The 72,089-nt window shown below is 37.8% G+C and overlaps 1 protein-coding gene across 1 annotated transcript; it reads right to left on the bottom strand.

Moving 5' to 3' along the window:
• Window positions 1-27,231: 27,231 nt before the first annotated feature.
• ZNF326 (zinc finger protein 326) lies at window positions 27,232-65,113 on the bottom strand. Its single transcript, XM_046645672.1, has 12 exons — window positions 64,946-65,113; window positions 62,591-62,626; window positions 55,200-55,235; window positions 54,993-55,104; window positions 52,450-52,855; window positions 49,890-50,088; window positions 44,181-44,292; window positions 39,364-39,511; window positions 38,107-38,206; window positions 36,004-36,134; window positions 33,872-33,967; window positions 27,232-28,455 (listed from the first exon to the last, which is right to left on the bottom strand). Exons 1-12 carry the CDS (start codon window positions 64,959-64,961, stop codon window positions 28,072-28,074), a joined length of 1,776 nt encoding a protein of 591 aa, XP_046501628.1. The 5' UTR covers window positions 64,962-65,113; the 3' UTR covers window positions 27,232-28,071.
• Between the last annotated feature and the right edge of the window lie 6,976 nt (window positions 65,114-72,089).

Genomic DNA, 72,089 nt, shown 5'->3' with positions numbered 1-72,089 from the left:
AAATTTCTAGGAGAAAACATAGGTGGTAAACTCCCTGACATCAGTCTTGGAGATGATTTTTGTGGATTTGACACCAAAAGCAAAAGCAACAATAAACAAATGAAACTACATCAAACTAAAAATCTGCACAGCAAAGTAAACCATCAACAAAATGAAAAGGCCACTTACATCATGGGAGATAATATTTGCAAATCATATATCTGATAAGGGATTAATATCCAAAATATATAAAGAACATGTATAACTCAACAGGGCCGAGGATTTGAATAGACATTTTTCCAAAGAAGACATACAGATACCAACAGGTACAAGAAAAGATGCTCAACATCATTAATCATCCAGAAAATACAAATCAAAACCACAATGAGGTATCGACTCACATCCGTTAGAATGGCTATCATCAAAAAGACAAGAAATAGGGGCTGGCTCTGTAGCCGAGTGGTTAAGTTTGCGTGCTCTGCTGCGGCAGCCCAGAGTTGGGATCCTGGGCGCAGACATGGCACAGCTCATCGGGCCACGTTGAGGAGGCGTCCCGCATCCCACAACTAAAAGGACCTGCAACTAAGATATACAACTATGTATGGGGGGATTTGGGAAAATAAAACAGAAAAAAAAGAAAAAAAAAGATTGGCAATAGTTGTTAACTCAGGTGCCAAACTAAAAAAAAAAACTGTGAGAAACTTAAAAAAAAAAAAAGACAAGAAATAACAAGTGTTCGTGAGGATGTGGACAAAAGGAAACCTTTGTGCACTAATGGTTGGAATGTAAATTGGTGCAGCCACTGTGGAAAACAGTGTGGAAGCTCCTCAAAAAATTAAAATGAACTATTGTATGATCTAGCAATCCCACTTCTCAGTATTTATCCAAAGAAAATGAAAACACTATCTTGAATACATATATGCACCCCTATGCTCACTACAGCATTATTTACAATAACCAAGACATGGAAACAACGTAAGTGTCCATCAATGGATGAATGGAAAAAGAAAATATGAAATATATATACAATAGAATATTATTCAGCTATAAGAAAGAAGGGAGTCCTGCTATTTTTGACAACACGGATGGAACTTGCGGGCATTATTCTAAGTGAAATAAGTCAGACAGAGAAAGACAAATACCTTATGATCTCACTTACACGTGGAATCTAAAACAAAAGAACAAAAAAAAAACAAGTTCATAGATGCAGGGAACAGACTGGTGGTTGACAATGGCGGGAGGTTGGAGGTGGGCAGAATAGGTGAAAAGGGTCAAAAGGTACAAACTTCCAGTTATAAAAGAAGTAAGACCTGAAGGTATATGTGCGCCATGGTGACTATAGTTGATAATATTGTATTGTATATTTAAAAGTAGCTAAGAGAGTAAATCTTAAAATTTCTCATCACAAGAAAAAGAATTGTAACTATGCATGGTGATGGATGTTAACTAGACTTATTGTGGTGATCATTTCACAATATACACATTTATTGACCCACGTTGTACACCTGAAACTAATATAGTGCTATATATCAATTATATCTCAATTTTTTTAAAAAAGCGGAAGACTCAAAGAAACCTCCATCTATCCGTAGCACCTTCTGCCCAAATTTGTAGTGTCAAGGTGTGATTCTACCACTTCACCTTGCACAAGGTACTTAACCTCTCTATGCTTTAGTTTCTTCATTTCTAAAATGAGATGATAATAATAATACCCACTTCATAGGGTTTCTGTGAGAATGAAATGAGTTAATAAAGGTAAAGGGCTATTAATTATATCTAGACTATAGTAAGCACTCAATAAATCTTGAATGTTATTAATACATTTTCCAATACAATACCTAGAACAGCAGAACAGCCCCAGGTTAGGAGTCAGAAGACTTGGGTTCTAAATCTAGGTCTGGAACTAACTCACTGTACCGTAAGCAAATCACTTCACCTCTCTTTGGCTTAACTTCCTCATGTATAAAATTGGACTACAATTTCTCTAAGTTCTTTCCAATTGTGTAATTCCAGTTGTATCATGTTCTTAATTCTGCATTAAAAGGCAAGTTAAAATGGACACACATTGAGTGAGAATCAAGTCTTTTGTTCCATAGGCATGTACCAAGGCAATGTACAAAGATAAATTAAAGACATATTTCACCCTACGGGAATTCACAAGACAGTAGACAGACTAAGTATTGTGAGTAGCTCTGGACCTGGGGTTTGCCAAAAAGAATAAAAGTTGGAGCATATTCTGCAGACTGGAGAAGCTATACCATAGGTTCTGCTTCCAAATTTAATTATAATGTATACTGTACCACTCTCAGTGAAATAAGACAAGTGCCAATTAGACAATTAGCCAACATTTACTCTGGCCAGAGGCATGAATGGGCATGTAGAAACAATGCACAATTGTAACAGAAACAGCACTCTACTCCCAGGTTTGGAGAGTAGGGATGAAGGAGGACTTATGACATGTTTTTTGACAGGGTTAAACAGTCACCCAGCCCTTGGTACCCAACTTCCACAATTAGAGCTTTCCTCCTTTAGCTAGACACTAAACTCCCATTAAAGTGCAACTGGCCCCAAGAGGGGCAACAGTCATTTATGTCTTAGGATAAATGAGTTTAGTCAGTTCTTTCTCCTAAAAAAAGGAAAAGAAGAAAATATGAAGACAGAGTTCTCCCTCTAATTAGAGAGAAAAGGAAAGCAGAGGGATAACTGTAAAAATGCTCTGATCTTTCACGTTCATACTTCATTCAAATAATATTTAATGAAACTATGTAATTACAATTACAAATAGGCAGATTTAGGAACAAACACAGGGATGCATTGTCATCACACACATTACAAGAGCAGCAGGTACACATGGGAACGCTGCAGCGCAGCCAACTAACAAGACCGTCCAGCCAGCCATGGGCACCGGACAGCATATGCACTGGTCAGGGGCTTCAATTGTACTGCACAATTTTGCTTAGGGTTGGGTCTAACTGTCTACCATTACCAAACTCTACCTCTGCCAATTCAGAAATCCACCATAACACAAAACCAAAATAAGTAAATGTCATCCTACTGTTGAGCCACATGCTATGGCAAGTATGTTTACTGTGTGCTAATCGCTAGGTACTGTTAGGTGCTATATATATTTATAAACACATTTCAAAAGTTATATGTTTATCATCTTCTTCTGTGCTGACTCTGGCTTGTGCTGTGCTGAATCTAGGTGCTTTGCACATTTATCATCTTCTTCGGTCCTCAGCACACTGCTATGATATAGGCATTATTATTCCACTCTACAAATGAGGAAACTGGGGCACACATAAGTTAAGTAATTTTCCTGAAGACAGACAGCTATGAAGAGGTGGAACCAGGATTCAAACCCATGTCTACTGACTCCAATGCCTAAGCTCCTCATTACTATATTTTGCTGAATTTTGTGTGTTACTATGAAATATTCTCAACATCTACGTGTCGTTCGTTAATTAAAACTTTTGTGGAGCTCTGGCAGGCCCTGTGCTGTGCATGGGGAATACGCGCATGAATAGAGCCCTACACCTGAGGACGTTTGAATCTAGTAAAGAATAAAGCAGGGCCGGCCCACTGGTGCAGCAGTTAAGTTTGCATGCTCTGCTTCGAGGCCCCCAGGTCGTGGGTTCGGATTCCAACTGCAGACATGGCACTGCTTATCAAGCCATGCTGTGGCAGGTGTTCCACATATAAAGTAGAGGAAGATGGGCACAGATGTTAGCTCAGGGCCAGTCTTCCTCAGCAAAAAGAGGAGGATTGACAGCAGACGTTAGCTCAGGGCTAATCTTCCTCAAAAGAAAAAAGAATAAAGCATAGTCAGATCACCTGGGTTCAAATGCTAACTCCTAACTAGTGTGTAAACCTCAGGGAAGTTAATATCTTTCAACTTTAGCTTTCCTGCCTTTAAAATAGCATAAGAGTGCCTAACACATAGAGTTGTTGAGTGGACTCATGAGGCAAATATATTAATAGCATAGTGCCCAGAAAACAGTGGACACACGATCAACATTAGCTGATATGATGATTGTCACTGATGCTGTGAACACGCAGGACTCATGGGAGGTAATCACAGAGGATGACCCCACTGTTCCTGTAGAATTTATGCAGAGGGGGATGCACTTCCGCTGGCCTTGACGTACATCACACAACAGACACCACCCATTTCTGAAGATTCCTAGGTAACAAAGAGTATTCAGGTCACTTTAAGTCATAAAAACTGTCTTATTTCAGAAATCAGAATGTCCAGTCCCATGTAAGAAGTATACTTTCTAACCTGGTTTAAGGTTAAATAGTTTCTGGAGAGGGTTTTGCTGAAGGCCGACAGCATTTAGTGAGAAAGACGTCATCCTTGCCTTCTGGCCCACAGCGCCTCGCTGCCCTTAGCATTTCTTCTCTCCCGCACCTTGTCAGTTGTCACCCGGTCAAAGGCAGAGAAAGGGGGATAGAGGAGCGGTGAAGAGGAAGCAGAAAGTTCTTATTTTAACCGATTCTCTTTGGGGCCAGTTTCTTGCATTTGAGGCCTTCTTTGTTTTGGGTGTTTAAAGATGACCCTTTCTCTCTAACAATTTCACAGATTCTTCAAAGCCTCCCCCCATCCCCCACAAGAAAAAAATGTTTAGGAACATTTGACTGCTCTTCCTCCGACACAGGCAAGGTGTTTTACTCCGGCTGGCCACCTCCTTCCCTGCGGCTCTCCTGGACGGAAGTCTCCAGGCAGCAGTCTTGGAAAGGATTTAAAATCACTCCAGACTAGCTGTCTCCCACTTGGCTCACATTTGCTCCAAGGGAATCTCTCAACTTCCCCCAGCAAACTCTGGGACTGTCTCCTTCCTCCTGCCATCAGAGCAGCTGGCCAGACAGTCTTTGCCTTTTACAATTTCTAGGCAAGACTCAAAAAGCAGTCATGTGTCTCCCTAACTGCCAGAGACACATGTCTCCGTGTAGTCCCTTTGAAGCCCCTCTCGTGAAGGTAGAAGCGCCCTCCAGGCTCCTCCTGGTGGGGGTGGAAGACTCAGGCAGCTCTTTCAAAAGAAATCCTCCTCATCAGATCTCTCGTCATCTCCACTCTCTTGGTCCTTCAGTATCCACAAAGTGGGTAGGGTTTTTTTTTTTTTGAGAGTCAAGAAACTCAAGCGCCAGCCTGGTGGTATAGCAGTTAAGTTCACAGGCTCCACTTCAGTGGCCCAGGGTTTGCCAGCCCAGATCCTGAGTGCGGATGCTTGTCAAGCTATGCTGTGGCAGGCGTCCCATGTGTAGAGTGGAGGAAGATGAGCATGGCTATTGGCTCAGGGCCAATCTTCCTCAGCAAAAAGAAGAGGATTGGCAGCAGATATTAGCTCAGGGCTAATCTTCCTCAAAAAAGAAAAAAAAGAAACTAAAAAGAAAAAGAAACTCATGGAAATTTCCACCTTTGTTACCTCAATTTGAACTTTCATACTTATTGCATCTTGGTTCCCCTATCAAAACTTCCAATTTGATATTCTGTTACATTATTTTTATCGTTTTTATTGAAATAGAAAGCAACTATCATGGGGCCGGCCCAGTGGCTCAGCGGTTAAGTGTGCACGTTTCGCTTCTCGGCAGCCCAGGGTTCGCCGGTTCGGATCCCGGGTGCAGACATGGCACTGCTTGGCATGCCATGCTGTGGTAGGTGTCCCACATATAAAGTAGAGGAAGATGGGGACAGATGTTGGCTCAGGGCCAGTCTTTCTTAGCAAAAAGAGGAAGATTGGTAGCAGACGTTAGCTCAGGGCTAATCTTCCTCAAAAAAAAAAGAAGCAAAAAAAAAAAGCAACTATCATACAGTGAAGTGAGTGCTATAATGCAAGTATAAACAAAGTGCTATGGTAACACAGAGGACAGATAAACACATTCCATCCAAGATTGGGAGGAGAAGTCAGACAGGGAGCCTTCACTGAGGCGATGACATTTGAGTTGAGGCTTCAAGGGTCCATTTGTTCATGTAGTAAATATTTACTGAGTACCTATTATGTTCTAAGCAGTATTCCAGGTGCTAGGATCCTTGCTCTCAGGGAGCTTCCGTTCTAGCAGGAGGAGGGAGAACAGACAATAAACATAATCGATAAGCGACATAACCTGATAGAAAGTGATAAATGCTCTGAGGGAAAAGAAAAAGTAGGGCAGGGAAAAGAAGCTGATGAAACAGAAAAGAGCCAGGACATTGTAAGGGGAAAAACAGTATGAGCAAAGGCCTGGAGGTTTAAAAGAATGGCATAGTCAGAGAACTGGACACAGCATGGTTGACAAGAGTACAAGCAACTCCAAGACACACATGCCAGTCCCGGCCACAGGCTCATCCCACTCAGCAATCCACCCCGAGCACCCAGGGATCTGCACCCTGTCCCCACCTTCTTCCTGGAGCCCAGGAGTTTGCCTTTTGTACTTATCTCCATGGAGACTTGTCTAACGCCTAGAAAGAGAAGTACAAGTAAAAGAACTGAAAAAATTTTTAAAAACCCGTTTTTTAAAAAAAAAAATTATTTAAAATTCCTTAAGACATTGAGCTGAAAAGGCTTTGGTGCCCATTCAATAACATTCAAAAAAAAAGATCAATCACCTATTCCATAGCAGGCACAGTGCTGGTGCTCCAGATACGGTCATGTGCAAGGTGGATGTGGTCCTTGTCCATATAACAAAGCAAAGCACAACGGAGCAGCAAGCCCCGCAGCTCTGCATGCTGTCCAATGTGACTTACACACTGAAAAGCAGTTTCAGGACCTGCTGCTCAGGTCCCAGCGGTGACATCACCTGGTGGAAGACAGCACAGCCAAGCACTAGAAACAGAAATGAGAAGGCTCTGTGCCACCTGCTTCCCAGGCAGTCTGGATGGAGTCTGGATGGAGGCTGGGAGGGAAAATGCCAGAGAGCGGAAAGGACTCGAGGTCCTGCAATAGTGAGTGAGGTTACAAAACAAAGAAATATACATTATATTTGTGAGTGTGGCTTCATTTCTCACTCTTACCCCAGGTCAACACGACTTGAGGAGACCCAGCCCATAGCAGCAACAAGGGCTGTGGACTGTATTTACTGCAACTATAACTCTGACAGCAAATGTAATTAAAAGTGCTACTGCGAGGGACCTAATATTTTTTTCTTTAAATAAAAAACATAGTCTTCAGTTAGCCTTCAGGCTAAAAGTTCCCCATTGTAAGTCTAACCCCAAGCCGTCCACTGAAATAGCATCAGACCAACATCAGTAAATAAGTTCTCAACTCCTTTCTTTAAAAGAAGTTGAAATAATCAGCTTGGGGACAGGCTCCCCCAAAGTAAAGCTTCAGATCCATGAAGTACCAAAGCAGGAACTTAGGAAACAAATTATGTTCTCCAATTTTTAAAAAGGGGGTATGGTTTCATTAATAAAAAAGATGGGGGGCTGGGGAGGGTGGGAACATTTCTTCTGAAGTTATAGCCTGAATCGCCTTTGAAAAGTGGGACTCTGCTGCCCCCTGCCTTCGACTATAAAAACTGCTTAGGATAGAACTGGAAATCACTAAACCATTGAGGAACAGTCTCTCTCTCTCTCTCTCTCTCTCTCACACACACACACACACACACACACACACACACTCACACACATGCACTTAAGAGTTCCAGAAACATCCTCTATCATCTCAACCCCACTATTACCCACTCGCTAGTTACCTTGTCGCAGTGATGAGCACCGTGCGGCCCCACGTGGCAGCAGCATGCTGAAGGGGGCTGTGGATCTGGCTCCCAGAATCTACCCCTGTCTGAGCTCTTCTGGGATAATCCTCTGACTCCAACCATCACTTCTGTGCTGGGGAAGAATCTCCAACCCGCACCACCCGGGCTTTACTCATGACTGGATATCCAACATGGCCTTCAAACTCAAAATGACCAAAACCAAACATCATTTTCCCTCACAAACCAGCCAGGAGGAGGATTTCCTTCAGTGAGCTTGATTTCTTTAAGTGGCACTACTGTTCTCCAGTTATTCAAGTTAAAAAGTCTTCTGCCGTCTTTGACGTCTTTCCTCTCACTGGCCCCTGCACCAATGGAATCGCAGGAACTGCCTTCTTTTATTACCATCTTTCAAACCTATTGCCTCCTCTCCATTGTTACCCTGGGTTAGGCCTTCATTGGGCCCTTGCTATTTCTGTCTGGAATATTACACCAACCTTCTAACTACAGTCTCCACCTCGTACCAGATTTTCTTCACTCCAATACATCTTAAAATTGCTGAGATTTATCTTCCTAAAGTATAGCTCTGCTCATGTCACTCCACTGTCTCCCTCTTGCCTCAGAATAAAATTCAAACCATTTACTTTGGCATTCAAGGCCATCCATGATTTGCCACTGCCCGATTCCACTACCATATTCAGGTGCCTACACTGCAGCCACATGGAAGCACATGCTGTTCCCTGCCTATGATTTTCTTCTGTGCCTTGCTCCTGATGACACTTCTTCCTTGAATGCTTCTCCTCCACCACCTCCACTATCTCCACTTCTTTAAGTCCAAATCATTTGCATCTTTCAAGTCCTAGGTCAAATGCCACTTCTTCCACAAAGCCTTCCCTAATTGCTTCAACTGGAGCAAGACTTTCTTTCTCTGAAGTCCAATCACCTTCATCTGCTCCTTTCTTCAGTTCAAATCAGCAAATATGTATTGAGCTCCCACTGTGTACAGGAACATATGACAGGTCTGGGCACACTGAGGCAAATGAAAACAAGCATGACCTCTGGCCTTGTGTATCTCACAGTCTAATATTTATTACTTTTCAACAAGTATTCTCTCTCTGGGCATATCGTACTTTCCCTTCTAGACTGAAAATTTCATACATGTAATATCAGTGTTTCAATGTTCCATTCGCTTTTTATGCTCTCTCAACCATAGCACCTAGCAGAGTGCATAGTATATGTTTGTTATTCAATAAGCATTTGAATAAGTTAACAAAAGTATTAAATGTTACCAGATAGCTGAATTTCAGGGTCCTTACTCACTTACCAAGCTCAAGTAACTGATTAACTCCAAGTTTGAGAGTCCAACAAATTCTATGGATTCCCTGACTTAAAAGATTCCTCATCACTTAAACTGTACTCATAACAGCATTAAGTGCACGAACCTTGAAATCAGATAGAACCAGGCGGAAATTCCAGCTCTGCTATTTACCAGCTGTATGAACTGGCATATGAGAGGTTTAGGGAAAAGCCAGAAGGACCCATTAAGAAAACCTTAATTGGCCAGCCCAGTGGTGCAGCGGTTAAGTTCACACGTTCTGCTTCGGTAGCCCGGGGTTCGCCGGTTTGGATCCCAGGTGTGGACATGGCACCACTTGGCAAGCCATGCTGTGGCAGGCGTCCCACATATAAAAGTAGAGGAAAATGGGCACAGATGTTAGCTCAGGGCCAGTCTTCCTCAGCAAAAAGAGGAGGATTGGCAGCAGATTTAGCTCAGGGCTAATCTTCCTCAAAGAAAAAAAAAAAGAAAGAAAACCTTAATCATCAAAGAAGATTTCAGCATGATTAGCACTCAGATACATCTCCTGCTCTAGTGTCTACTGGTTTTATATCTGTGAGTAAAAACTGAAAAAGATATGCACAATCATTTGGATTACCATTCAACAAATATTCAATCCCCTCTACCTCCCACGTGGGGGATATATCTCCCAGCCCTTGGACTCTTTGTCTTGGCCATGTGTCCTGGTTTAGTCAATGATATGTTTGAGAAGATAACAAAAGCAGAAGATTGAAATATGCTAGCATGATTGGGCTTGCCTTTCTGCACATCTTTTTCACCAGGAACATGACTCAGGCAGCCATTGATGCAAGGAGAATGAGAGATATTTGGGACAGACCTGGATCAAATCTGCAGCTTGAAGCCAAATCTAGCTGAACCCAACCAAGATCAGCCCAATCCCAGACAAACTGCAGGCATGTGAGTAAGAAAAAACAAAGAACAGACAAATAAAATATGTACATAGTTTTATGCCACTGAGTTTGGAGTAGATTATGCAGATTATAAAAATAACTGAAACAAACTATATCTCCAAAAATTCTAAGATACAGGTGCACATTTCTCTACTTTTGGATCTCTAATATAGTGGTTTTCAACCAGGGGCGATTTTGCCCCCAGGCAGACATTTGGCAATGTCTGGAGATATTTTTGACTGCCTTAAATTGGGGAGAGATGTTACTGGCATCTGGTGTGCAGAGGCCAGGAATGCTTTTAAACATCCTACAATGCACAAGACAGTCCCCACAACAAAGAATTATCCTGTAGAAAATATCAATGGTGCCAAAGTTGAGAAACCTTGTCCTAATACAATATGATGCAAATAAGTATGAGATATTCTTTCCCATTTTGCCCCATACCTCTCCTCAATCATAAGGACTCCTGTGCATTTATGGCAGCATTGATTAATTGGTTACATCAATAACTATTTATTGAGTGCCCGCCACCGTTCTAAGTGCCAAGGATCCACTGCTGAATTAAAAGAAAAAATTCCTGTTCTCGTGGGGCTTACATTCTAGTGAAGGTGACAGGTAATAAACAAATAGAATTATTTTAGATCTAGTGAGTGGTAAAAAGATAAGGGGATAGAGAATGACCACATGGAAAGTCCTCTCTTAGAAACCTGCAGTTTGACCCAGCTGAATGATGCAAGAGAAGCCGTCATGCAATGGTTTAGGGAGAGAGCATTCTGGGCAGAGAAAGCTGTAAATGCAACAGCCGTGAGACAGAAGCAAGTGCTGTATCCCAGGCGCAGAGAGAAGGCCAGTGCACCTGTGGCATAATGAGGAAGGTGGGAGATGAGGCCAGAAAGACATCTGCAGGATCACATATGGTATTGCTGGCATGGTACCAAATGGAGATTCAAACAAAGTTTTTAGAGATGTCACACAGAGGGAGACCTCAGTGTCTGGCAGTGACTGACCACATGCCGTGTGAGCAAATATTCATGAACATGTGGGACACTCCCTGGTGTACATGGAAAGCTGGAGGTGGGCAGGGGCGTGGGGTGGGAGTGGGAACTTCACAGGGGAACTAAAGAGAGTAAGTTAGCAGCAGGTGGGGTGAGAGGGAGAATTTGTGTTATTTTCATTACTGTATCCCACAGACAACTGACTGATCCTAATGAAACCTAGGGATACATTTGTAACTAGAGGAGAAAGAAAGTTCTTCGACACTTTTTTTGTCCTCACTCAAAATCTTGTGCTTTCTTGGAATGCTGCCTCTCTGGGTTCCTGGCTGGCCCTCTGTTGGGAAGAGGCCAGTTGAAGAACAGAGCACTACCTCCTCATTACTTCCTAATGATAATCTCACTACTGGTGACTCTAAATTCTCTCCTCTGGTGTTTCGGAATGTGGGAAATGCTAGAAGAAATAATTTAGGATCTCTGAAGCAGAAGGGAAACCTCTAAAGTCTATAGGCCATGTTTGTTATGTGCTGTGTATCTTAGAGGTGGTTTCTAGGCCCTACATCATTTTGATTTGCTTGGAAACCAGTGTTGTCAGACAGACCTAAGTAAGTAGGTCATTCCTGAATTGTAATTGCCTCTTAATCACCTGTAAGATTACTAAGGACAAGGATTATGTCTGTTTTGTTCATAACTGTGTCCTCAGCTCCTAGCATTAGTGCCTGGCACATAGTAAGCTCTCAGTATATTTTAGCCAAATAAATAATGCTTTATGAAAATAGAGTTTCACAGGCTTATAAAAATTAAAGGGACAACACAAAGCAAAATCAACTAGCTGGACACAACTATTTTTTAAAAGGTCTGTACATTTATAGACATATACTTCCAAGAGAAAAATAACCCTAACATTCATTCTTCCAACCAGTTCATTTTTTGAGCATCTACCATATGCCATGCACTGTGTCAGAAGCTAGAGGTAGAAAAAGAAGAGTAAGACACAGACCTTCCTGGGAAGCAGAAACTATAGCATAGAGTGGAGAAAGAAACATCTACAGCATGGTTTATTGGTGAGTAGAGGGAGAAAAGGTCAAGAAAGCCCAGGAATGCTTCCCAGAACAGCTGAGTCTAAGGCGGCTTTTCTTTTATAATCCTAATATCTTCAAGAAGAACGTTTAGAGTTCAAATCCCACACCCAATCGCTTTTACTAGATCTGGACCAGTGCTTCTCAACCAGGGGAGATTTCGCCTCCAAAGGGACATTTGCCAATGTCTATAAACATTTTTGATTGGCATGACTGGGGGTATGCTACTGGAATCTATTAAGCAGAGGCCAGGAATGTAGCTGAACATCCTATAATGCACAGGACAGCCTCCCACAACAAAGAATTATCCAGTCCAAAATATCAGCAGTACCAAGACTGAGAATCTCTGATCTAGAATGAGAGAAGAATTAGGAAATACTATGCAAATAAAAACACAAGAACATCATTTAGTCAAGGTCTCTCTAATGCAATTAATGTGATAATAGGAGTTATTTAACTCGCTGCCTCAACTGTAAGTCAATAAAGTACAAATAATAAAACAGTTAAATTTTTGTAATGACTATGAATAAAGTACTTAAGTCTCATGATATATACAATTCAAATATTTATATTAATGAGTCATATTCCTAGCATTATATATTAAACCCAGGGCCTCAGGAAAACATTGTTCAATTAGAATTCCAGATTGAAGAATGTTATACTTAAATAGAAATTGTGGGTTCTTTTATAGCTTTCAGCTTCTAGGATGGAAAAGGCTTAGCCAATTCCTTTGAGTTTAAAATTACATAGTCATATGTTCAGCATCCTTTAGCTGGATATGTTTGTTCCCTGTAGGAAGTTTATAACTTGTGAAAGGAGTTTCATGCAGAATACAAATTGGGAGTATTACACATCTACCTCTTGAGGACACTGACTTGTGCAAACAACATCACTTTATCTGACGTAGCAGCTTTGGATTGGTCTATCTGTCTACCCTAGGGTTGTCTGGAATTATAGTTCAGGGACATCACTGTCATACCCCAGCTGCTGCAGAAAGCTACTGAAAGAAAAGGAGATTTATGAGTATTTTGGTTTTACTGAACCAAGGATATAGGAGCTACACAACAGGGAGCTTGGTGGCTCTAAATTGTAGGCATTATGCAAAAAGAAAATGCAGAGTTGGGTATCAAGGGAGTCCTCCAGGAGCAATAGGACATCTTTGTAAAGTCTCTAAAGAATAAATTTAACAGTTATTAAAGAACACCACCCTGTTGTTGCAGGCACTGAACTTTATATCACAGAAAGAGATACAAGGGATTTTCAGGAAAACATCTGTCATTTAACAGTGATAGTGACCTCAGCACTGACAAGCAATTCAAATCTCAGTTGAGGAGAGTTATTTAACTCTTTGTGGGTGACCATGTTTGGAGCTCTAACATTTGCAGGTTATTAATATCCTTGTCAGTTGAGGAAAAAGTTATTGGCAATAACTATGATTCGTTCTGTTATATGAGACAGTCATGAATTATTTCCCTTCAATTATATCAATTTATTGTGTCATGACTTTGTTAATTTTGACCAAAGGCCTGTGCAAATCTTATGGAGAAACGAGTAGATACAATGTAATCTTGAAAACTTCAAAAGCTATTAAAGATCAAAAATACGTTAAAATCAATTTGAAAAAACCTAAATTTCTATATTAATTTTACATAAAGATTTACCAAGCCAATACTTTCTTTTGTCTCTTTTCTCTCATTAAAAGTAAATAAATAAATGAGCTCCACTATTTAGAAAACAGTAGGAAATCTAAAATTTTGAGAGCCAACTATGCACCCTAGACAGTGCTGGGTGTTTGTTTACACTCAATTAATCTTTGCAATAGTAGTGTAAGGAAGGTAAAATTATCTTCATTTTATAGATGAGAAAACTGAGGCTTGTCTTAATTTAAATGGTTTCCCCAAGATGGACAGAACTAGAAAATAGTACACTGGGTTAAGGGGTGGGGAACAGCAGGGAAGGAAGATCTGTTGAATCCCAAGACTAATAAGCTGTGTTACACTGTGCTGCCACCAGAAATTACATTTTTATTTGTATCAGACATGTGAATATTAAAATTCATCACTTGAAAGAGAAAGCATTAATACTATAAGTTGATCATGAGCTCCCCTAAGCTCCACGTGCATAGATCCAGTTGCTTACTTGATATCACCATTTCAGTGTCCCTCAGGCAACACGAACTTAACATGCCCGCAAATTGATTTATCATCCTCCTGACCTAAACCTGCCCTTCTTCCTGTTTCTCCTACCTCAAGGAACGGTATCAACATCTACCTAGTTACAAAGAAAAATGGATTAGAAGGAAACACACAGGTGGCTGGCCCCGTGGCCAAGTAGTTAAGTTCGTGCGCTCTGCTTCAGCGGCCCTGGGTTTCACTGGTTTGGATCCTGGGCACGGACATGGCACAGCTCATTAGGCCATGTTGAGGCGGCGTCCCACATGCCACAACTAGAAGGACACACAACTTAAAAATATGCAACTATGTACTGGGGGGCTTTGGGGAGAAAAAGCAGGAAAAAAAAGGAAATACACAAAAACTGTTAATAGTGCTATTATCTGGGCGGTTGGATTCCAGCTGTTTTTTATCTTATTCTTTATACTGCTGTTTTCCAGATTTTTAAAAACATTTACATTATAAACATGACACATGATTATATCTTTATTGTTTAAAAAGTAAAAAACAGAAATAGGTAGAGTTACAAAAAAATCACTGCTTTCCCAATGAAACTTCCCTCCTCACGTGTAAATGTTGTGTATCCTTTCAGACTTTTTTTCTACGTATATATATATTACTTTTATTTTTATGCATTTCTATACAAATATATAGTTTGACATATATTTAAATATATGCACATATAATTTTTCTAAATAAAACTCTAATACATACATTATATTGTAACTTGCTTTTTCCTCTTAACAATACATCTTGGAGATTTTTCCATGTCAAAACATACAGATCTGTCTCGTTCTTTCTAATGGCTACGGAGTATTTAATTCTTATGATTATACCATAATTTAGTTATTCCCCCTAATGCTGAATATTTAGGTTGTTTCCAATTTCTCATTATTACAAATAATGCTGCAAAGACTATTCTTTTAGATATGCTCTGTGTCAGCAATTCTTAGACATATCCCCCCCCCCCCCCCACCCCATATTTTATCATGTCTGGTGCTGGAATACGTCTTACAATTGATGGCGTCTTACCATTGCTGTCAGCCAGATGGTATTCGTTGTATAGAAACCTTTTTGTGACACCCTCTCGTAATAGTAAAAAAGCATTAGCCTCTATACACTTTAGATTAGATGAAATAAGTTATCTTTGAATTCATGTGCATTTCAGGCATTGTGATTCCAGACAAATGAATAGCTATTTAAAGTTGGGATGACTGGATCAAACAGTATGGACATTTTAAATTTTGCTAGTTACTTCCAAATTGCCCTCCAAATAAGGTGAAACAATTTATTCAGCCGTTGACCGTCTAGGAGAGGGCCTGTTTTCCTCACCAAAGGACCTATCATAAATCTTTGAGTATTTATCAGTATAATGGTTGATAAATTGGAGCTCTCTATTGACTTAATCCTTGGCCTCTTATACATATTGCAAATATTTTCTCCCCTTCTGTTACTCTTCTTTCAACCCTGTTTAGAGTGTCTTGCACCCTGCAATAGTTTATGTATCAAACTTGTCAGTATTTTTCCTTATGTCTTCTGGGATTTCTATCTTGTTTAAAAAGACTTCTAACCCAAAATTATAAATGATTTTCCTACATCTTATTTTGGTATTTGTGTTGGGTTTTTCTTTTACCTTTAATCTCTTTAATCTACTTGAAATTTATTTTTGTGTATAATGTGACATAAGCATCTGTCTTCCCACAGTGTGACTATTCTACTGTCTGCAAATCATTCATAGGCTATTTTATCTTCTACCCATTATTCAAAATGATATCTTTACCATCTACTATATATCTAAATAGTACATGAGTCTATTTCTTTAAGCTGTTTCACTGATCTATTTATCTCTGATATGTCATTGTAGTTTTGTTATTCATTTCTAGTAAAACACATAAGCCAAATTTTCCTCATCATTCTTTTTTAAAGTTGTTTTTCTTCATTATTTACTTTGCATATGAATTTATGGTTTAAATGGCATATACTACTAGTAGTACCCTAATATTCATTGTCTACAATAGAACCCCTGCTTTTTAGCTAGAAACACGGCCACATAGAAGAAATACAATTCCCAGCCTTCTTGGCTGGTATGTTCATGGGGTTGTTTTGAGCAATGGAATTAATGTAGAAACGTAAGTGCAATTTCTGAGACCTGTGTGACTTTCTTCTCTTCTTCAACTCCACTGACTAGAATATAGACAGAATGATTTGGAGATTAGAGGTTTTGAAGATGGCAGAACAACATAGAGGGAGCCTCAGTCTCTGGCACCCAGATTACCCACCTGAACTTTTATAAGAGAAAAAGACACTTCAATCTTAAGCCACTATTATTAACTTTCTGTCACAGCCAACACTAATTCTAAATAACAATATCCAACTAGAACTGTAATTAATTTATGGAATCATTTGAAGATAACTGAGATCTGGACAATATTGAGTTTTCACAGAAACATATAATGTTTACCTGATTATTCAAGTATTGTATACCCTTCATTAAAATGTAGTTTTCCTTCTGTGGATCTTGCACTTTTCTCATAAAGTTTATTTCTAGATAGTATATAGTTCAGATTTTTATTGCAAACAGGATTATAAAATTACATGTCCAATTAGCCGATACTAGTCTATAGAAAGTTACAGATTTTTATATGTTGAGCTATTAAACAAAACTACCTTTTACTTAAAATTTCGAAGTTTTTCAATGGATTCTCCTGGATGTACTATCTCCATAATCACACTGCCTGAAATAATGACTGCCTTGTTTGTCTCTCCCTAACATTTCTATTTCTTGTGGTAAAATGATTGTTGTATAGCCAGCAGGCTTCATCCTGACCTAATGTGGATGCTTGTTGAAGGTTTCTGGTAGACATTCTTAGCCAAGTTAAAAGGTTTCTTTCTATTCCTAGACAGACAAGATTTAAATCTGAAACGAGTGTTAAATTTTAGGAAATGTTTCTCCAGCATCTGTCGAGATTATTATGTGATTTTTTTCTCTTTTAATCCATCTTTTTTAAGTTACAGTAATAGATTTCCTAATGTATTGAGTTCCATTAATAGATTATCTTGTATTCTTTGGATAAATCCTATTTTGCCATGACCCATATTCTTTTGCATTTAATTTGCTAATTTTTTTCAATGATTACATTTGTTCCTAAGTGAGATTGGTCCATAGTTATCTTTGATGGACAATATTCTGAAATAAGGGTTATGCTAGCCAAAGAGACCAAATTGAATGTTGTTTCAGATTTGTGTATAATCTGGGACAGTTTAAACAAAATAGAAATGCTCTTTCTTACAATTTTGTTGTTTCTTTTTATTTTCTTTTTTTCATTATTTTATTTTAATTTTTTTATTGCAGTAACATTGGATTATAACATTATATAACTTTCAAATGTACATCATAATGTATACTTCGAAGTCTGTGTAGATTACATCATGTTCACCACTCAAAGAATAATTACAGTTCATCACCACATACGTGTGCCTAATCACCCATTTTGCCTTCCTCCATTTCCCTTTCCCCTCTGGTAACCATTAATCCAATCTATGTTGCTATGTGTTTGTTTGTCCTTGTTTTTATCTTCTACTTATGAGTGAGATCATATGGCATTTGACTTTTTCCCTTTGACTTATTTCACTTAGCATAATACCCACGAAGCCCATCCATGTTGTCACAAATGGCGAGATTTCATCTTTTGTTATGGCTGAGTAGTATTCCACTGTGTATATATATCACATCTTCTTTATCCATTCGTCCCTTGATGAGCACCTAGGTTACTTCCAAGTCTTGGATATTGTGAATAAGGCTGTGATGAACATAAAGGGTGCGTGTATCTTTATGCATTTGTGTTTTCAAGTTCTTTGGATAAATACCCAGCAGAGGAATAGCTGGATTATAGGGTAGATCTATTAATTTTCTGAGGAAACTCCATACGGTTTTCCACAGTGGCTTGTACCAGTTTGCACTCCCACCAGCAGTGTACGAGGGTTCCCTTCTCCCCACATCCTCTCAAACATTTGTTGTTTCCTGTCTTGTTAATTATAGCTGTTCTGACCAGAGTGAGGTGATACCTCATTGTAGTTTTGATTTGCATTTCCCTGATAGCTAATGATGTTGAACATCTTTTCATGTGCCTGTTGCCCATCCATATAGCTTCTTTGGAGAAATCTCTGTTCAAATCTTTTGCCTATTTTTTAATTGGGTGGTTGTTTTTTGTTGTTGTTGAGACATATGAGTTCTTTGTATATTTTAGATAGTAACCCTTTATCTGATGTATGGTTTGCAAATATCTTCTCCCAATTTTAGGTTGTCTTTTTGTTTTGTTGATGGTTTTCTTTGCTGTGCAGAAGCTTTTTAGTTTAATGTAGTCTCATTTGCTTATTTTTTTCTGTTGTTTCCCTCGCCTGATCCAACATGGTATTTGAAAAAATGCTACTAAGACCAATGTCAAAGAGCATACTGCCTATGTTTTCTTCTAGATGTTTTATGGTTTCGGGTCTTACATTCAAGTCTTTAATCCATTTTGAGTTGATTTTTGTGCATGGTGTAAGGTAATGGTCTAGCTTCATTCTTTAACATGTGGCTGTCCAGTTTGCCCAACACCATTTATTGAAGAGACTCGCCTTTCTCCATTGTATGTTCTTGGATCCCTTGTTGAAAATTAGCTGTCCATAGATGTGTGTGTTTATTTCTGGGCTCTCAATTCTGTTCCATTGAATTGTGTGTCTGTTTTTGTGCCAGTACCATGCTGTTTTTGTTACTATAGCTTTGCAGTATATTTTGAAATTAGGAAGTGATACCTCCAGCTTTGTTCCTTTTCCTCAGGATCCCTTTGGCTATTTGGGGTCTTTTGTTGTTCCACATAAATTTTAGGATTCCTTGTTCTATTTATGTGAAAAATGTTGTTGGAACTTTGATAGGGATTGCATTGAATCTATAGATTGCTTTAGGAAGTATGGACATTTTAACTATGTGAATTCTTCCAAGCCAAGAGTACAGAATATCTTTCCATTTCTTTGTGTCTTCTTCAATTTCTTTCAACAATGTTTTATACTTTTTGGTGTACAGATCTTTCACCTCTTTGGTTAAGTTTATTCCTAGGTATTTTATTCTTTTTCTTGCAATTGTAAATTGGTTTGTATTAATTTCTCTTTCTGCTACTTCGTTGTTAGTGTATAGAAACACAACTGATTTTTGCATGTTGATTTTGTACCCTGCAACTTGACTGTATTCATTTATTATTTCTAAAAGTTTTCTGGTGGATTCTTTAGGGTTTTCTATATATAAAATCATGTAGTCTGCAAATAGTGAGTTTCACTTCTTTTCAAATTTGGATCCCTTTTATTTCTTTTTCTTGCCTGATTGCTCTGGCTAAGACTTCCAATACTATGTTAAATAAGAGCAGTGAAAGTGGGCATCCTTGTCTGGTTCCTGTTCTTAGAGGGATAGCTTTCAGTTTTTCTCCATTGAGAATGATATTAGCTGTGGGTTTGTCATATATGGCCTTTATTATGTTGGGGTATTTTCCTTCTGTACCCATTTTACTTAGAGTTTTTATCATAAATAGATGCTGTATCTTCTCAAATGCTTTCTCTGCATCTATTGAGATAATCATGTGATTTTTATTCTTTATTTTGTTAATGTGGTGTATCACATTGATTGATTTGCAGATGTTGAGCCACCCCTGCATCCCTGGAATAAAACCCATTTGATCATGACGTATGATCTTTTTACTATATTGTTATATTCAATTTGCTAGAATTTTGTTGAGGATTTTTGCATCAATGTTCATCAGTGATATTGGCCTGTAATTTTCTTTTTTTATGTTGTCCTTGTCTGGTTTTGATATCAGTACAATGTTGGCTTCGTAGAATGAGTTAGGAAGCCTCCCCTCCTCTTCAATTTTTTGGAACAGTTTGAGAAGGATAGGTATTAAGTCTCCTTTGAATATTTGGTAGAATTTACCAGGGAAGCCATCTGGTCCTGGACTTTTATTTTTTGGGAGGTTTTTGATTACTGCTCCGATCTCCTTACTGGTGACTGGTCTATTCAAATTTCTACTTCTTGATTCCGTTTTGGAAGGTTGTATGATTCTAAGAATTTATTCATTTCTTCTAGATTATCCAATTTGTTGGCATATAACTTTTTATAGTATTCTCTTACACTCTTTTGTATTTCTGAGGTGCCATTGTAATTTCTCCTCTTTCATTTCTGATTTTGTTTATTTGAGTCTTCTCTCCTTTTTTCTTGGTGAGTCTAGCTAAAGTGTTGCCAATTTTGTTTATCTTTTCAAAGAACCAGCTCTTGGTTTCATTAATTTTTTCTATTTTTTTTTTTTTTTAGTCTCTCATTTATTTCTGCTCTGATTTTTATTATTTCCTTTCTTCTGCTGTATTGGGCCTTTGTTTGTTCTTCTTTTTCCAGTTCCTTTAGGTGCACTGTTAGATTGTTTACTTGGGATTTTTCTTCTTTGTTGAGGTAGGCCTGAATTGCTATAAACGTCCCTCTTAGAACTGCTTTTTCTGTATCCCACAGAATTGGCATGTCATATTTTCATTTTCATTTGTCTCCAGGTATTTTTTTATTTCTCCATTGACCAATCGTCATTCAATAGCATTTTGTTTAATCTCCACATTTTTGTGTCTTTTCTGATTTTCTTCCTGTAGTTGATTTCTAGTTTCATGCCTTTGTGGTCAGAAAAGATACTTGGTATTCTTTCAATCTTCTTAAATTTTTTGAGACTTGCTTTGTAGCCTAATATGTGATCAATCTTGGAGGATGTTCCACGTGCATTTGAAAACAATGTGTATTCTGTGGTTCTTGGATGGAATGTTCTATGTATATCTACTAAGTCCATCTGGTCTAATGTGTTGTTTAAGGCCAGTGTTTGCTTATTGATCTTCTGTTTGGATGATCTATCCATTGGTGTAAGTGGAATGTTAAAGTCTCCTAGTATTATTGTGTTACTCTCTATTTCTCCTTTTATGTCCATTAATAATTGCTTTATATAATTAGCTGCTCCTATGTTGAGTGAATAGATATTTACAAGTGTTATATCCTTTCACTGGATTGTTCCCTTTATCATTATGTAGTGCCCATCTTTGTCTCTTGCTACAGTTTTGTTTTAAAGTCTATTTTGTCTGATATAAGTATTGCTATTTCCACTTTCTTTTCTTTGCCATTTGCATGGAGTATCTTTTTCCATCCTTTCACTTTCAGTTTGTGAGTGTCTTTAGGTCTGAAGTGTGTCTCTTGTATGCAGCATATATATGGGTCTTGTTTTTTATCCAGTCAGCTAACCTATGCCTTTTGACTGGAGCATTTAGACCATTGACATTTAAAGTAGCTATTGATAAATATGTATTTATTGTCATTTTTTTACTTTTTTTCTGGGTGTTTTAGTAGTTCTTCTCTGTTCCTTTCTTCTTCTCTTGCTCTCTTTCCTTGTGGTTTGATGGCTTTCTTTAGTAATGTTTGACGTCTTTCCTCTGACTTATTTGTTTATTGATTATAGGTTTGTAGTTTGTGATTACCATGAAGTTCCTATATAATATGCTATGTATATAGCAATCTATATTGAGTTGATAGTCTTTTTAGCTTGACCTCTTTCTAAAAGCTCTAGTCTTTTACTCCCTTCCTCCATGTTGTTTTTGAAATCATAGCTAATCTCTTATTTTGTGTGTGCCTATCCATCACCCTATCATTGAATAGGTAATTTTAGTACTTTTGTCTTTTAACCTTCATATTATCTTCATAGTGGTTGATCTGCTACCTTTACTATATTTTTTGCCTTTACCAGTGATTTTATTGTGTTTGACTTTGGAGGTTTTTTTTTTTTTTATGATAATTTTCTTATCCCTATTTGTGGTCTTCTCTTTCCCACTTAAATAAGTCCCTTCAGCATTTCTTGTACAACTGGTTTCTGGTGATAAACTCCTTTAATTTTTGCTTGTCTGGGAAGCTTTTTATCTCTCTTTCCATTCTTAATGATAACCTTGCTGGCTCGAGTATTCTTGGCTGTAGGTTTTTTTCCTTTCAGCACTTTAAATAAGTCATGCTACTCTCTTCTAGCCTGTAGGGTTTCAGCTGAGAAGTCTGCTAATAGCCTTAGGTGCTTTCCTTTGTATGTCACTTGTTGCCTTTCTCTTACCACTTTTAGGATTCTCTCTTTATCTTTTTTTTCTTTTCCCTGCTTTATCTCCTCCACCCCCCCCCCCCACCGTACACAGTTGTATATCTTAGTTGCAGGTCCTTCTAGTTGCGGGATGTGGGATGCCACCTCAACGTGACCTGACAAGCAGTGCCATGTCCGCGCCCAGGATCCAAACCCTGGGCCGCTGCAGCAGAGCGCGCGAACTTAACCACTCAGCCACGGAGCCAGCCCCTCTCTCTTTATCTTTAATTTTGGACATTTTAAGTATAATGTGTCTTGGCATGGGCCTCTTTGGGTTTGTCTTGTTTGGCGCTCTCTGTGCTTCCTGTACCCGGATGTCTGTTTTCTTCCTTAGGTGAGGAAAGTTTTCAGCTATTATTTCTTCAAATAGATCTCTGCCCCTTTGTCTCTCTCTTTTCCTTCTGGGACACCTATAATATGAATGTTAGTGAGCTTGATATTGTCCAGAGTTCCCTTAGACTACTCTCATTCTTTTTGTTTTTTCTTTTATCTGTTCAGCATGGGTGATTTGCTCTAATCTTTTGTCTAGCTTGCTGATCCATTCTTCTGTATCATCTGCTCTGCTATTGAGTCCCTCTAGTGAATTTTTTATTTCCAGTATTGTATTCCTCATTTCTGATTGGTTCTTTTTTATATTTTCCAATTCTTTGTTGATGTTCTCACTGTGTTTATCCAGTCTTCTCCCAGTATCAGTGAGCATCCTATAACTTTGAACTCTTTGTCAGGTAGATTGTTTACTTCTGTTTCATTTAGTTCTTTTTCTGGGGTTTTGTCCTATTCCCTTGCTTGGAATGTATTGCTTTGCCTCCTCATTATGCCTCTTTCTCTGTGCTATATCTATGTATTAGGTGAGTCAGCTGTGTCTCCTGATCTTGGAGAAGTGGCCTTATGCAAGAGACACCTTGTAAGGCCCAGAACTGTGCTTCCCTCTCATCACCGATCCAAATGATTCAGGAGTGACCCCTGTATGGGCTACTTGTGTCCTGCTGTGACAGGGTTGCTCTTACTGCAGGTACCCATGGAGTCTAGTCTTTCACTCCCTAGCCAGCTATTTGTAAATTGGGTTTGGGAAGCCCCAGCACCATTGGCTACAAGGTCTAATAGCACACTCCTGTTGCAGTCTTCCTGTTAATTGAGCAGGTACTGAGTGTAGCTGGTTGTTAGGTTCAGGGGCTTACAGTTGCTGTAGGCCTCAGCCTGCAAAGCTGTTGTCAGCTCTCTTAGGACTACAGCTGAGTGGGGCTGGCCTTAGGCACAGGGGCACCCAATTGTTTCAGGCTTTGGAAGGTAGGGCCAATCCCCTTTGTGGCTATTTGTGAAGCACAGGTCTTCTGCCACTGATAAGCCCCACCCCCCACAGGCCCACACACAGCATCACACACAGTCCTGGCCTGTGCACACTTCCCAATGCCCTGGAGTGTACCCTTTCACCCCACTGCAGAGGCCCCCACCTCTCCACCAACACCCTCCCACACTTCACCTGGTCCTCACACAGGCCATGCCCCACAGAGGTGGACACACTTGCCTGCCTGTAGAGGATCAGGGCACCCAGTCTATGTAGGCGAACAAGTAGCCTAAGGGTTGCTGTTGGGTGGGGCCAGTCCCTAGGGCAGGCTGCCTGCCCTGGCTGAACTGTATTAAACCTGCACTCAAGTGGGTATGGCAAACCCCTGGGCACAGACGCTGGCAGATCCCATTGAAGTTCTTCCCGCTAACAGGCTAGGGGAAGAACTTCAATGGGATCTGCCAGCGTCTGTGTCAGCACTCCTGTACTAGGTGACAACAATGACTGCCACCAACGTCTCAGTCTCCAGAGAGGTCTCACCTCTCACCAAGATGCACCCAGAACCTACCAGGTGAGTCTCTTTTCACTAAAGGACTGTGGAGCATTCTTTCTGGTGATTTTTGGTTGCTCTCTGAGATGGGTGAATTTGTATATGGGCCCTTTAAGAGCCCAGTTTTTTTCGGCTTTCATCCGATAGCTTTTCTGGCAGTATTCCCCACTGCAGTTAATAGCCAGTGAAACCAGAGAGTATGACACTCGTCTCTGTTGTGTTGAGTCTGAAGGATGCTTATAGTGGTAATGTGCCCCTGCTAAGGTCCCCACTTCTCCAGGGAGGCTGTATACTTTAGGGTGGCTCCCACCCAGCCGGGTGTGAAGATCTGCCACTCATGAAGGTGGCTTTTTCTCTCTCCAGAAGGAATTTCTGCATCTTCCGCCTCAGTCAGGACTGTCCCTTGTTGCGAGGGGTTCTTTTAATCCAGTTTTCAGTTTTCTCTCTGGGGTAATTTTTCCAGGAATAGTTGTAACCTGGTTGTGTTCGTGGGAAGAGGTGAGTTCAGTGTCTGCCTACGCCACCATCTCGATGAGATCTACTTCTTTTTAAATCCAAGCACTACAAGGACAGTGTTTTCTCTCACATTTGATTAGATTTGAACCCCTTAAACCCCGGCCACCAAAGCAGAGCACACAAACTTAACCATTACACCACCAGGCTGGCCTCAGAAGCTCTTGGGGTTTTTTGTTTGTTTTGGGGGTCTTTTTGGTGATGAAGATTGGCCCTGAGCTAACATCTGTTGCCAATCTTCCTCTTTTATCTTGAGGAAGATCGTCCCTGAGCTAATATCTGTGCCAATCTTCCTCTATTTCGTATGTGGGATGCTGCCACAGCATGGCTTAATAAGTGGTGCATAGGTCTGCACCCAGGATCCGAGCCTGCAAACCCCGAGCCACCAAAGCAGAGCACACAAACTTAACCATTACACCACCAGGCCAGCCCCCAGAACCACGTTTTGATATGGGAGTTGTAGGCACCAGAAATTTGAGGGCACTATAAATGTTCTCAAAATGCAATCTTGACCACTACCATCAGAATCACCTGGGATACTTATGAAAAATACACGATCTTCAAAGAATATGATCTAATAAATCTGCGGTAAAGTGGTCTCAAATCCTCACTTTTACAAAAATAAAAGTACTGCCCTTATGTTTCCTCAGAAAAGCCTCTTCTAACATTTAAGGTGACCTGAACGATGAACAGTACTCCAAGGAAAGCTGACAGGTTACACAAAAATGCAAAGGTGTAAAGATAGGAAAGAGCTCCATTAAAAAAACTAACAGAAGGCCATCATGGTTGGTGAGAATGGTCTGACATAAACATGGAAAGATAGGCCAGGCCTGACTGCCAAGGTAAGGAGTTTGGATTGTATAGGAACAAAAAGAAGCAGGAAACTCGCATTATCTGAATGACATTTTTAAAAGACTATAGTTCTATGTGGAAAACTGAATCTTGCAGGGTATAAGAGTGGAAGCAAGATTAGTTAACAAGCTACTTCAACAGTCCAGGAAAGAGATGATGGTGACTTGAACTGGGCTGGTAGCAGCAGAGGTGGAAGACTGGGCAGATAAATTTTAGAAACAAAAAACACAGACTTTCTGATAGACTAGAGATAGGAGGTGATAAAAAGAGAAGAATTTAGGACAGTCCCTAGGCATCTGGCTTAAACTGTGTAGGCTGTAAATAAATTTCTTTGGTTATTACAACTACATGCTTAGCTTTGTAATAAAGAAAACAAATAATACTTGGATAATAGAACTTGAAAAGTTATTACAGATATTACATAAATCCTTATCACAAAAGTACTGAAAATATAAACACTAAGGATTACAAAATTTAATCCGCCTGCAAACTAAACTGCCTATCTACAAATTATCCAATGTGATATACATAAATCTGAATCTCTGAATTAAGCACAGTAACAAAATACACTTTGTTAATACCTCGCAAATAAGCTAGTCTGAATAAAAGTTTTTATATGTTTCCCACAAAAATCACTAGAGTCATGCATTGCTTAATGACAGGGGTTCTGAGAAATGGGTCATTAAGCAATTTTGTTCTTGTGTAAACATCAGAGTGTACTTACACAAACCTAGATGGCACAGCCTACTACAAACTTAGGCTATATGGTACTAACCTTATGGGACCACCATCATTTATGTGGTCCAACGTTGACTAAACATCATCTCTCATTCTAAAATATTTACTTAGAAGTTGTTACACAGACTCTGATTAAACAGGATTCTTTCCAAAAGTTTCACATCTCAATCAAACTACTAGTGCGCTCTTTAAGAAAGCACCCTACTTAGTGCCAAAAGAATCCACTAATTCTACCCCAAACGGATCTATTCTCCTTTTACCTCAGCCCTTCCACAAATATTTTAAAATAAAGAAGAAACAAGAGGGTTCATCAAGTCCTATTAGCCTTAAAATTTGAATTCCTGAGCAAAAAGGCTTTCTGAAGCCTATTTAAGTAATTACAGACTCCCAGATAGGATCCAAATTTCTCCAGTCTTCAACTGAACCTTCTATTATTTGGCTCCAAAACCCTGAAAGTGGATATAAATGCCTACTGGGTTTTCCCAGCTTAAAGATAAGCAAATATAGCCCACAACAATAAACTTATATTGGCAAAAAAATATATATATATATATATTTTTTTTAAAAGCTTTGTTGTATGCAAAAAAGAAATTATCTGTGAAATTCTACAAATGCTATTCACCCACTTAATGCCTTAAAATTACTTAATGTACCCATATATTCATCCATTCAATGCCTCAGAATTTTGAGAGGCTAATTTCACTGAAAGAGTCCCCTTCTCAAAAGAGGCCAGAGTAAACATTCAAAGAAAGGAGAGCACTGCTTTTCAGTGACATAGATAGTCATTTGAACATAGATCATCTATCAATCTTGTCTTCTCTTTTTGAGGATGCAAGCATATGAGCTTTAAAAAGTAAAAAAAAAAAAAAAAAAAGGAGAGAAATACTCAAGGGAAAAATAAGCCTTTTTTTAAAAAGGTGATAGTTAGCTTCTTGGTCCTTAACCAAACACAGACATGACAAAATAACAAACACAACTATGAAAAATTATTTGTATTCAAATGTATTGTCAAGATTTCAAGATGTGACACAGGCACAGATAAAAGGAATGAATTAAAACAAATATACACAGGTCAGTTATAGACTTACCTCTATTTGAAATATGTTAAAAAAATATTTTAGTCATACTTTTTAAAAATATGATGATTGAGGTAAATTTTTTCTGTAATTCAAGTCTTCTCAATCATCTTGAAATACTTGTGAGCTGAACCCATACTTTAAGGCAAGTCCTGATTTTAAATACTCATTTAATTAATGAACTCTGTTTCATTTAAAATTGCTAATTCAGGGAGAGAGTTTTTCTAAAAAACATTTTATTGCTACAAAGGGAAACATGGTCACAAAAAGCTTTTAAGCGTGTCTTAACGCAAATTACTATTTAATGTCCAATGCAGTAAAAAAATACACAGAGCACAAAATACTTGCCCAATTTATCTCTTCTAGGGTAAGTATTCAAAACATTAATGCACACTTGAATATATACTCCCAAGAGCAGCATTTAAGTTCAAATGATTAGAATAGATATACTAACAATACACATCTGTTATCCTTAACACCAACAAAGTAATAAAAATTAAGCTTAAAAATTATACAAACAATTTATCGAATCTAGGTTTGGTAACTATAAAAACTAAACTAAAATAGTCTTACCTTCATTTTATTAAACAAATGCCAAACATTTAGAAATTATATAAAATAAATTTTAATGTGTGGAATGCATGCAACATGGGTGTTAACTCTCATATTTTAAACTATTAAAATTCTTACCCTTTTCCACATTAGGACAAAAATTTAAAGCTTCTTTTAAATCTGACTAATACCTCATATTTAATTTTCTTCAGATTGGTCGACAGGGAAGCTGATAGGCTCTTCCTTTGCTGCTTCTTCCTCTACTCCCTCTCCTTCCCCCAGTGCCTCTCCTTCCCCCAGTGCCTCTCCTTCCCCCAGTGCCTCTCCTTCCCCCAGTGCCTCTCCTTCCCCCAGTGTCTCTCCTTCCCCCACTTCCTCTATGTCTCCCCCTTCCTCTACTCCTCCACCTTCTCCCACTTCCTCTACTTCCTCCACTTCTTCTACTTCCCCCACTTCCTCCTCTTCTTCCTCCTCTTCCTCCTCCTCTTCTTCAATAGTTTCATCAATCTTTTCTTCCTCTTCCTCATCTCCTTCTATTTGTTGATCTTGAGAATGATCTTGATTTTCAAAAGGATTCTCACCCTAAAAACACGAGAAGAAATAGCTCTGAAAATCAGCACATTCATTTTTGTATCAGTGAAATTCGTATTTGCTATATCATTAAAAATAAACACTATTTGAAGCTTTTTATTTTAACTTATGACAAATCTATTAAATATTCATTGAGTACCTATTCATACCAACATGAGTATATAAATTACTGATGTCATTACTTTATACTCCATAAACTAGAATGCTTAAAGTCCACATTTTCTTAACTGAATTTCTAAAATCATATATATATACACACATATATATACAAACACACATATTTATATATGTGGGTTTTGGTAGGAAAAAAACAGATGAAGCAAAGATTTCTGTTCTACCTAATTAAACTAGTATTCAATGTACTCCTGTTGCAGGATCTCTTTAAAAAACTCAAATGAAAATCAAGCACTTTTTAAAACTCAAATGAAAATCAGGTACCTATTAGATATCATGCCCTACTTCTACTTTAAAGAAGTAGATAAATCTTTACTTCACTAAACATTCACAAATATAGTTTTATTTTAATATCTTAGTTTATTTAAATACTTGAATTATGTATCTGGATAAAGTCTCAAAAACTGGACCATATCAGAAGGCTATATTAATATAGTAAGAAATGAAGAGGCAATGAATGTTATTAACCAGGGAAGTGTAAGGCTCGTGCTATACTTCCAGACAAACCAGGTAGGAATGTGCGGGATGAACTGGAGTAGCAAGAGCAGAAATGCTAGTGAGGGTACTACTCTAATAGCTTAGGAAAAGAAAGTGTAAAAGATGCAGCAACACCACTAACAGAACAGGTAAAGTAGGATGGGGAAAGGGGAAAAAGCAGGTATACGCTATATATAGTTAGAATTTCAGATGTCTAAATGTCTAATAATAGGCAGCTATAAATTTGCAACTCAAAAGAGAAGAGAGTTCAAAGTTAGACATTTAGATTTGTGCACTGCTAGCAGAAAGTGAATAGTGAAGCCAAGGTCTTAAATAGGATAGCCTGGGGGGGAGGAGGAAAAAAGGGCTGAGAATAAAACCCTATGAAAATGCCTACACATGGGGGCAGAAGTTTGAAAAGGAACACTCAATGCAGGAGGAAAGCCAGGACAGTAAAATATTATCTGGCAAAACAAAGTTTCAAGAATAAGTGATAGAACAACAGTGTCAAGTGATGCAAACAAGTAACAGCAGCAAAGAATTGAAAAAGGTCACTAGACTTTATTATTATTAATGCTGAGTGAGGGTACTTGATGGATTTATTATTCTACCCCTTTACTTTGGTACATTTAAAACAATAAAATGTTAAAATTTTTTATTTGAAAATTAGGTGACTGGTACTCTTAGAGCAGTTTCAAAAGTATGATGTAAGTGGAAGTTAGACAACAATGACTGCCCAAGAACGAATCGTCACAATTTGCTGGGCAGCTCGCAAAACACACAGGCCCATGGGGCCTGCCCTGTGGTGTAGCGGTTAAGTTCGGCACACTCTGCTTCGGCAGCCCAGATTCACAGGTTTAGATCCCAGGTGTGGACCTATACCACTCGTCAGCTATGCAGCAACCCACATAAAGAGTGGAGGAAGACTAACACAGACGTTAGCTCAGGGCTGACCTTCCTCAAGCAAAAAAAGATTGGCAACAGATGATAGCTCAGGGTTAATCTTCCTCAGCAAAAAAAACACAGGCCCAGGTCCTACACTCTAGGATTTTTATTTAGTCAAGTACTGGAGCTCTCGCTAAAAACACAAATTTCTGAATCAATTTCAAATCTCCTGAATCAAAATTTCCAGGGGAGAAGTCTGATAATCTGCACATTTAAGAAGTACTTTGAGAGATATTTATCAGAGAAACCTGAGACCCTAATTCAGAAGGTCTTAAAAAGGGTCTAGGCAGCTTCTTATTTGACTTTAGCCTCACAAGTGATTATAATTACATACAGTCATCCCTCGGTATCCCCAGGGGGATTGGTTCCAGAACCCCTGCAGATACCAAAATCTGCAGATGCCCAAGTCCCTTACATAAAATGGCACAGTATTTGCTTATAATATATACACATCCCCCATATTCTTTAAAGCATCTCTAGATTACTTCTAATACGTAACACAATGCAAATATTATGTAAATAGTTGTTATATTGTATCGTGTAGGAAATAATGACACGGAAAAAAGTCGCTACATGTTCAGTACAGACACAACCATCACAGGTCTTTTGATACAGGAATGGCTGAATCTGCGGTTGGTTGAATCTGCAGATGAGGAATCCATGGATACTTGCGGTTGGTTGAATCTGCAGATGAGGAATCCATGGATACTGAAAGTCAACTGTATCTTCAACTGAGAACTATTAGGTTAAAGAGTGAATAATACACAGGAAGTAAAGAGCACAGGGCAGGGTAACCCACCTTTTCCAGTATGGTGGTAAGAGAAAAGATAATAGGATGGGGAGGGCCAGAGTCTGGGAAAAGTTAAATCATTTTTAGTTTAGGGAACTCATAAGCATGTCTGTTTGGGGAAGAACAGTAAAATAATAAAGAGGAAAAAAAATCAGATACAAGTAAGGAAAGAGATAACTGATGAAACAATAACACAGATAAAGGGCAAAAAAGGGTATTCTCCTTCATAGATAACAATAAAGGTGAGGGAAAGACACACAAATCTAAGGCAGAAAGGAGAAAACTTACAGAGTTCATATCTTACGGTCTCAATCTCCCTAAGACAAGAGAGAATCTGTGAAGTGAGGGGAGTGAGGATGAAATCTGGATAAGTGAAGAGTAGAAAAGGTTTGAAATAGTCACTAAAGCAAGCATATTGAATTGAGTGGTAATAAGTAAAATTATGGTGAACTGCAGTGAAAATGTGGCAAACATAGCACTAGCACAATTCCACAATAGTTTTAGTAAGACAGACAGTTAATAACACCAACCAGAGACGGCACAGTGCTGGGATCTGGTAATGGGTGGAAGAACAAACGAGTAAGGAATTATAGAAGGGCAGCACTGCACTGTTCCAAGCACGTCCAGGCCAGGGAGTGAAGGCAGAACAAGATGATACAGTTGAAGAATTGGGAGAAATTGATGAACTGCTTAGTTTCATGGGACAAAGATTAAAAAGGGTATTTTGTCAGAATGAGAGCACTTGGAAGTGAAAGTTTTAAGCCATGACCAGAGCTCACCATGAGCAAAGGATATTCTGGGGGATGACAGCAGGGAACAGAGCAGACAGGAATGCCAAACGAAGGGAAATCACACTAAGTAACGTGACATCAGTGCTTCTTGAATTTTAAGATGCATATGAATCAACTGGAATGTTGTCAAAATGAAGATTCTTATTCACCAGGCCTGGACATGAACTGAAACTCTGCATTTTTAATGAGCTTCAAAATGACACCTTTACTGCTGGTTCATGGATCACATTTAGAGTAACAAGGTCCTACAGAAGTTCTCCTCAGTTCAGGTACTTTCTCCACAACATGCACATAAGCAAGCCAGTCCCACCAGTGATGTCTCTCATTCCATGAAGTGACTCTAAAGAGTAGCCTGAAACTCCTATGTAGAAATTCTAACTTGTATTCTTCTCTCATTAAAAATTACTTTCATACATCAATAGCCATCATTAACTTCTCAAAAGTTTGTGATACAGCAAGGAGAAAAATCTATTTTTTTCTACTTGAGGTATAATGCTGTTATCTTTTTGATGCCTTCTCTCTCATAAAATTGGATTTCTCTCTTTTTTTTCTCTTTTTTTTGGTGAGGAAAATTAGCCCTGAGCTAACATCTGTTGCCAATCCTCCTCTTTTTGCTTGAGGAAGACTGGCCCTCAGCTAACATATGTGCCAATCTTCCTCTATTTTGTATGTGGGACGTTGCCACAGCATGGGTTGATGAGCAGTGTGCAGGTCTGTGCCTGGGATCCAAACCCACAAAGCCCACGCCACCGAAGTAGAGCACGTGAACTTTAACCACTGTGCTACTGAACTGGCCCCTGCATTCACTTTTTAAAAGTAGTGTCAAGAATGTAGTAAATAGTGACAAATACGATTAACAAAGCAGAAACTAGGCCCCTAAGGAACAAGTGGAAAGAACTGATATTTATTTAGCTTGGAAGTCACTTGGTTGAGAGATAATTTAAATGGTGATTAAATACATATCAGGCTTCTTCACAGAGTACCTGTTAATCATCACGATAGCCAAAATAAACAAAACCCCTCAAATCTATACAACAGTTATATAAAAATTTAGTTACTGATGTAAATACTGTCGTGCACCACATAACAACCTTTCAGTCAACAACAAACCACATATAGACAGTGGTCCCCTAAGATTAGTATCATACAGCCTAGATGTGTAGCAGACTATACCATCGAGGTTTGTGTGAGCACACAGTGTGACGTTCAGACAACAACAAAATCACCTAACACGCATTTCTCAGAAGGTCCTGTCATCGAGCAACACACGACTATAACAAACTTCTGTAAATCTTCAACATAACATCTCTCTCCAGTGTAGGATGATTTTAAATGAGGTACTGTTTCATAAAGACTCACATACTAACCTCTAAAATTTATTTCTATTAATTTCCTGAATAATAGTTAAGTTCGTCTTTGTACGATAAGTGTTCATAATATTTAAAAAATGATTTTATGCAAAGGATTACCTAAATAATATATGGTAAAAATTCTGAGAAGCAATGGGTCAGGTATACCTAATTTTTCACATCTTTCACTCTATGAGTTTCCTAACATTAGGGGCAAACTTCCTTTCTCCTGGCCTCCTGATTCCACGAGGGAGCTTTTTCTGAAGCAACATATCTGATCTCCTGCTTTCCCCCTAAATTTTTTATCCAAGGAAGAGGAACGCCTTATCCAATTAGTAGGCTTGGAAGAAGAAATGGACGTGCACAACTCCATCTCTCCTGAGTCCCCTTCTTTTGGGTCTTCCTAGTAACAGAAAGGATACATTCTAGTCTGTTCTATGTCATGTGGTACACTAGGGGAAGCCTGTTGCTGCTTAGCTGAACCAGTAACAGGCTGGGGGTATGTAAGGCTATCTGACTTGGGAGTGAAATATATTAGAAGGTCCAGATTAACTACACATCTAAGACATATCCTTCAAGTCATCCTTTTTTTAAAAAATCAAGAATAAAGCTGACATTCTGATCTTCTATCAGATGACTGTGTATCTCTCAAATGATCCAGAGCTAGAAAGAGGATGAAAGAGGAATGGCTTATTGCTTTCTCCCATCACAAATCCCAATAACTGGGAAAAAAGATGTTTTATCTATGTGCAAGATACGATGTAAAATTATTCGCAATGTTGTACTATATTTAAATATCACAAAGAGTTACTATGTCACCATTTAATTATTACAATACTACAATATAACCTAAGAAGTAAGTTTTTGTCCTAAAATCTTACCTTAACAAAACGTTCATATCGTGCCTTCACTATTGGATTATTTAAAATGCTTGTAGCAGTCAAGACACTCTCTCTTTTTATTTGTTCCTTATAAGCCTATGAAAAATAGAACACAAGGAGGTATGCACTTGAAAACCATGCCATGAAATATATTTCCATAATTAAAAAACACTGTATGCTCAATTCTTTAGATTTAAATGATTTACTTTCTGGCAAATTAAGCTATAAAGCAACAGCAGCTACTGTGACCATAATCTAAGTCACCTATGGATTAAAACAGTGAAGATTCAATAAGCCGACCTGCTGCAACGACATCACTCAGTCACCAAATACTATAAGTCTAGGGCTACTAGACAGTTGCTTTCTCTCCTCTCTATTCTACATCCACCTCCCCAGCTCCAACTACTCCAGCTATTAACTTCCATGCTATCAAAACAGAAGGAATAATTTTTCATACTGTTAGGAGTAATCGTCTTCCTCTGGGCTGTAGTTATCACAAGACTGTATTATACAAAGGAGGAAAAGTAATAATAGAGAATGTCTAGTTGCCAAAAAGGTGTCAAGGAAACATCAAAAGAGAAATGAAAGAACAAAGATTTTTAAAAGATTATATGTGCTCAAAGTGGCTAAAAAAAATCGGAGTTAAATGAGGTTCACATTGACACAAAATATGAATTTAAGACCCAGGTATGTTCTATCTAAAACTTAAATCTTTAGGGCCAGCCCAGTGCCATAGTGCTAAGTTCACATGCTCCACTTCAGCGGCCTGGGGTTCATGGATACAGATCCTGGGCACGGACCTACACATGGCTCATCAAGCCATGCTGTGGCAGCATCCCACATTCAAAATAGAGGAAGACTGGCACAGATGTTAGCTTAGGGATAATCTTCCTCGCCAAACAAAAACAAACAAAAAAGCTTAAGTCCTTAATATTTAAATTTTTAAATATGCTTTTCAAACTAATGTCCCACAATATAAACATTTTTTTATTTGAAGTAAATCTGACTAAATAAAACCAACCAACATAGAAACCAAAATATGCTAATCAAAAAGAAAACAGTAAATTCTTCTACAATTTCTGAGTAAATTCTACTCAAATTTACTAATATATTATATATATTATATATTACATATATAATATATATATTATAATAATGATAATCCTAGTTTTTTAATTATTTTTCCCAACCATCAGAGAAATGTATATTATAATCAAACCTTTACTTTCTTTTTTGTTCTAAAACTCACACATGCACACACTCATAAAACCATTTTTTACCAACTTAAAAAAAATGTTAATAATAAAAGGAATAGTTCAACAACAGCTATGATTTCCTGAATGCTTACTATGTACCAGGTACTATTTTAAGTGTCTTTTATATTTTAATTAACCTAATCCTTTAAAAGTCACACAAGAGTAGAATGATTCTCCATCCCCATTTTATATAAGGAAACAGATAAAGTTAATTTACTTGTTTAACACACGTTATGTACTGAAGCAGGATTCAAACCCAGAAAGTCCTGCTCCAGAGCCGACAATCTTAACCATTACACACACTGTCTCTCTAGGTATTTTTACAGTTAGTCATGTCACCCAACTAATTGCCCTGAGGAACTCAAAGGCAGGTTAGGAAGCATTTAACTGTTGAAAAGATGCAATCACCAACCACCCTGAACCAGGGCAAGCCCCACCACAAGAGCCAGGCCTATGGCCTTCCCCTCATTTTTAATGCTAAGATCTCCTCTGCTGCCCCAATCAGGACTTATTACCATAACCTGCAGTACATGTGGAAGCATGTTTTCCAAATGAGCCTGCAGAAGCGAATGCCCACCTCTCCCTATTGAATATTCGTTCCCCATCCAAAATAAAAGGCCCCAGCTTTCCTCTGTTTGAAGACAGCCATGGCTTCCTATTTGCTGCAACTAACTTCTACTTTGTGTGACAACTACTTATGGTCAAGAGTCTGACTGTAACTCGCCAAGGGGCGAATCCGCTTTTGGTTCGGTAACAGTCACACATGAGATTAACAGGATTGGCCTCAAGTAGGTAGGTGTGAAGCAACAACCTTTAAACGATGATAAAGGATTGATGAATAACTCAATGACTTCATTAAGATAGATCAAAACTTACCTGCTTCCCCTTGATATGATCAGGGGATTTTAAGTGCTGCTGAACTGAACTATGTAAAGCAGGGATATACACACTACACGCACTGCAGTGAACAGTCTCGACTTTCATCATGTGATCATCTGCAGTAACACCTACAAAAGAAATTCAATTATCAGTAAGAAAAGTAATGATTCATATATTCCTATTTCTGACAAATCAAGTTTTTACTATTTCACTTCCATGATTACTTATAGCCCTTCTTCCAAAAAAAGATCAGAGTCTATAGGTTTATGTTGAGTTTTCTACCTCTTATAAATCTGCATATATGTATAATACATTAAAATCATAAAGTTTAATTATATTATATTGCCTAATCATGTTATACCATCATGCTCTGAGGCCTATAAGTCCATTTCGCAAAAACATAAAAGGAAACAAATGTTGATTTTAGAGTAAAATAAGAATTTCCATGATTATGATTGTGGGTGGATAGGGATGGAGAAAAGGTGTCCACCTCGGATTCATAAGCAACAAAAAATATGTTGGATCTTGAAAATGGTGATCAAGGTTTATTACAGGAGAAGGTATAAGTATATTCAAGAGAAAGATGTGAGAGAAAATGGTATTTTTTGGGAATTGCAAGTAATTCAGTATGGCTGGGGCACAGAGCATAAAGAAGGGACGAAAGATGTTAACAGAGAAAAAGAGTAGGGTCTAGATCATGAAGAGCTTTGCATGCCATGCCCAGGAATTAGAACTTCACCCTGCAGAGGATGAGGGAGCCACTGAAAATTCCTGAAGTAATGAAATCATGTAGTAGAATTAGAGACAAGAAAGACTGGAAGTAAGGAAACTAGTTAGGAAAATACTACAATTATCAAGAGAACAGATAAAGATTTGAGCAAATGTAATATTTAAAGAGGAGGTAAAGAAACAGATCTGGAAGATATTTAAAGGAGAGAACCAATAGGAGACACTGCTACAGACAGAGAAAGTAAAAGTGAGTACTTAGGATTAATTGCATACTTGTGTCTTTTATGGCGAGGCCACTTTCCAAGATAAAGGAGATACTTGTTTAATTTTTGTTTTGTATTCTTTATGGAGTGGGGCATGCTCAAGAAGAGGGTATTTTTTTGGATATGTTGATTTTGCGGCACTGCTGAAGAAAGACATCAGTAGGCAGTTGGATGTATGAGATCAGAGTTCAGAAGAGAGATCTGTGTTATAGATGTATAAGTGATTAACACATAGATGTTAATTTAACCTCTGTAGGTACATGAATTCATCAGGAAGGAATATAAAGAGAGATGATAATGGGACTAATGACAGAATACTGGGAAATATCAACTTCTAAAAGCCTGGTAGGGAAAAATAGCACAAAGAGAAAAATGACAAAGGAATAAAAAGCACATCAGGGTAGTGAGATACCACGGAAACTAAGGGAGGAAACAGATTCAGGAAGAATAGAGTTATCAGTGAAAAATGCTGCAAAAGTAAGATAATTCAAAAGAACATATTGAAGTTGGTGTTGGTAACCTCTGTCAGAGTAGTGTCAGTAGACTAATGGTAGCAGAAAGTTGTCTACTTGTGAGTAAAGCAATAAATGGAGAAGTGAAGAAACAGAGACTAGTGTGGACTATGCTGAAAGAAGTATGATTGTTTAAAAAGAAAGGCAGGTTTTAGGGGAACTAGTGTCTGTTTTTCCTTTCTTTTCCTTCGTTTTTTGGGTTTTGTTTGTTTGTTTGTTTTTTAAGATAAGAGCATAGGCTTCAGAAACAGAATCAAAAGAGAAGAAAAGATTGAAAAACAGAAGAGACGAGTTCAATATTTGAGCAAAAGTCCTTAAGATGAGAAGGAATAAGAGGGCCAAAGAAGAAGTATCTTCCACCTAGAGGTACAGCTGATTTCTCGTCTAAAACTTAAGTGAAAGATGTAAGGGTAAGTAGTGATAATTTGTAAGCATGAGAACAGAAAGTCAAAGGAATTCATTTCTGATAACCTACTCAGGACTACCACACAGAACCATGTGCTGTATCACTCTAGCGGGCATCACTTACATTCAAACGGGATATGGTATGTAAAACGTACATGTAAATTTCTAAAACAATTTGGTTAAATACTCACCTTCCATAACATCTTTTTCAATTACTTTGACTGCTTCTGTTTGATTATTTGTCTGTTGCTTACGAATAGATGTTTTCTTGAATTTATTCACCATACATTCCTAGAAAACAAAACAGGAAGAATCCAAAAAGTTTTCAGTGAGCACTGAGTATAAGCTTAGTACCACGCTCAGCCTGTGGAAGACAACAATACCTGTTATATAAGAACTAATATCTGTTCTCAAGGAGCTTACACTTTAGTTGAAAAGATACCATAAAATACTAAGAAACTACAAAAAGTCTTCACTTTTCAAAATGTATTTCAAGTATATAGAGAAAAAGAGATCAAACACAGTTGGAATAGTCAAGAGGTCTTCTCAGGGCAGGTGAGTACTTAAGTCTTAAATGACAGCAAGGAACCAGTTAAGGAATAAAATTATAGAAAAAAATTTTAATTAAGGGATACAATTCTGCAAGGATATAGAGGAACGAATGATCACTGTATTTCTAACCTTCTAACAATTCCATTTCTTCTGCCCAAATTAATTGTATGTACAACTAGCAGGCCAGCTCTAGCCCCTTCCTTAAGCATCCCTGGCCCTAACTATCCTCCTCTTCTCGAAACCCCTTCTACCCACACTATCACTCTTGGCTCTTTCACTTAACCGTGTCATCTGTGTATGTGTGAGTGTGTTCTATTTCCTGTTATTGTTAGTTCACTGAGGGTAGTTTGAGTGTCTTCAGTATCTGCACGACACCTTCCTTAAGTATTCAAGAAAAACTGTTGAACTGATGACCACACACTGATAATACAAAGGACACTAAACAAACACCCAGCAGGCTCCCTGGCTCTGAATTCAGTAAGCAGACTCTGCCACTTACTGAAAGTCACTAAACTGCTCTGAGCATGATCTCTTGTGATAAAAAGGAGTTGTTAGCAGGCTTAAATGAAAATACCCAGCACAACACGAGGTACATAGTCTCTCAAAGGATGATAGCTGATTCTACACCAACAAATAGTTGTTAAAGGAATTCTTTTCCTGACACCTCTGCCAGAAACTACTCTGAAAAATGTAAAATCTTTCCTCAAATAACAAATCTAAACTCTATTACAGAGAAGGAATTCACATCTAATTCTGGGCTAATTTTAAAACGACTCATCCTTTAAGTATAGAGCAAATTAAATTTTTAGAAACATAAAATGAAAGAGATGGGAAACTGAAAAAATAAGAAACTGAAATGTCAGAGTGTCTTCTTCATTTCAAAAACAGCTACTTACATGCAAAAACTCCATAACTACTTTATCAAACTTGGTTTGTTTCTGAATATGATCTAATGTTTCCTGATGTGAAGAACTTTCCAGATGCAGTTCAATATCTTTTTCTTCAAATGTTCGAAATTTACAAAATGAACATGTGAATGCCATTCTATAAGGAAAAAAAAAAAGTTTTATTTACTTAGAAAGAGTTCATAAGAATATAGCAATGAAACTAATTACCAGCATAAATGATTTCTTTTCTTCCATTTTCTGAAGTAATTTAGTTTAAGTCAGAAAAACAGTGTTTCTTTAAGTACCTATATGGACAACACTATCATTATACCACTTTGCATTTCTGGCCCACCCAGGAACTTCTGCGTATGAAAGAGGGAATCAGTGTTATCCACTTAATCTAGTCCTAAACTATCCACTTCAAGCCTAGACCAGTTAGAAAGCCAGAGTAAACCTCAAGAAGTAACGAGTTCCAAAGTTCCACTACTTATTTTACACTCTGTTCCATCCTCAAGCTTCCAAACCACTAAGGCAGTATCAACAAAGCCAGGTGGAACACCAGACAACCATAATTCATTCCCTTGGAGCTCCTGGGTAATTAAAAGTCCTGTCCTCTAAAGGCCGCTTGAGGATGACTAATAGGCCTGGGCTGGACAAATGCACACATTTAGAAGCTTACGTGCCATCCCAGAATGAATTTCCCCTTTTTCTACCATTTAACTGTTCCTATCTTATATATTCTTGTTATTTTCTTTTCCTTTAATTATGACAACAGTTTCCCAACTGGTTTCTCTGTCTCCAGTCTCCATTTTCTCTCAAATAACAAATCTAAATTCTATTAGATTTCCTCTATACAGAGGAGGAATTCACATCTAATTCTGGGCTAATTTTAAAACAACTCATTCTTTAAGTAAATAGCAAATTAAATTTTTAGAAACAGAAAATGAAAGAAATGGGAAACTGAAAAAATGAGAAACTCAAATGTCAGATAAAGTCCTTTTCATTTCATTAATTCCTTACACTACTATTAAGATTTATTTTCCTGGTTAAGAGTGTGGGGTCTGGAGCCCATTCTTGGGTTTACATCCTAGCCCCTTTATGCGACCTTGGGCAAGTTACTTAACTTCTCCAGACCTCAGTTTCCTCATCTTAATGAGATGAGAACCCTCACAGAATTATCACGAGGATTAAAAAAAATTAATACATATAGAGCCCTTAGAACAGTTCCTGGCACAAAATAATTATTCAACTAATTATTACTTCCAAAAGAAGGCAACAGCCACATTACTGCTCAAAAGGCTTCACTGGCTCCTTAAGGTTCCAGAAACAGTTAAAACATTTTCAATTGTCGTTTAACAAAGCTCTTAATCTCTTCTCTCTTTTCGGCTTTACCCACTAATACCTTTAACAATATCTGGCACACAGTATGCCTTCAATAAATGTTTAAATTAGATTACACCTTTTACCCCGACTGGAGTCATTTTCAATCCACACAGCTTTCCATTTCCTGAATATCAATGAAACACTCCTGTTCCTTTGCTTTTACCTCAAGTCATGCCCTCTACCTGGGCTGCCTGACAACTTTGACTGCAACCCTTGATTCCTAAATCAGTTCAAATACCAGCTCCATCCATCTCCCTGACTTCCCTGCACTCCTATTTAGAAGTCATCTCCCGTAAGAGCACTCTGCATTCTCTTTCGACCATACACTCTTCTGCACATACTGCTGTTTGTCCACATCCCTCAGACACCCATCCCTTTCCTCACAGGTTCCCTCACCTTCTCATCCTCTTTATTATATTGAAAGCATTCAAATATCCAAAAAGAACATATCACAAGAATAGTTATTTACTGTCAATCTCTTATCCTCCTAACTCAAAGTAAAACTGCTCTAGTAAATTAAAATAATTTTAGACTATTTTAAAGGATTCTTATCCTAAAATGGCAACTTAACTGAACTGACATTCTTTTGGTTGTGCCATCAGGTTTTAGAGTTATGGAGAAAACAGCTAAATGAAAGTTCAGTTCTTTTATTTTCTCCAAATCACAACATTTATTATATTAACATCGATACATCATATCCAAATCTATCATTTTTAATGGGGAAAGTATTCACAGGGTAATTAAATAGAAAAATTAATCTTACAATGTAAAATCATCTTCAGACTCCTACACGTTTGACACAAAGTGTTCATTTCAATTTATTTCCTCACCAAAGTACCTAAGCCGATTACCCCTGTCAAAAGAAGGAATTATATCGGAGGGAGAGAGATACAAGGACTAAAAATAGCTGCCCCTTAAAACTAGAACTTCTTTTTATGGGTTAATTCTTAATAAGCTTAATCCTACTCTTTCTCAGGTCCCAACAAATTAGGAGTAACAAACCAGAAAGAGCATAGGAAAAGATTATTAAAGCTGGACACAAAAGTTACACAAGTAATACCTAGCAGATTAAAATCAAAGACACTCTAGGGGACAGCCCCGTGGCCGAGAGGTTAAGTTCGCACGCTCCGCTTCAGGGGCCCAGGGTTTCGCCAATTTGGACCCTGAGTGCGGACATGGCACCGCTCATCAGGCCATATTGATGCGGCATCCCACATGCCACAGCTAGAAGGACCCACAACTAAAAAATATACAACTATGTACTGGGGGGATTTGGGGAGAAAAAGCAATTAAAAAAAGAAAAAAGAAGATTGGCAACAGTTGTTAGCTCAGGTGCCAATCTTTACTAAAAAGAAAAAAAGACACTAAAAATAATGGGAATTCAGATGCGACTGAATTTTCTTTCACTATATTTCACATAATAAAACCAATGCATATATTAAAACCAAGTAACAACAAAGAGTATCCTGTTTAATACGAAAGGAAATTCATACATTTTAAAAATACTTTCATGGAAAGGTTTGCATATTCTTCTCTTAAAATGTTATCTTTTGAATTAAAATAAAGTTTTAAACATCTAGAAAACTCACGCAAGTGAAACATTTCATTCTCTTCATGCTACGCAAACAAGTTAACTTTTAAAGAGCAAAACTACATTCTGAACGGGAAATACACTGAATTTACCGTTCCAGTTTTATATTCTTTATTTTCCTGGCAAAAGCAGTATCTAAGCAGATTTCAGAGGAAAAAATATCAATTATTGTCCTTTAAAAAAAATTCCTGGCAGTCTTCTTTTTTCCTATGTATAATTTTACATCTTGTATTTATATTTTCCTATTTTGCTCACATTTTCTCCATCCTATTTTAGGCTTTATAAACCATCATTTTTAACAACGGCCCAAAAGCCCACAAATGAATGTGTCAAACCTTACATATACTTGATCAATCCCTATCACTGGTATTTGTTTTATGTTTGGAGCTATTATATATAATGTAATGGGCATCTTTTAGATTAAACTATATTTTTAGATTATTTCCTTGGAGAGATAAATGAGTATCAAAAAATTCAAGACACTTTTAAAAACTGCTAAAATGTTTCCCAGTAGTTACAACCACATTACACAGTCACCAGCAAATTATAACACTGGCCTTTGACTTTATCCTAGTTAGTAAATAAATATTTCTTTGCTCCTCACGAATAAAATGCCAAACCATTATTTAAATTTTCAGTTTATTTAACTTACAGTGAATTTCAACATTTTCCCTAAAATTGTTAACCAGCTGTTGTTCCTTTACCAAATTATGTATTGGGCATCTTGTTTTCTTACTTTTTAAAAAATTCTGGTTGGGTGATACTTATCTAACTTAGACATTAACCATTTCTCATGTTTATAATATTTTCCAAGTCTGTTTTCTTTCTAGTTAAAATTTTTACTTAAACAAATCTGGTCATCATTTCCGTTGTAATTTATTCCATAACTTTTAAGCCTAGAAAAAAAAATATTCTTGCAGAGATTAAAATACCCCATTTTCAGGGCCGGCCCCGTGGCTGAGTGGTTAAGCTTTCGCTCTCTACTTCAGAGACCCGGGGTTTCACCAGTTTGGATCCCAGGCACAGATCTAGCACCACTCGTCAGGCCATGCTGAGGTGACGTCCCACACAGCTCAACTAGAAGGACCTACAACTAGAATATATAACTACGTACTGATGGGCTTTGGGGAGAAGAAAAAAAAGAAAACAACACTCCCTTTTATCTTCCTATTATTTCCCCTTTTTTTAGGTTTTTTAATCCATCTGAATTCATCCTTGCTGGTCTAAGAAGAGGATCCAAACTATTTTTCTTGTTATTTTTCAGTTACCAAGCAATTCCTCTTTCAATATCTTCTTTATTACATAATACATTCTTATATATAATGCATATGTTTACAAGTTAATAATTCTGTTACACTGATTACCTTTTTCCTAGTACCACAGATTCTTAACTATTACAGCTTTCTAATGTTTCAATATCAGGAAAAGCTAGTACCTACTGATGTACTCTTCTTTTTCAGCATCTTCTTTGGAATCAGGACTGGGAAGATCTGACATATTTGTAATATTTAGTTTTCCAATCCAAGAATATCACTATATCTCCATGTAGTCAAATCTCAGGAAGACTATGTGGTTTTTCTTCATGTTATAACATGTATTTCTTTTCAAGAATACAGTATTTCTGTCTATTTCTTATTTTTGGATTACAACTATGAATGGGACCCTTTTTTCATATATTTTCTAAGTGGTGATTACATATAAATATTAAAAATCAAAAGCATTCCTACACATCTTTGATCAAACCTTTTCATTTGATTCTGAAGAATTTTTTCACATTCCAATTCATATATTTGCCTTTTCTAGGAAACTGTTCTTTAATGAGCCCAATTTTCTGACTCTACTAAGCACAAACCTGTATCCATCTCCATATTTCTCACTGTTTTTTTCTCTTCTGCGCCTTTGTTTCTCTCGCCGAGCCTCAATTCGCCGCTTTTCCTCTTCTTCATTTTTAGGATCAGTTTTTGCTAGGATATCAGACAAAACAGTCAAAACCAAAACCCATTTTTCCATTCTCCCTTTCCAGGCCCCAGTTCATAAAGTACAGACATACAAGGTTTACTTGGTGATCGTAATCTCAACTGAACTCCCCAGAAAAATCAGAGTTTGAGATTACTCAGTATTTCTGAAACTTCATTCATTTGAACACCATCATCACGAATTTTGCCATATTTACTTCTCATCTATGTGATTATTTGCTACAAATTTTTCTTTAAATCTGCTCATTTTTTCTTATTCTCATTTTAAGCAATAATATCTATATCATGTAAAATCATCTTGAATACAACACTTCAAGAAACACTGAAATAACCTGATCTTGAATGAAAACGGAAATTCAATGAGCAATGGAGAGCCTTAGATGCAAAACCTCATATACATTATAGCAGCTCTCCCAAAATTTCTTAAAATGTATAAACCTAAAAGGTTTTTTCTCTTCTTTTAAAACATTTTTTAATGTGAATATAGTAAAGTAATATAACATATGGTACAAAATTACCATTTTAACCCTTTCAAAGAGTACAATTCAGTAGTATTATGTATATCACAGTATTGTGCAACCATCACCACTATTTACCTCCAGAACTATTTCATCATCCAAAATGAAAACCCCATATCCATTAAGCAGTCAGTCCCTACTTACCCTTTCCCCAAGCCTCTGGTAACTATTAATCTGCCTTCTGTCTCTATAGATTTCCCCATTTTGGATATTTCATATAAATGTAATCATACAATATGGGGCCTTTTTTGTCTGGCTTCTTTTATTTAGCACAATGTTTTTGAGATTCATCCATGTGTTTTACAATATATCATTATCTCCTTCCTTTTTATGGCTGAATAATACTCCACTGTGTGGATACACCACTTTTTTTTTTATCCATTCATCTCTTGATGAATATTTTCAATGTTTCCACCTCTTGGTGACTGTGAATAATGCTGCTATGAACACTTGTGTACACGTTTTTTGTCTGAATACTTTTCAGTTCTTTGACGTATATACCTAGGAGTGGAATTGCTGGGTCATGTGGGCAGTCTATGCTCAATCATTTGAGGAACCACCAACCGGTTCCCACAGCAGCTGCACCATTTTACACTCCCACCAGTAAAGTGTGAGGGTTCCAAATTCTCCACAGCCTCATCAACACCTGTTATTTTTCTTTTTTTTTAAATTACGGCCATCACTTCACATGCTGTGAAGTGGTATCTCACTGTGAGCAGGTTCTTTCTTATAATACATTTAACTGAAGACTAAAAAAAAACTTATCTACCCCTGAACTACTTCTTTTATGCATTATCATTTTGGATTACCTTTGGCAAAACATCTAATACAAAATCATGAACATCTGGGGACTCATAAATTTGACAGTAAACAAATATTTATTAAGCACTTGCTATGTATACAGTGGTATGTTTCAAAATTACATAAAATCAACACCTTAAAATTCAATATCTAGATTATTTTTCATCATTTCATAATAGCTTAAATGTACATTCTCATTTTATTAACCATTTTCAATATCTTCATTCAGTTTCCCCCCAACTCTCACTCTATGGAAAATCCACCTGTATATGACCTCAAACTAGAAGTAATTTCATTTCCCTTTCATATGCTAAAGCTACAATATAATATGTCGTACCCCCAGTCAAATGACAGAATATGGTTCCTTTCCTACTGCTTTTCAACAAATCACATAGTCTATGCTAGAGTGTAGGAAGACCTATTATTCCTGAATGTTCAGCAGATATCTTTCAAAAGGCTCACCTCACACCTGACAGTGAAAGCCCGATTTGACTACAGAATTTTTGCTTCACCCTTAGCTACACTACAGTATTCTCAGTTTAGTTAAAAAGAAAAAAAAAGTTGGGTAACATATATCTGCTTCAGTTTCTATATCAGTTCTGTATAAAACTTTGCAATATTTATTTAACTATACTTGAAAAATTTATCTTTGAAATCTGCCCCAAGAGGATCAACTGAATTGCCTATTCTTGTAATATCTAGAGAACACAATTTGGTAAATAACAATCTATCAATTAACACAGTATAAAAAGTATCCCAACAGACATTCCACTAACTTACTATCAGGTTTCCACAATTCCAGAATATTATTATTTTTTATTAAACAACATAGATATCAATTGCGCAGGAAAGTAGATTTAAGAATAGTATTTAAACCTTTCCTGAGTTTTGTATTATGGCGCATACATTTTGAGGAAAGAATCTAACATTTGCAATTGCAATTACTTTTTTCAAATATGATATAATAAAATGTCTATAATGTTATAATTAGAAAAAAGTTGTTTTAAAAGAGGAAAAAATAGTACAAAGCAATTTTCTGTTACAATCAGATGGAAATTTAAGTGAAGAAACATGGCTTTGCCATTTAGTGGTTGTTTAACCCGGGCAGCAAGTTTTTTAACAGCTCTGTGCCTGCTTCTCAGCTACAGAGGGTTTGATACACACACCTATACCTGTGTAGGTTGATGTGAGAATGACATAAGTTTAATGCACATTATGCCCTTTAACACAGTGCCTAGTGTGCCATAAGAATTCAGTTAAGTGCTAGCTTACTATTATTAATAATTACTACAATCCCTCTTTTGTCAAATTAATCCTTAAGCAATTTAAATGAAGATGAAATTCAAAAGACAAAACATACTTCAGTATCCAAAAAATACAATAAAAATACCCTGCTTTTAACTAGGACTTATCTAGGTCTCCTTGCTTCTTTCCCTCCTCCCTCTTTTTTTATAATTATTTGAAGGCCATCAACACTTTTTTTAGCACCTCTGACATCAAAGGAATACAGACTCCAATGAATTCCCTGTAATGCTCAATACATCTTATTTTTAAAACTGAATTTGAAAAATATGACGGGAAACTTTTGGAATATTCATTCATTACAATTATCTAAACCTCCTCCATTCCTGATTAGATTAATCAACTATAAATTCTAAGGAAGAGAGTAACTTTTGTGCCCTTGCAATATCACCTAACTTAGAAAGACAAAACACTTCTCACTCATCAAGGCAAAAATAAATATAAAAAACAAAAAATAATTTAGTGTACAACCAAAAATGGGCAAGATATTTGTTTATATTATTTTGCTATTATATGTCTTCACAGAGAATGTGTTTAAAAAGACATTTTCTTAGCTTTTATTTATGTATATCCTTGACTTAAACTAATTTGGTCAAATGCACTTGATTTCATTTAGAGATACACTATGAAGTTAAAAAATAAAATACAATAACAGAGAAAAGTGATAGAGTAATCTGGCCTTGAACTTTAAAAAAAAAAAACTGTATTGAGATATAATTCACATACCATATAATTCATCTGCTTGAAGTGTGCAATCCAATGGTTTTCAGTATATTCACAGATATGTGAAAACATCACCATGATTAATTTTAGAACACTTTCATCAACTCACAAAAAAAGCTGGTACCCTTTAAGTATTACTATCTACATACCCCATAGCCCAAAGCAAACACCAACCTACTTTCTGTCTCTACAGATTTCTGTATGTGACATTCACATGAAAAGAATCATATAATATGTGGACTTTTGTGACTGGCTTCTTTCACTTAGCATAATCTTTCCAAGGTTCATCTAAGTTGTAGCATGTATCAGGACCTCATTCCATTTTACGGCTAAAAACACTCCATTGCACAGACACATCACATTTTATTTATTCATTCATCCACTAATGGATATCTGGGTTGTTTCTACCCTTTGGCTACTGTGAATAATGCTGTTATAAACATCTGTATATAAGTTTTTGTGAGGATGTATGTTTTCATTTCTCTTAGATATATACCTAGGAATAGAATTGCAGGTTCATATGGTAGTTGTTTAACCATCTGAGGAACTGCCTATTTTCCAAAGTGGCTGCACCATTTTACATTCCCACTAGCTGGGTATGAAGGTCTGATTTCTTCACATCCTTGCTAACACTTGTTATTATCTGTCTTTTTCATTCTAGCCATCCAGGTGGGTGTGAAGTGGTATCTCACTGTGGTCTTGGTTTACATTTCCCTGATAACTAACTGTTGGGCATTTTTTCATGTGCTTATTGGCTATTTATATTCCTTTTTTTGGAAAACTGTTCAGATGTTTTGCTCACTCTTCAATTGGGCTATTTTTCCTTTGAGTTGTAAAAATTCTTTACATATTCTAAACACAAGGACCCTAATCAGATACATGATTTGCAAATATTTCCCCCACTCTGTGGGCTCTCTTTCATTCTCTTTACAGTGTCCTTTGAAGCACAAAAGATTATCATTTTGATAAAGTTTATCTATTTTTTCTTTTGTTGCTCATTCCTTTGCTGTCATCTCTAAGAATTTCTTGCCAAATCCAAAGTCATGAAGATTTACCCCTATATTTTCTTCTAACAGTTTTATAGTTTTAGTTCTTGCATTTAAGTCTTACATTTAGCTTTCACATGTGGCTATCCAGTTGTCTCAACACCATTTGTTGAAGATTATTCTCTTCTTCTAATTTTGGCATCCCTTTTAAAAACCAGTTGACCATAGATTTATGAGTTTATTTCTGGACTCTCAATTCTATTCTACTGATCTATGTCTGCCCTTGTGCCAGTACCACACTGTTTTATTTACTGTTGCTTTGTACTAAGTTTTGAAATCATGAAATCTGAGTCTTTATTTTGTTCTTATTTTTCTTTTGTTCTTTCTTCTTTTGTTTTGGCTATTTTAAGTCCCTTGCAATTCCCTATAAATTTTAGAATCAATCTGTCAATTTTTGCAAAGAAGTCAAGTAGAAAATTCTGATAGAGATTGTGCTGAATCTGTACATCAGTTCAGGGAGTATTACCATCTTAACAATACTAAGTCTTCTGATCTCCGAACATTCATTTAGTTTTTCCATTTATTTAGGTCTTCTTTAATTTCTTTCAACAATGTTTCATAGTTTTCAAAGTATAAATTTTGTACTTCTTTTCTTAAATTTATTCCAAAGTATTTTATGCTTCTTGATGTTACCATGAATAAAATCGTTTTCTTAATATGATTTTCAGCTTGGGTCTCAATTTTTTAACAACGTAAAAATGGAAATATGATTATTTTTAAGAGTTATCATCTTCAGAAGACTAAAACCAAATTAATTTTCCAGAAGAAACAGTTTTTCCTGGTAGTAAGGACCATAAAAAATGTCTTTCCTTTGTCCTCATAAAGGGGATTCTACGTAATGTGAGATACCACTTCCACAACACCACCTCCAACAATAAACATAACACCAAACAAGGAGTTTGAAGCAAAATTATGTGGGAGGCCTTTTTAAAAATGTAGATGTTCTGGCTCCACCCTAAATCAGGATTTAGGGAAGAGGAGCAGACAAGGGCATGTGAATTTAAAAAGTATCTTTGGGTAATTCTGATGTTCATGACTGATTAATAACTGCACTAGGGGATTCATGAATCTAATTTCTACAATTTTAATTATCATGCAGTTTGTCTATATAAACATGAAAAAAGTATCTAAAAGCACTGAATTTTAAAAAAATAAAAAGCATCCTAATTCATAGCAATTATGTGTTCTTACTTACTGGGTGATTTGCTGAGGTTCATCTTCTCCACAGGTTTTGCTAGCTTGGGTTTCTTGATAAAGGTTCCACCAGGCTTATTAAATGGTTGCATCATTTTTCTCTTTATTCCTCTTGCAGCGGTAACTGTGACATTGGTGGGTTTGTTTTGATAGTCAACAACAATTCCGGGTCTATGAATGCTTCCAAAATCACTCATATGCTGCAAATTTGTGAAATCAAGAAATATTAGCATAATATCCAAAGATAAAGTATGAATTCATACAAAATTTCCAAGTTATCTATCTACTAATTTTCACCTGAAAATTCCCCAGAATGTAACTAAATTTTATATATGCACTCTGAATAAACATATTGAAAAACTTTGTAAATTATTACATGAACTCAAATCCAGTGAATTAGTAGTTTTATTTCCAGTAGAACAAATATGGATATTTCCTATTTTCTCATTTTTACAATGCAAAATTACTTGAGATCATAAACAACATTATGTGCCTGTCAGAATATTACCACTTGTACAACTCTCTGACAACTCCTCTTCAGAGTTCCTAATTGATGTTTTCCCATGAAAAGACCTTAAAAGAAATCTTTATTTGACTAAAGCCTGGCTTAAAACTAAGATACGCAAAGAAGATCATATTTGAAGTTTGAAGTAAAAAAGATCCAGAAATCATTTAGGATTTCTCCCTGTTGAAAAAGGGAATGAGAAGGCGAGATGGAACATTAGTATGAAATAGGAGAGTTAAAGCATAACCATGCATCAACTTCCAAGACACACTTCAGATAAAGAATAGCATCTGACGTTCCATTCACATTCTTACCTAGAGAAACATTTTCTGACCCAGAAGTCCAAGCAAAAGTTTACAGATGAAGAGTCATGCAACCAAACGACTCTTTGTGTCCCTTCCTCTTCTCTTGTCATTAACAAAATCCACTACACCAAGAAACCACATGTCCACAGAAATTTATTCTGCTAACCTTACTTTTAGAAGATAAAGAATGAGGAGTAATCTGAAGAGAAGGATCCAATGGGAATTGTACAAGTGAAGATTAAAAAAGAAAGTCCTATTGGTTCATCTACTTCATTAACAGGAGGAAAGAAACAAAAGTCTATTCAGACTAGGATGGTAAATACAAAATAAAGGAATACCTGCTTTTTTATCATGAAAACAAAATTGATATTTGAAGTCTCAATAAGGAAAAAATCATCTGCCTAAAGTAATATAAAGCATGGAAAATATGTTTCTCAACTTTTTAAACCGAAATAGATTTTCAATTTCAAAACCCAAAGAGTAGTACCTCAACTATTTTCAATTAACCTACAATGATAAAATATGGTGGAACAGCAACATATCAGTTGCTTACATTTGTATATTATGCTTAGAAAACCTATCTAACCTAGTAGACTTGAATAAATTAGTGTTTCCAGGTATTTATATAGTCACATCAGAAAAATCTTCATTAATTATCCATTAAAGGTGCAATGCATTTTACATAAGTAAAGAGTTAACTGTTATAAATGCAAAATTTCTACACAAGTATGACAAACTACACTGATGTCAAAGGCTAATGAACAGTCAAAACCATGTGCCCTACCACATTTTTTATCAGAAGTACTTTCCTATGCAAAGAGATTATTAAGACCAACTGACTTAAAAAAATTCTTACATGATAGCAAAAAAGACAATATTCTTTATATGATCAAACTACATAATAACCCCACAATCTACATACCCTTACTGGGTAAAGTTTCATGTCAGTCAAGTTACCTAAAAACATAAGGCATAATCTTTACACTATATATCCTGAAATTAAACACTTCACGAGTAGTATATTTACTCATTTAAGCAATAATTTACAAAATATCACTTCCTAGGAAGGAGCCAAAAACATGTTTGTACAGGTATGAAATTATTTCTCAATAGTAAAACTAGTGACACAGGGAAAAGAGAACACCCAGGAACAGGACATATTGTAAGAGAGTGAGTTAGCAAAATTAACTGACCACAAATCATTCTACAACCTATTATACATATCAACTTCTTCACCATGTACATGGCTGAGCTACCCTCATCTATCACCAACCTTTAGTCTCTTGTGTTTAATGTGAAACATGAAGCTTTGAAGAAGTGCTACGTGCTAGAGTTTAGCAGCAAAGTATAAACATTTTATCATACATTGCACCTTTAACCTACTCAAGAACTCCAAAAGGGTTCAAGTTACCTTTTACAATAATCCAAGAACTGTCACACCAGCAAAACTGCTAGTGTTTACAAGGAAAAATGCAACTCCTTTTAACCCCTTTTAGACCAAACCTAATATCCTCACCTTTTTAATAAAGGGAGCTTGGCAAAACTTTATAAACAATCATCTCACACTGCCACTTATTTTCTAAGGTGCTGGAAAAACTTTTACAGGCAACCTAAAATTATGCTTATGACTCAGCTTTTGCTTCAAAATACACTGGGATGAACAGTGTTTATTCTAGTTGAAAACCATGGTCTTGAAAGGGTTTAAAAGAGTGACTAGTGAAAAGAATCTGAAAAGATTCTGTTGTACTTACTCCTCGGCCTCGGCCTCTGCCTGTTGATGGTCCTCCAAAAGCATCATAGTTTCTGCTTCCAAACGTACTTTCAGGATAAGCAGGCGTTCCTCTCCCCCGAGAGCCTACAGGTGCAGGCTTCATATGGGGTGAAGAAAAACTGCTGTAGGAAGAGTAATTCTCTCTTCCTCTGTCCTCCATAAACCCAGGCCTCAATTTTGAACGGGAGTAAGGTGCTTCCCAGCTAGACCCGCCCTGGTTTCTACCTCCGAAAGAGTCAAGGCTATTCCGGTAGGAGCTCTCAAATCGACCACCATAACTACCTCCGAAGCGGCTTTGTTCGGGTTCATTAAAACCATAGCCAGATCTGTACAGATCTCGCCCACCCAGAGAAGACCTGGAGTCGTAAGACTCATAAGGTCCAAACCTGGAAAAGTTGCACAGTAAGGGAAAAAACAAAAGTAAGCTTACTAATGTTAGACAATTCAAAAGACAAATTATCAGATGACATTTATCAACTAAAATTCATTTATATCATACTGGTTTGCACAGTTCTACTTTTGTTCACGCTTGATTAGGGCTGGGCAATTCAACATGAGACCAGATAGAAAGCTATCTGAGTCTGTTTTTAAACATGAATTGAGTTAAGTAAATGTTAGCTTACAAATCTGCCTTTTAGCAGCTTTTCTATTTTATTAAAAAGAAAAAGATTTGTCTGTCATTATTTAAGCCCAGCCCTAGTCTTGGAAAAAGTCATTTGCTAAAGTTCACAAACTACTCAAACTTTCTTTGAATCCATCCCTAACACTGAAAAATACAAAACATTGACAATACTTTGGCTTTCAATAGGGACACAAATTGAAGACTACACAGATGTAGGGTCTTTGTGACACAGAAGAGATCCGTATGCACCCCAATAATCTATATCACAAAACTGCTTCATTGTGTCTGTAGTAGTCAAAATTTGGAGAATTATTTCTGTTATAAAATTTGACAGTCTGCCAAACTTTGGCTAAGGTCAATAATCAATCCTCAGTCACTTGTAGACTAGTAAATCTAACAAATCTAGAAGAATAAGCACATAAAATAGAACATAAAAGTAAAAGACCACCAACATATACCCTCTACATATGAATTTTCAAGGCAGATGAGGAAGAATACATTTTATAATGTCTTCAATTATTTGAAAAATTATTTCCTGGCAGGAAATTATCACATAAAACTACCCTAAAAAAGGGAGCTCACAGTCTCCTCAAGGTTTTAATAAAGTCAACAGAAGAAACAAATCATCTTACTTCTCACAAATCTAAAGCATGGATTACAAAAGTTGCTTTGTATCTTACAACACAGTTTTGTAAAGGCCTACAATTATACATGAGATAAATGATAACATCTACAGTTTATGTACATTACATTTACACGTAATAGGGCAATAACCAATATATTAAAACATTTAAATGTTACATTATTTCAATTATTTACAGATCACTAAATAGAAGGTACTATTTACTTCTGAATCCTAGTAACCATATAAAAATTATCCCTCTTTCCAACTATGTTTTTCAAAACATCTATAACATAAGCAAAATTGTTGAACTGTTCCTTTTCTTGATTTATGTCTACTATAAACCACAGTGGCACACTTGAAGCAGAAAGAAGGAAAGTAAGCATCACTCAGTCCATCCTTAAGGAATCCGGATCCTTCAATTTATGAAGAAGGATGATAGATAGTTTCAAATGTTTCCTAACTAGTTTTACTTATATTTAGTAGGAATCTTTGTGCCTCAAAAAGTGGATCCCCTTGCCCTGAAATGTGGTCAACCCTAAAGCCTGTAGTAGACCAACTAGGTTTAAGCTTTATACAGTATCAACAGTAAAATAAAAACACAATCTAAACTCTAGTGCATTAAAATAAGCAAAAGTATAGTATTCAAGGCTTTAATACAATGCTCCTAGTCCAGAGCACAGACATTTTTGGTGTAAGTAGTACCAGCCAATAAATAACCTAGACATGACTTAAAGAACATTTTTATTATTACAATATGCTCTTGCAACTTACTTTAAAATTAAAATAATAACTATCTTAAATGTTTCTTAGAAATTAAATGTCACTAGACTGGTTCAGTTAAGCCCATTCTAGTCAACGGCTTAAGCTTTATGCTTCACAGAGCACCCACATTAGGAAAGATTTTTTAAAAATCATTAAGAAAATGCTTCACAAGTAATATTTCCAATAACATTTTTATATCATTTGTTCAGGACATTCTGATTAATAAGGAGTTAAAAGTAAAAGAAGGGAAAAAAAGGTCCACTGTTAATGACAGAAAATCTTACGCTATTGAAACGATGAGAGTTATCTGAGATTTTCCTAAACTGTTTGCGAGTGACCCTGAGATAATTTTTATAACTATTAGTTAACACCTTTAGACATTTAAGGTGATTATTCAATATCAAATAGTGCAATTCAAGTACCATAACATGCCTAAGGAATACTTAAATTAAATTAAAGTATCCAGAAATCTTATAGTCGACTAATTATTTGGCCAAGTGATTAAGCAATTTACCTGCTACCCCCACCACCACCACTGTGACTGTCCATGCCATATGACTGGTTTAGGTAGGAGTCCATGGATCTTTGACCCCCATAGGATCCATGGCCATAGTCACGATCCATCCCTATAAAGAGTTTAAAAAGAAAAAAATTAAATGACGCTCACCTTTACTGGCACTCAAAAGAAGAATTTTTAGATAAATATCCTTGAATGTCAGACCTCCATAAGATCCAGGGCCATAGTCACGATCCATTCCTAAAAGACAGTCAAAAACAAAAGGTCGGTAAGATAGATCATTCTCTCCAGGAATCTTTGCATAAAACATGAGATATTTGTATCAATCATCTGACATAATAATTTGTCATTAATATTTAAGCCAAATCCACACTAGACATTGAAGGAAAAAAACATACAGATGATAATCTACTGAAAACGCAGATTTGTGAACGAAACTTAATGTTTCAAAGAAAAACATTATCAACTAAAAAGTTCTATATTAGAATTATTTTCAATTTAACCAATATTTATTTGACTAGGGAAATACTATAAAGCCCTGTATTAGTTATTAATGGGTAAATAATTAATAACAAATAATTCCCATTCTCAAGAAAGTCAGCATTTAATAATGTCAAAAAGGAAAATTTTTGTTATACGTATAGTTTTCGGCATCTAACTGTTCTCAAAATGTCTAAAATTCAGAAGCAGCCACATTTTCAGACAGTAACTGAAATACATATTTTTAAAAAGTAAAATCACAGAGTGGCACCAATCTGTGGTACTGTGCCTGTAAGTAAAGATTTAATGAATATTTAAATCCTCAAATACTTTTAGTAAAGAAAATGAATGTGAATTTTAGCAATGCAAACACTAAAAACAATTCTAATAGAGTAAGGATACTAAGTATATTTTATTACACTGCAATTCCACCTATATCCCAACCTCCAACATGAAAATAAAATACAACAAAAGAGGTAATATAATGAATTTACTATGATTATAAAAATGAAAAAAATTTAAAAGCTTTTACAATGTGTTTCCTAGAAGGTCTTTTAAAGTCCTTCATTACCACCCTCCCCAAATTTTAGGCACAAATAAATACAATAGTATATACAGAGTGAACACCTAAATTTATATTTTTCAAAACACTAAATTTTAATTACAATTATTTAAATATATCTGGTCCTAATAACAACAATAATAATGACGATAGCAACAATTTTATAAAAATACTACTTGGAGTCTTGCAACTTTAAACCTGGAAGCAACCTATGTGATCAAATTCAGTCTTATCGTTTTATAGATTAGGAACTAAAGTCCAAAGAAATGAAATGATTTTCCCGAAATCCCATAATTATCTACACCTCTAGCTTCATGCTGCTGCTTCTACATGAAACACTCTCCTCTATCACCCCAGATGTCCGCTTATTGAAATCTTCTAATCTTTTAAAGTCCATTTCAAGTACTCATCCTTTCAAGAACATTTTTATTGATATTGTCTCAGCTGATAATCATCTTTCTTCTGAATATCTACAAGTCTGCAGTTTTTTTCGGTTTTTTTTAGTTTTTCTTTAAGATTTTAGGGGCTGGCCTGATGGCACAGCGGTTAAGTTCGCACATTCCGCTTCAGCGGCCCGGGGTTCACCGGTTCCGATCCCGGGTGCGGACATGGCACTGCTTGGCAAGCCATGCTGTGGCAGGCATCCCACATATAAAGTAGAGGAAGATGGGCACAGATGTTAGCTCAGGGCCAGTCTTTCTCAGCAAAAAGAGGAGGATTGGTGGCAGATGTTAGCTCATGGCTAAACTTCCTCAAAAAAAAAAAAAGATTTTATTTTTCTTTTTTCTCCCCAAAGTCCCCCAGTACATAGCTGTATATTTTTAGTCGTGGGTCCTTCTAATTGTGGCATGTGGGATGCCACCTCAGCATGTCCTAATGAGCGGTGCCATGTCCTCGCCCAGGATCGGAACCGGCAGAACCCCAGGCCACTGAAGCGGAGCTCGTGAACTCAACCACTTGGCCAAGGGGCCGGTCTCCAAGTCTGTAGCTCTTATGTGGTATTTATGATACTCTGCCTTACATTCTGCTATTTGTGGCCTCATCTTAAATGTACACAAGTTTTGCAGTCAAGGTTTGATTTTTAGTTATTTTTTATATACCCTAGAGCAGCCATTCTCAAGGAACAGTCTCTTGACCACCGAGAGTTGCTAAAAGCCTTTCAGGGTGTCTACAAGGTCAAACGATTTTCATAAATACTAAGACATTATTTATTATTTGCCTTTTTCAGTGTTGACATTTGCATCGAAGATGCAAAAGCACTGGTGGGTAAAACTGCAGGTGCCATAGCATAAATCAAGGCAGTGACACCAAACTGTACTAGTAGTCATTGCATTCTTCAACACTGCATTCTTGCAGTAAAAAATCATAAAATAAAAATGCCATCTTCGGGGCTGGCCCCGTGGCCAAGTGGTTAAGTTCGCACACTCCGCAGCAGGTGGCCCAGTGTTTCGTTGGTTCAAATCCTGGGCGCGGACATGGCACTGCTCATCAGACCACGCTGAGGCAGCGTCCCACATGCCACAACTAGAAGAACCCACAACGAAGAATACACAACTATGTACCGGGGGGCTTTGGGGAGAAAAAGGAAAAAATAAAATCTTTAAAAAAAAAAAAAAGTGCCATCTTCACTTAAGAATGTCCCTGATAAAGCAGTAAGAATTTATTAATTTTATTAAATCATGACCTTCGAGTACACTTTCTGATATTCTGTGCAGTGAAAAGGGAAGCACATATAAAGTATTTTGCTGCATATTAAAGTATCATAGCTCTCTCCAGGAAAAGGTATTGTACAAGTGTTTGGTTAATGAACTGAATTAATCACTTTTTACAAGGAATACTACTTTTACTAGAAAGAAAGACTAACATTCAAAAACTATGGCTTTCAGACTTGGGCATTTGACAGACATTTTCTCAAAAACGAACAAAATGATACTGTCACTTCAAGGAAAGCAAGTAACACTATTTGTTGCCAATGATAAAATTCAAGCTTTCAAATGAAAACTAGAATTTTATGAAACTTGTATCTACCATCTCAAGCTTGACAGCTTCTCAATACTTGAAGGCTTTTTTGATAACACTGGTAGTGTTATTAATGAATGTAATTTTTTAATACTGTATAATAAAATCTGTCAATATTTGGGAAATATAAATAACTCAGTAAACCAACATTATCCAAATAACTAATGCCTGATATTACAGAATCAAAGGGGTAAAAAGATCCACTCAAAGTGCAAGATATACCAACAGATTTTAACATAACAGAGTATAAAAAGTTTATCAATATACAAAAAGTGTTAATGAGATATGTTACATTGCCTTTTCATTTCAATTCAGACTATCCATGCCACAAGTGCTCAATAGCCACATGTGGCTACTGGTTACCATATTAGACAACACAGTTCTAGACTAAAAAAATAGTCAATTACTTGTCTTTAGAGTTGGTAGGTATACAATCCAATTTATTCTCGTATCTCTCACAAAAGGAAAATTTTGAGATTATAATCAAATTTTCAAAATAAAAAGCTTCCCTCTAAGACCACATATTAAAAAATAATCTTAGCATTAGGTTGAGTCAGGTACACGAAGCTAAAAAACCCTACATGTTGTTCTCCTAGTTTCTGTTTTGAGTTAGCAGAGACTGCTTCTGGATAATAAGTCCTTTAGTTTTTTGATTCTGTTTTTATTTCACTATGAAGTCATAAATTACTATTTATTGAATATTCACCTTGTGCCAGGTACTGTGGAGTACACAAAAATTAACAGAACTACTTTTATATAGCAATGACTTTGGTTTATTGTTCACAGTACTATTACTATTCAGTTAAGTAAAAAAGAAAAGAGGAAAAGTCTTTATATGGTATAGAATCAGTGTGATTAAAGGAATATAGATTTTATAAGATGACTATATATAAACAATATTCTTTCAGGTTATCAAATAATTTAAAAATCACTTTAAAAGTAAAACTGCAACAATATAACATTATGTCTTTACTATTAATATAAAATGAGAAAGTAATTCACTCAAAAATAAAACTGACCTAACATTTTAAATCAAATCTATTCTATCACTGATCACTCTATCATATAAATGATAGGCTCAACAAATGTTCAAACTCATTTACAATTAAATCACAAGAAAGGGGCTGTGGAGTAGAAGGAAAAAACAACTGATGTTTGATCAAAATAGCTACAGTCATAGATCACTTAACAACGATAAGTTCTGAGAAATGCATCTTCAGGTGATTTCATTGTTGTGCAAATATCAGAGTGTACTTAACACAAACCTAGTTGGTATAGCCCGCTATACCACCTAGGCTCTCTGGTACTAATCTTACGGGACCACTGTTGTATGTGCAGTCGGTCATTGACCAAAATGTCATCAAGCGGTGCGTGACTATATATGTGACACTAAGTCTGGAATGGGACCACTTTGCACCACCTCCACATTGCTAGCATCCTAGTGCAGGCCACCAGCATCTCTCACCTAGTTTACTGCAACAGCCTCCTAACTGGTTTTCCTGCTTCCACTTTTGCTCCCTTTCTGTTTAATTCGGAAGAAAATAGCCAGAATAATTCTGTTAAAATATAACTTAAATGATGTTCAATGCTCAGTACCTTCCAATGGCTTCCCATCCTATTTCAAATAAAAGCCAAAGCCTTAAAATAACCTGTAAGGCCCTACACTAGTGGTTCTTAACCAGGAGCAATTTTGCTCCCCAGGTGACATTTGGCAGTATCTGAAAACATTTTTGGTTGTCACAGCTGAAGGGTGGGTGCTACTCTCATCTAGTGCGTAGAGGCCAAGGATGCTGCTAAACATTCTACAATATACAGGGCATCCCCCTACAACAAATAATTATCTAGTCCAAAATGTCAATAGTACTTAAGTTGAAAAACCTTGCCCCATCCGATCCACCCCACGACATCTTAACTTCATCGTCTACTATACCCCTAGTTCACTCCACTCCGGCTATTCTAGGCCCCTTGCTGCTCTTATAAAACAGGCATATGCCCATTTTTGCACCTGCTGATCCCTCTACCTGGAAAGCTCTTCCCCTTTATCTGCACTGCTCACGCCCTCAACTCTTTCAGGTCTCCACTTTCTATTGCTCCTTAGATATAAGGAATTTGGTTTTCATTGCCTTCTGGCTAAACCTCACCACCCTAACTTTGCCTTCTAAGACTGCTCAACAAAAATCATCTGTTCTAGTCAAGCCAATCTTGTTAACTCGCTCTGAAGCACAATTCACTCAGCCCTATCTTTGCTCCTGCTTTCTCTCTATCTGGAATGCTCTTGCTTTTTCGGTCTGCTCTTTATATAAGAAGAGGTATCATGGAGTAATAAAGAAACATGGAGACACGGGAAATACAACTTCCTTCCAAGAAATGGTGTGGAGGAAATCTCTATCTTGCCACGTTTTCCAATGCCTTCTACTTCATTCCAGTTGCTGGAAAATACAATGCTAACAGTGAATTGTACCATTGGCTTCATTTGGTAATTAATTTCCTAAAGACTACAGTATTCTTCCTCTAGATAGCCTCATGGCTTGCATCCTCACCTCCTCTAAATCTATGCTCAAATGTCACCTTCTTAGTGAGTCCTTCCCCAGCTACTCTCTTTAAAATTGTAACACATACACACACAGATGTCACACTTCCCTGCATTATTTTTCTCCCCAGCAATTACCATCTAACATACAATATGTTACTTCTTTATCATGTTTACTGTCTATTTCATCCCACTAGACTGTAAACTCCACAAGGGGACGAATATTTGTCCTTTTTGTTCACTGCTGTATTGTTAGCTCCTAGAAGAATATGATACACAGTAGTCACTCAATAAATATTTGTTGAAGGGATGAAGTCAAATTATATCCTTGAAAATTAAGTTCCTCATTTATAAAATGTAGACCTCAAAGTGTTGTCAAGCAGTGGTCTTTAACCAGAGGTGCATTCCAAAATCATTGAAAGTACTTTTCATAACATACAGAGCCAGGGACCACTTGCTCTAAAATTATGACTCAAGAAAACTAGAGTATGACCTGAACAGAAATACTTTGAAAAAGCTCCCCTATGGGAGTCTAACAATCTCACCCTGAGATGAAAATCACTGTTGGAACTAAAATTAAGAGAAAAAACAAAAGTCCTAACATTAGTGATAGGAATTCTGAAGCTCTTTTTACAACACTGTACACTAAGAAAATAAACTTCTGGCCCTGTATGATTCTGCATTTCAAAGTCTTATATTTAGACATTAAATCCAACTCTCTAGCAAATCCTACTGGAGATCACGGCCTTCACTCCAAATCTCTCTCTGGGAAAAGCACTAGTCCTAGTCACTCCAGCTTAAAATCCTAGATTCATTTTTATTCATCCCTCTCAATTTCCTACTCACTACTAGTCAGCCTGCAAGTTCTGCTAATTTTCTCTAGAAACACCTTAATATTTTAAAAACTATTATTACTTCCCAAGTTGAGTCTTAAAATCCTATACCTAAATTTATGAAATAGCTTTCTAGCTAATTTTCCAGTTTTCTATCTAACTGACATGTGGATGTAAATTAAAATTCCTTTGGTAATTTTATTATGTCACTCTCCTGCTCAAAAATATATTCTTTAGCATTCAATATATATTGATTACTTAATATATGTTGAGCCTTTTTAGCCCACATCAAATCACAGTTTCCCTAAAACTCTTAGATATGATAAACAGACATTAACTGGATGGTAATTATTCCCATAAAATAGCATAGTCTTCTTTATTTAGCAGTACGTTTGCTTCAGTTTTATTTTGTGAACATATTATGTTCGGTACAACAGTTGAATTTTGGATTTCTCTGGCAATCAGGATATTTAATTCCACTCCCTGGGGTGCGTCACATGATGCTTTTTAACCTCTCTGAATTATCCCACATTCTTTTTTGTGTTATCATCCTGTCTGGCAGAGCCTGACTCTAACAACTATTAAAACGACATCCATTGTATTCTGCATACCTCTCAAGATCTTATCTAGCTCTGTAGTCACAACTCTAATGTCATGCTTATGTCAATAAATAATCAGCTTTCTTTATGTGTTCCTCTAGACAGCTCTTTATACACTAACACATCTGGACACATTAAAGCAAATGACCTCAAAAACAAGGTCAAAATGCATTACAGTAGAAGCCATATAGAACGAAGGCAATAATCCACTTAATCTACATTACTCAATACCAAAGCCTCTAATTCAACAAAAATAACTCAGCTAGTTTCTTTTAACTAAACACTCAGAATGTAGTCAAGGCCTTTTGGAAAAAATTAAGGAATCACAATTCAAACAAAACAGAGTCAAGCTAATCCGAACAGCTCTAACTTTTTGTGATCCCAAATTCCTTAATTCAAATACTATATATAGTATGACAACATTAACACTGAGAAGTGATACACTGAGAGAGAAAACAACAACTGAAATGAGGCAGAACTGACTTTTTACACTGGTAGTTTACGTGTATCAAGAGAAAAACTGACATGCATTCCCTCAACATATTTAAGAGCAAATGAAAGAAGATACTCACCATTAAAGCCCTGGTAAGTACTCCTGTGTGTGTAATCTATGAAGACACATTTTACAAAAAGGAATTAGTACAGTATTGGCAAAAATCTGAAATTATATACCCATCTCTTTAAAATAAACTTGATTTTTTAAAATGTCATTAACTCAATTTTCTGCAAAAATGGGGTATAATTATAAATATTTAATATGGGAAAACATATATCTCTTTCCCTTCCCTCTCTCCCCAAATGGCAGGTTTATCATCCTAATTATGGTAATGTAAAACTTAGCTTATAACACCTGATATATAGTAAAGCCAAAAGAGGGGATCCAGTACTTATTTATACAGAGTAACAGAAGAGGAGGCAGATGGTTAAATTATGAATCAAACAATGCAAAAAGCAGGAACATATGAGAATTGATTCTATGTAACATATAAATTTTTCAAAGTTAATATTTCTTTTAGCACTTAACCTGCTCTGTAAAGATTTCAAGATCTTATGTGAGAAATGTATACGCATATATGTATATGTGCGTGTGTGCTGTATCCATCCAGGATGTGGTACAACTGAAAACCACATTGGCAATTTCCCTGTCAAAAGTAATTTAGCAACTGTTAAATCCTTTACTTAATTTTATTAATAAATACTGAGAGAATGGAATTTAATGCAGTGGTTATCTGGATACAGGAGAATTCAGCTACACTACACAGGACTAGACTCAGATATACTATTAGTCAAATTCCATCCCCCAAATACAGCAGTGGAGGTGAGGGAGGGCCTGAGAGAGGGAGTATTTTATTACTGACATTGTTTAGAATTTTATCACTGACACTGTTTAGAACTGTAGGCACATGGTGATAATAAAAAGCAAACTTACTAAGTTTTATTATCATTTTTCAATTCACTACAGAAAATGCATTCCCTTATGGGGCAAGGGGACCAGTCCCACGCCTCCCCTCCAACCTTGGTAGCTTCTGCTGTACCCTGAGCGGTGGAACTGGCATCGAACTTTGACATGAAAACACAACAATATATTTTGAAATTTCAGTCCCAACTCTGGCACTTCAAATAGGTACTCAGAGTTTAAAAGTATCTATCAAAATGAGTCAAAGTCCAACTAAAACAAACAAAATCACCAGTGTGCTACTGTTAACATCTGAACTTCCTATTTCAAAGTAACTTAAAAGTATCCACAAAAGGGTTATTCCAGTCCCCTTTCACATACTTAGATTTGGCAACTCTTTGTGGCATGAATCAAACCAAAGATCAAAGATCATTTAGTAAGACTCACATGCTGAGATCACACCACTTTCAACGTTAAAGATAATTGTTTTGGTTGGGTTAGAGGCTTACAACTAGTTAGTGAACTGGTTTTACTTAGAAATGCCTAGTTACTCAGGATTAAGTCCAGTTTAACCGTTCAAGCCCCTTTTCGCGTCTCCCTAATGCTGTCACTACATCCTCATTTTATTTCGACACCAATTCCTAGAAAAGTTGGGCAAGATCTGAAGACAAGGTGAAGATCAAATTAATCTTACTTTGTGAGCCTGTGAAAATGCTTTAAAGAACTGGTGTGAGACACGTCTGAAAGAGATGGCTAAAATACACTTTATTTAATCCCTAAATCCAACCCAGGCAGTTGCGTACAGGTCTGAATTTGAAGGGCACGTGATGCTGTGCCAGAATTCGGACTAAAGTCCCGTCTGTACACAATCCCGAGAAAAATGCTCTGGTTCACAGAAGTGTTTCAAATTAGGGATTAACGACCAGGTCATTTTGGTGGATAAATATCCCAGTTTGCTAACCAGAAGTATCTCACTTCCCATTCTGCGTGGATATCGGTAGAGACACTTATCACTTACAGACGCCCTTTAAACTCATCTTAAACTAAGACAACCAGAAACATCACTGTGCACAGCCTCTGAAAATTCCACCTGGCAAGAAGGAAGCCGGGGTTGACTACACGGACGGTCCGGGTGCCGCCCCGGGGGCGCAGGCACACGCGGCGGCGGAGGCCCCGCTCGCCCCTCGGCCCGGGACGGGAAGTTGGAGGCGTCGGGACAATTTCCACGCAGCGGGGCCGGGCGAGTCCGGGCCCGAGTCCAGAGGCCGTCGCGCTCTGGGCGCGCCCGTCCCCGCAGCGAGGCCGGCACGAACTCCCGGGTCCCCGGCGGCACGGGCGGCGGGCGAGCGCCAGGCTCGCGGCGCGCGGCTCCCCACAGAGGCCGAGGCCGGGTCCTGGGCCCGCGGCGGGCGGCGGCCTCCAGGCCCGCAGAACAAAGCCCACACGGCCATCTTGAGACGGTAAACAGACCCCCGGCGCAGGCCACCCCGCCTCCCGCCCGCCGTGGCGACCAGCCAGAGGCGGCGCTTACCGTCTTCGAAGTCCATGACGGAGGCTGAGGCCGACGGCCTCGGCGGCGCTGGGCTGAGCTATAGCCGGCGGCGAGCGCCCGAGACCCGCGGTTCCACACGAGCGGTCCGCGCGACCGACAGCGGCGCTACCGGCCAGGGAGCCGCAGGCCACAGCTAGGTTGGGGGGCGGGGCCCGCCGGCGCTGCCAGCCGCCGCAGCGCGGCCTGCGATTGGCTGGCGCGGGCTGGCGGGCGGGCCCTCGGGTGGGGGCGGGAAGCCGGTCCGCTGTCAGGCTCCCAGGTGCTGACCCTCTTGGAGCCGCGGAGGAGGAAGGAAGGTAAAAAAAAAAAAAAAAAAAAAAAAAGGAGCGGCAAAGACTGGCTGGGGTTGCGGGAAAGCGAGCGGGGCGTTCTGGAAGATCTGGCTGCGGCTCGCCATGTTTGATCCTGGCAAGAGCGAAAGGATCCAGTTAGAATACCTTCCTCCTGCCCAAACTAATAAACCACGTGCCGACCTTTTGCTTTTTATTGGCTGCTGATGACTGGTCAGAAAATGTTAAAGAACTTTAGAGTTTCTGCCGTGGAGACACAAAAGTCCGGGACGTTTTTTAGAACTCTGTGATCAGAGAAGAAGAGATTGCTAAATAGGAAATAATTACGGGAATGATGCAAGACAGGCTATTATCAAGTTCTGAATTTTAAGGTGCAAAATAGAAGTGTTGTAAAAGTTCATAGGCAGGGAAGATTTGTGGCAGGTGTCGTCCAGAACTTGAAGGATGACGGTCACCCACAAACACACACATGTGTTGACATTGTATTATTGCCAGTTTGGAGATAGCGTTGGGGACAATGGACAAAGTTATACCCACGGGGCAATATGGAAAAAGACAACTGTTTGATCATTCTGACCCTGGAGCACCTTGAACTCCAGGTTAAAAAGATTTTTTCCATAGAGCAAATGGTGTCAACAATGAGTTGATCACAGGATAGGAAACTGTGAATCAAACCATTTGCTCTTCTTCCAGGTCCAACCAGTTGCTGGAACCAAGTTCCAAGAAGGCAGCTTCCTGAAATAGGACTGGAGGAAAAACTCACAGATATACCGCGTGCATTGCTGTAGCCCCAAAGTTGGACAAGGCATTGTTTCTTTTTCATGACTTTGCTTCTCCACCCTGATTGATTCACTCAGTTCTCCACCCTTTTCTTGTTTTCTTCTTTTTCTCTCCTATACATGTTTTCTATTTGCCTGAGCTGAACATGTTGAAAACTGAACTCATAATTTCCCTCCTCAGACCTGCTCATTTTCATTTATTTGTTCGTCTCTGTTAGTGGCATGATGAGCAACCACCACTAATCCCAGCCGGAAGCCTGCAACTCATCTAGTCCAAACTCAGTCCTCCCTCACCCTCCCACCCCCATCAGTACTGAAGTCTTTCATATGCTTATTACCTCCTAAAATTTATTAGACCTGTCCTCTCCTCAGCAGCCTCTCTCTCAAACTATTGGGGTAGCTGCCTGATTAATTTCTCTGCCCTTTGGCCTTGACATTCTCAGGCTCCTCTGGGCTGCAGGGATCTAAATGCAAATCTGAACATGTCAACATGTGTCTCTATCATGGACTCAGTCAAGGCAAAGCTCCTTAACCTAGATAGAACACACCCAGCAGCATCTGGCCGCTGCCTGACCTACCATCTTCCTCTGTTTCTCCCTCCTTCTCTCTCCCACACTCTCCCTTTTGATGGGCAATTTAAGCTACTTGCAGTTCCCCAAACACTCCTATGCTTTTTCACGCCACTGAACTTGTGCTTATGTTTTTCCCTGTGCTTGGAACACCACCTGGTTGACCCTACTCATCCTCAAAACACAACTCAGGATTTACTTTCTCTTAGAAACATTCCCAGATCCCATGTCTGCCCCCTAAGCCAGTACTTCTCAAATCTTAACGTGCACATGATTCATCTAGGGATCTCGTTAAAACTCAGACTCACATTCAGTCAGTCTGGGCTGGAGCCAGAAAGTCTGCATTTCTCATGAGTTTCCAGGAGATGCTGCTGCTGGTCCAACTACACTTGAAGTAGCAAGGCTCTGGGCTCTAGCAAAAGCCCCTCCTCTTCTGAGTTCCTGGGCTAACCTCTGTGTGGCACTATCTCCCCTGCATTAAATTCTTTGTATAGATTTCTGTCCTTCCACTTTTAAAGCTCATTGAGATTAGAACCAAGTCTTCTTTGTATCCTAAGTGCCAAGTGCTTACATTTACCAAGTAAAACTGAGCTCTCCCTGACCTTTTTAAAATTTTTCTCATCATTGTTTTCCCTCCCATTTACCTTTTGGCAAAGGAACTCTTTTGTAACCTGAGATTTTCAGGTCTTGGCATGACTGGAAGGAAATAAACATTGGGTCACTATATTTGTGCGTCATGTGCATACACACGCACACACCCTTCTCTCCCCTGAGAGAAAACTGACAGACAAAGAACTCCTAACTCCAGAAGAAAGCTGGCCTCGGCACAAACACATGGAGAGCCGGAAGACAGACACAGCTCTCTTCTCCTCTTCCTTCCTGTTTCCTAGATAGGAAGTGTTCTTACTGGGGCGGGTGGCCAGACCCCAGAGACATCTCAGAGTACCTGAGGGTTTATCACGCTGTCCCTCAATTCATATATTGAACAAATGTTCATCGAGCACCAACTATGTGCCAAACATGGTTTTCTGACTTCATTGTAAGCTCTTTTCTACTCCCTACAGTCTAGCCAGGCTATCCAGCCTGTTGCCTTTTTGTTAGGCTCAGATTTTTACCCTGAGGGGCCAATGGTTTGTGCAAAGTCTTAAGCCATTTCATCTTCCATATATTTCATAATAGGTGGCAGGTTAGTAAATGCCAGACCAGCAAAGTCTATGGGAAAATAGAATAGGGTTTTTTAAGTGCAGAGGTAAAAAGGATGTGTGAGCTGAGGCTCAGAGAAGACTGAAGGAAAAGGAAGAAATGAGGGGTCCACCCAGGGCCTGATCCTGAGGGACTTGTCAAAGAAGCCCCAACATCCACTCCCCAGGACTTGAGAAGAGCTTGGCGAGTGGCCTCCCTGAGGACCCAGGGACCACTGTTCCTCATCTCGTAACCCTCTGCCTACATACCTTCTGCTCCAACGACACAGGACCATCTGCTGTTCCCCCAAACAAGCCAGGTATTTGCCCATTTCAATGCCTTTCTTCATTTTGTTCTCTCTGCTTCTCTTGTTTCCTCTCCTCCTCGGCCGTTCCTCAAGGTTCATTATCAATGTTGCCTCTTTTTTTTTTCCTAGATTGGCACCTGAGCTAACATCTGTTGCCAATCTTTTTTTTCTTCTTCTTCTTCTTCTTCTCCCCAAAGCCCCCCAGTACATAGTTGTATATTCTAGTTGTAGGTCCTTCTGGTTGTATTATGTGGGACACCACCTCAGCATGGCCTGATGAGCTGTGCGAGGTCTGTGCCTAGGATCGGAATTGCTGAAACCCTAGGCCAGCCAAAGTGGAGTGCGCGAACCCAACCACTTGTCACGGGGCTGGCCGCAATGTTGCCTCTTTTTTTTTTTTTTTTTTTAAAGATTTTGTTTTTTCCTTTTTCTCCCCAAAGCCCCCCCGGTACATAGTTGTATATTCTTCGTTGTGGGTCCTTCTAGTTGTGGTATGTGGGACACTGCCTCAGCATGGTTTGATGAGCAGTGCCATGTCCACACCCAGGACTTGAACCAACGAAACACTGGGCCGCCTGGAGCGGAGCATGCGAACTTAACCACTCGGCCACGGGGCCAGCACCAATGTTACCTCTTTTAAACCTCTCCCTAAGCTCTTAATCAGAATCCTCTTCCCTCTATGGTATCTTAATAACAGTTATCACAGTTGGATTCTTGTTATAATTAGTGAGATAGTTAGTTGTATCTTTGCCCAGCTTCTTGTTGATACTCCTTCTTTGTACCCCTTTAGTATAGCCTGTATGTGTAGCCTGTCATCACTATATATTAAGGGAGAGAAGCATTAGCTAAATTGCCACTAATGAAAAACTTCATCGGACTGAAATTGAGTACCAGAGCTTCATCTGTACAAAACCACAGCATCCTACAACTATTTTGGAGAGTAAGTGACACTGGGGTTACAAAGGGGATCCTGATTTCACAATGCTTTCCTAATTTGTACCAAATAATTCTGTCTCCCATGTTCTTTAGGGAATTCATAAATTCTTAGAGAGGGAAGTCAAGAACCAAGAATCTCATAGCAAAGCAGCTACTTAACATAAACAAAGTTATTCCTACTGAGGATTCTGAGGACTCATCAAAGGAGAGGTGATTACAGAGCCACAGCAATGGAAATCTGCTGAAAACAGCTGGTGTGACAGTGCTGAATGGGTGTGTTTTATACATATGGGAAGATGCCGCTCCCTGATTTTAATATGCAACTTCAAAAAGATGCAGGTGTCTCTAAAAGCTAAAAAGAATAACAATTAAAATAATAACTAACTTTTAAGTCCTATATATTAATAAATGTTCCAAAGCACTTTACACGTATTAACTCATTTTTTTTGCCCAATGATCCTATGATGTAGGTACTACTATCACCCCTATTTTAATGATACAGAAACTGAGACCTAGAGAAGTAAAGTTACTTGCCCAAGGTCACACAGCTAAGAAAAGAGTAGAGCCAAAATTCAAACCCAGGCAGCCTGGTTCCAGAGCCCAAGCTTGCATCTCTATCATTCTGAAGTGCCTACTGTGCTCCACTGAGCAGCTGTTGTGTGCCAGGAATTTTGTGTGAGGAAGATTGGCCCTGAGCTAGCATCTGTTGCCAATCTTCCTCTTTGTGCTGGAGGAAGATTGTTGCTGAGCTAACATCTATGCCAATCTTCCTCTGTTTTATGTGGGATGCTGCCACAGCGTGCTAGGTCTGTGCCCAGGATCTGAAACTGCAAATCCTGGGCCATTGAAGCAGAGCGTGCCAACTGAACCACTACACCACAGGGCCAGCCCTTATTGTGTGCCAAGAATTTTGATGGACACTTTACATGCTTTATTTCTAATCCTTACAGAAAGGTACGTTGTATCCTTTTCTAAATGAGGAAAATTAAAGAGAAAGTTAAGTTACTCATCCAAGACCACACAACCGGTAATTGCTGGTTCCAGGTTTATGATAAATATTATATAGTCATACTTAGGTTTTTGGTGTATGGAGCCAACCTTGTAAATCCAATATCATCACCAGGGTCCTCAGGTTAAAAAAAATGACTTCGCTAATCTATAGATCATCTTGCATAATTGTACATAATGTGGCCAAAGAGACTACAGACCAGAAGACGTGATTATGGATGCTTCAGTGACCCCCCTTCTGCCCTGTGCTTTAGACCTTCCTCAGATTAGGAAAGCCCAACTCACTGTATGTGCATTTCCTTCCCCCAAAAACAAGGTAAAATTCCAAACAGGAAGGTGCTTTCAAAATGTAATAGTTACCTCTCTTCTTTGGGTACATGTTGTATGAAGTATATATTTCTAGAAAATTATATTTATTCCCTTATAGGGGTTCAATTAAATAGCTGAATTATTGCCACTCATTTTATCTTATTAATATGTTATAGTCCATCATAAATTTTAATTTACTAAGTAAATTGAGAGCAAGCTCTCTGCGACATCTGTCAACCCTGCTGATTGCCAGAATCAATTTGGTAGATCTGCCACATGTGTCTCTCCCAAAGCTGCACACTTCCTTGAAGAGGATGATCTTCCTGGACAGAGGAGGACCAGGATCTACAAAGAGTCAAGTTCTTCTGCTGGAATAGCCACAGCTTGTTAAGTAAGTCATCCCGTCTGGCTGGGTTTCTCCCACTAGATAATGAGCCACAACAAAGTGGAGATTTCATCTTTGTGTTTCCAGCCCCTAGCACCATACCTGGCACATGGTAGATTCTTTAAAAATGTTTGTTGAACGAATAAAAAGGAAACAGACCCACAGTCAGCTTCTGTATTTAGATAACCTCATTCTACATTAAGGCAACACATAAATAAAAATACATGGGGCTGGCCCCGTGGCCAAGAGGTTAAGTTTGCATGCTCTGCTTCGGCGGCTCAGGGTTTCGCTGGTTCAGATCCTGGGCACAGACATGGCACTGCTCATCAAGCCATGCTGAGGTGGCATCCCACATGCCACAACTAGAAGGACCCACAACTGAAAATATACAACTATGTACCGGGGGGCTTTGGTGAGAAAAAGGAAAAATAAGATCTTTAAAAAATAAAAAATAAAAATATAGACATACAAAATTCAAACATGCACACATACAATCTAACCCCCTTCAAGAGTCCTTACCCCATTTAATTTACAAATAGAAAAAAAGACACAGTCCCAGCATAGCCAGTAGAGGGCACCACACACCAAATATAGTCAAGATTTGGCTACAGAAATTGAGCACATGTTTCAGTTCCTGTTGGTCTGAAGTGTTTTAAATAGATACAGGGGTGGAGAATATTCCTGAGGGCCTGTGCTCTACAGGTACCTGGATTTCTAATTTGGTTCATTTGGGGATATAAATTTTCCCGTTTGCCTCATTTCACTAGATTTTGGTTTTAGAGATGACTTTTAAAGCAAGAAACAACGGAAAACGCATATTATAATGATAAATTTGAAAAACAAGATACAAAATTGTATATGGATTCTGCTAATAGCTATGTCAGTAACTTTTAAAAAGACTAAGCATAAAGATAAAATGGGAAGAAAAATTCCATAACATACACAGTGATTCTTTTTGTGATGACTTTTTATGGACACATAGCCTTCATATTTACTTTTACATTCTCCAAATTTCCTGCGCACTTTTAAAATGTAAAATATGTATCTGATACAAAAAAAGGTGTAATATTTATTAAAAATTGGTGTTTATAAAAAGTTTTCCTTAGTCAAATATTGTATTTCATTCTCTTTATAGGTATAGTTATTGTTGGGGGTAGTGGGAGAAGCTGTTATTGGCCATTTAAGTTAGTGGTTCTCAAGCCTGGCTGTACTCTGGAATCATCCAGGGCACTTTTAATAAGTGCCAATACTCAGGCCTCACTTTTGGATTCTGATTTAATGATGAACCTAAAACCTAAAACCAATGTTTAACTGTTTTCAAGACACTTACAAGAGATGCTATTGAAATAAGTTCTCTT

Source organism: Equus quagga, chromosome 18 (genome assembly GCF_021613505.1).
Source record: "Equus quagga isolate Etosha38 chromosome 18, UCLA_HA_Equagga_1.0, whole genome shotgun sequence".
NCBI lineage: Eukaryota > Metazoa > Chordata > Mammalia > Perissodactyla > Equidae > Equus > Equus quagga.
This window is presented reverse-complemented; position numbering and strand designations above follow the sequence as displayed.

What these genes read in the sequence shown, in the direction of transcription:
- ZNF326 (XM_046645672.1), bottom strand. An exon ending in TACTTACCAGGGCTTTAATG is followed by an intron (nt 55,236 to 62,590) that starts GTGAGTATCTTC and finishes ACTGTCTTTTAG; the next exon opens with GAATGGATCGTGACTATGGC. An exon ending in TGAAAAAGATGTTATGGAAG is followed by an intron (nt 36,135 to 38,106) that starts GTGAGTATTTAA and finishes TTTCTTTTGTAG; the next exon opens with GTGTTACTGCAGATGATCAC.